The sequence below is a fragment of the Rhinopithecus roxellana genome, chromosome 8, assembly GCF_007565055.1.
Source record: "Rhinopithecus roxellana isolate Shanxi Qingling chromosome 8, ASM756505v1, whole genome shotgun sequence".
NCBI lineage: Eukaryota > Metazoa > Chordata > Mammalia > Primates > Cercopithecidae > Rhinopithecus > Rhinopithecus roxellana.
This window is the reverse complement of record NC_044556.1, coordinates 95,073,842-95,145,123: the sequence shown is the minus strand read 5'-3', so window position 1 is coordinate 95,145,123 and position 71,282 is coordinate 95,073,842. Positions and strand designations below refer to the sequence as shown.

General features: G+C 46.5%; 1 protein-coding gene across 3 annotated transcripts; it reads right to left on the bottom strand.

Moving 5' to 3' along the window:
* Positions 1–13,219: 13,219 nt before the first annotated feature.
* CAPN9 (calpain 9) lies at positions 13,220–67,606 on the bottom strand. 3 transcript variants are annotated; one of them, XM_010374042.2, is made up of 20 exons: positions 67,287–67,606; positions 59,606–59,675; positions 54,965–55,083; positions 51,498–51,631; positions 46,654–46,822; positions 45,381–45,464; positions 42,557–42,642; positions 40,033–40,110; positions 35,865–36,025; positions 34,694–34,851; positions 34,321–34,529; positions 28,670–28,706; positions 27,079–27,159; positions 24,497–24,554; positions 22,786–22,850; positions 22,219–22,287; positions 21,792–21,870; positions 19,419–19,535; positions 16,506–16,564; positions 13,234–13,652 (listed from the first exon to the last, which is right to left on the bottom strand). In XM_010374042.2, the coding sequence occupies exons 1-20, from the start codon at positions 67,497–67,499 to the stop codon at positions 13,626–13,628; spliced, it is 2,073 nt and encodes a 690-aa protein (XP_010372344.2). In that variant the 5' UTR covers positions 67,500–67,606; the 3' UTR covers positions 13,234–13,625. The 3 variants fall into 3 exon arrangements, with proteins under 3 accessions (XP_010372345.2, XP_010372344.2, XP_010372346.2); XM_010374043.2 differs by lacking the exon at positions 40,033–40,110 and having other exon boundaries at positions 13,220–13,652; XM_010374044.2 differs by lacking the exons at positions 54,965–55,083; positions 59,606–59,675 and having other exon boundaries at positions 13,450–13,652.
* Positions 67,607–71,282: the final 3,676 nt, after the last annotated feature.

Genomic DNA, 71,282 nt, shown 5'->3' with positions numbered 1-71,282 from the left:
TCCCACCTAACAAAACTTACAAGCAAGGCTCAAAAGGATCAAACTCATTTCAGATAACTGTGTCCCTGAACAAAGCTTGATAATATTTATAGGAATACAAACTATCCAGCAACCATTGTCTAGCATTCAATCACAAATCACCAGTCATGCAAACAAGCAGGAAAATACAACCCATAATGAGGAGGAAAATCAGTCAGTTGAAACTGACCCAGAACTGACACAGACAATATATTTAGTAGACAAAGACATGAAAATGGCTATTATAACTGTATTCCATGTGTTCAAGAAGCTAGAAAAAATATTGAACATGTTAAATAAAGAAATGGAAGAAATAGGCTGGCATGATGGCTCATGCTTGTAATCCCAGCACTTTGGGAAGCTGAGGCAGGTGGATCACCTGAGGTCAGGAGATCAAGACCAGCCTGCCCAACATGTTGAAACCTTGTCTCTATGAAAAATACAAAAATTAGCTAGGTGTGGTGCATGCCTGTAATCTCAGATAGTTGGAAGGCTGAGGCAGGAGAATTGCTTGAACCTGGGAGGTAGAGGTTGCAGTGAGCTGACTGTACTCCAGCCTGGGCAATAGAGCGAGAATCCATCTCAAAAAAAAAAAAATAATAATAATAATAATAAATAAAAAAAAAAAAGAAAAAGAAAAAAAAAAAAGAAAAAAGTAATGGAAGAGATTGAAAGACCCAAATTGAACTTCTAGAGATGAAAACCACAATGGCTTAGATAAAAAATACAGAAAATGTGATTAACAGCAGAGTAGACATTAGAGATAAAATTTAGTAAATCTGAAGACCAACTAGCCAATCAAACATAGAAGGAAAAAAGACTGAAAAATAAATTAAGAGAGCATGTTAGCTATGGAATAACTTCAAGCAGCCTAATATACATGTAATTAAATTGCCCAAAGCAGAAAGCAGAAGCAGGGGAACAAAAATATTTGAATGAATAATGACAGAACATTTTCCAAATTTAGTGAAAACTATAAACTCACAAATCCAAGAAACTCAGTGGACACCAAGCACAAGAAACACAAAGAAAGTATAAAGGCACATTATAATCACATTGCTAACTACCAGGAATAAAGTAAAAAATCTTAAAAGATGGTAATGGATTTCTCATAAAAAATACTGTAAGTTAAAAGAAAGTGGAGCAATGTCTTTAAAATATTGAGAGAAAAAAGAAACAGTCAATCTAGAAACCTGTACTCTATATCAAAGATACTATAACAAAGAAAAATAATCTCAAAAACATTGGAAAATACACTGATATAAATGAAAACAAAAACACAACATACTAAAACTGATGAGATGCAGTGAAAGTAGCATTATAAGGGAAATTTATAGCTATAAATGCATACATTAAAAAATAAGAAAGATTTCAAGTCAATAACTGAACTATACACCTCAAGGAACCAAAAAAGGGAAAAACAAAATCCAAAGATAGCAGAAGAAATAAAATAATAAACATTGGAACATTAATAAACAAAATAGAGATATAAAAACAATAGAGAAAATCAACAAAGCCAAAAGGCAGTTTTTTGAAAATGTCAATGAAATTGACAAGCCTTTAGCTAGATTGACCAAGGAAAAAAAGAGAGAAGACTCAATTTACTAAAATCAGAAATGAAAGGGGGGATTATAATCAATTTTATATAGTCTATACAAAATAAATGAGTACCTAGAAACACAATCTACCAAAACTGACTCATGAGGAAACAGAAAATCTGAACAGACCTCTACTCAATGAGGAGAGTGAATCAATAATGAAACAAATAAAAAATCCAGTACTGGACAGTATCACATGTTAATTCTACCAAACATTTCAGTAAGAATTAGCATCAACCACTCTCAAATTCCTCAAAAAATTGAAGAGAGAACACTTCCTAACTATAAGGCAAGCATTAACTTTATAACAAAGTCAGATAAAGATAATAAAAGAAAACTATGTTCCCATATCTGATGAATATTAATGTACAAAGCTTCAGCACAATACTAGAAAACTGGATTTAGCAGCATAACAAGAGGATTATATATCATGATCAAGTGAGGTCTACTCCTGGAATGCAAGGATAGTTCAACATATGAAAACCAATCAATGTAACACACCATATAAATAGAATGAAGATACAACCTACATTATAATAGCAATTGATGAAGAAAAAGCATCTGAAAAAAATTCAATACCATTTCATGGTAAAAACACCCACCAAAGTAAAAATAAAAGAAACTATCTCAACATGATAAAGTCCATATATAAAAAACTTGAGGCTAACTTCATATTCCATGTTGAAAAGCTGAAACTTTTCTCCTAATATCAGAAATAAGAACACCTGCTATCACCACTTCTATTTAACACAGTACTGCAAAGTCCTAGTCAGAGGACTTAGGCAAGAAAAAGAAATAAAAGGCATCCAAATGGGCAGGAAGAAGTAAAATTATCTCTGTTTGCAGATGGCATGATCTTATATGCAGGAAACCACAACAATTCCACAAAAATCTGTCAAAAAATGAATTCGACAAACTTGCAGGATATAAAATCAACACATGAATATCAATTGCATTTCTACACACTAGTAATGAACAATTCAAAAAGAAAATTAAAACAATTTAATTTACAAGCACATAAAAAGCCCTTAGAAATAAATTTAACCAAAAAGGCAAATACTTGTACACCAAAAACTACAAAACATTGCTGAATGAAATTAAAGAAGGCATAACTGGAAAGACATCCTATGTTAATGATTGAAAGACACTAAGATACTAATATTTCCCAAAGTGATCTACAGATTCAATGCAATCCTATTAAAATCTAGGTGCTGTTTTTCTTTTTTTTTTTTTTTGTAGAGATAGAAAATCTTATCCTAAAGTTTATATGACATCTCCAAGAATTCCATATAAAATAATAAAGTCAAAACAATCCTGAAAAGGAAGAACAAAGTTGGAGGACTCATACTTCCTGATTTCAAAACTTACTATAAAGTTACTGTAATCAAAACAGTGCAGAACTGGCATGAAGACTGAAATACAGACCAGTGGAATGGAATAAAGAGCCCAGAAAAAAAAAAAAAAAACTATCATGTGTACAGTCATTTGATTTTGATGACTGCCAAAACCATTCTTTGGGGGGAAAAGACAGTCCTTTCAACCAATAGTACTGGGCTAATTGGATTATTCACATGCAAAAGAATGAAATTGGATTCTTACTGAACACTGTACACAAAAACGAACTCAAAGTGGATCAAAGGCCTAAATTTAATGGCTAAAACTATAAAACTCCTAGACAAAAACATAGGAGAAAATCTTCATGACACTGGTTTCGGCAATGGTTTTTTGGTTGTAACTCCAAAACCATAGGCAATAAAAGAAAAAAATAGATGAACTTCATCAAAATTAAAAACTTTTGTGCAACAAAAGACACTATTAAGAGAATAAAAAGACAACCCATGGAATGAGAGTAGACTTGTAAATCATATATCTGCTAAGGAATCACTATTCAGAATATAGGAACCACAACTCAAAAATAAAAAACAAGGCAATTCCAAAATGGGCAAAAGACTGAGTAGACATTTCTCTAAAGAAAACATACAAATGCACAATAAGCACATGAAAAGTGCTAACATTATTTATCATTAGGGAAATATAAATCTAAACCACAACAAGATGCCACTTCACACCCATTAGGACAGCTGTTATTGTTAAAAATAACAAGTGTTGGTGAGGGTACGAAGAAATTGGAACCCTGTGCATTGCCAGTAGGAATGTAAAATGATACAGCTAAGTGGAAGAAAAGCTTGGTGATTCCTTGAAAAGTTAAAAAAATTATAATATGATCCAGCAGTTTCTCTGCTGGGTATGTACCCCCCCAAAAAGAAAACAGGACCTTAAACAGCTACTTGTACACCAATGTTTATAGCAACGTTATTCACAGTAGCCAAAGGGTGGAAATAACCTAAATTCCATAAACAGATGAATGGATAAACAAAACTTGGCATATCTCTACGGTGGAAGACTGTTTCGCCTGAAAAAGGAAGAAAATATTGATACATGCCACAACACGATGAAACTTGAAGACGTTATTCTAACTGAAATAAGCCAGATACAAAAGGATGAATATTGTATGAGTCCACTTATTTCAGACACCTGGAATAGGCAAATTCATAGAGATAGAAAGTAGAACAGAGGTTGCCAGAGGCTGGATGGAGGAGGGACTGGGGAGTTATTGTTTAATGATTACATGGTTTCTGTTGGCATGTTGAAAACATTCTGAAAATGGATGACGGTGATGGTTGTGCAACATGGAGAATGTACTTAATACCACCAAACTGTATATCTATAAATGGTTAAAATGGTATATTTTGTTGTACGTATTTTACCACGATAAGATTTACAAAATGATTGTTGAAACTGATGATGATATTTGGGAAGATTTTAAAGTGTTTTCCTTACATTTTTATGACTTAAACTCATTATAATAAATATATCACAAAACACCCCACTGTTTATAAAGCAGTTTAGAAATAGCAGGACTTACAATTGGTGGATAGAGCTCAATGAGGACTTCATGAGTTATTATTGTGCATATTCCCATGATATGCCATCCAAAGTAATATATAGCTCTGTGATTTCAGCTAAGGAAAGTTCTGTTGCTGCAAATACAGTGACCAATTCCTAGCAAAAAAAAAAAAATAAAACAAAATCAGCTTTGTAAATAACTGATTTGTTTTATATTTCTAGCAAATGAAATAATAGATCATGGTAAACGTAATATGGGGTTTATGTGGGACTCTCAACCCCACATTCTCTAACATTTCCAGGGACTTCACACCGAGTGCAGCTTAGATTGGTGATGTTTTTAAAGTTGTAATAATTGTGTACAGCAGGCATCTTCTATGAATTGCACTGATTCTTTTGCTTAGCAAAAGGGCGTGCACCTGTTTTCTCTCAAAGGTTTTAACCATAATGCTCACGGCTCCTACGAGGGCCACGCTGTGTGCTTGCAATTTCTATCTGGAAGGCATAATGCCATCTCCAGAGCCAAACACCCTGGATGCTTTTGAAGCAGTGACAGAGCCAGTTTTATGTGCCAGCAAACGGCTGTTCAGCAAGCAACCCTTCACAGAGCCACAAAACACAAGCCTATTCTGACCATTCAAAGAGACTGAAGGGGACAGGAATACATTCTGAATCCAAGATTTCCTTTCATCCACACTTTTGTTCCACAAACATTAATCAACACCTCCCGTGGGTCCGAACCTGTACTGGGCACCTAGGATACATAACAATGAATGTGGCTTGACCTTGTCCCTGCTGTTGAGCTGCTCCTCATTCCTGGGGGAGACCTGCAGGGGGTGAGCGCTGAGAGGCTAAGGGGAGTGCTGTGACCCAGCCAGGCTACGGCCCGGTTCCAAATGAAAGACCTGTCAGTCCCAGTCCAGGGCTGCATCCTGAAGGGCTTGTCTAACCATGCTAGAAGTAACCAGGACTTTGCTGGCATTCCTGGCATTTTTCTGGGAGCAATAGGGAGGCAGGAATTATTGTAAGCAGAGGGGTTACTCAGCAGCCTTCCTGCGCTGGCAGAGTGGGCATCCAGTATCCGCAGAGTGCAGAAGCAGAGGTCCCTGGGGAAGACCTGGTGGAGCTGCGAGTGAGAGCAGCCCCAGCTCTCCTCTACCGTGTGTTGTCAAGGAGCCCAAAGAGGCCAGGGTGAAGACACAGGCATGGGAGGAAGTGACATAGAGATGGAAACATAAAGTCTCCATGCTTCCTCCCATGCCTGTGACTGCAAGGAGACATCCGGGTGGGTGACTCTCTTTTTAGAATGTAGACGGTAGACTGGGAAGGACAAGAGAGAACGCTAAATCCATACACACAAGTCGGGTTCTGGTAAGTGTGTATAATGGAGGAGCTGAGTGTGTTGAGATGTTGAAAGGCAGGAGGAGTACAGCTTTATAATCCTTTATACATGTTTTATACTGCACGCTGGCTCACAAGGAGACTAGAACAGCAAACATGAACAAGGAGCAGTGTATAGAGTGAGATGAGAAGAACACCAAAACCTAGGTGTAAACCCAAGGAGAACGCATGACGAGACTATGAAAGAGCAGCCAGGAGGCAGGTGAACGCCAGGGCAGGGTCAGGTGCAGAGTAGGAATCAGTCTTATGGGGGAAGGCGTGGTCCATGGCATCTCACATTGCAGACACCCCACACAGGATGCTGGCTGACGCTGTCCCCTGAATTGTGCCATTTTCAGGGCACTGTTGAAACTGTGCCCCAAATAGTTAAAGAAACCAATGACTAACAGAAACTCTTGAGTTTGCAGCATGGCAGGTAAAAAAAGAACTTGCTGAAACACTGAAACTCCCTCTGCCTACGAGATTTTTAAAAAACTGGCTGAAATCAGTTGTAACCACCACGGCCAATTGGAGTCTGTGCAGGACGAGCTTGCTGATATCACAGCCTGAATTTCCACCACATGTTTCATATTAATTCCCCTGAAATTTGCATAGGGAACCCATGAGGAGGTATGGAGAGATAAAAACACATGCCCAAGGACTTTCTAGACCTCCTCTTTCCTCCACCAATCACCTGCTAATCTCAGAATGCACCCTCTGAATCTTTTCTAATAAAAATACTGCTTTGGAGCCAGCACAAGAAGACAGATTTGAGCTTGATGTTCTAGTCTTCTTGTGAATCAGTTTGCAGTATAAAGCTTTTCTTTTCTCAGAAATGCGGTGTCATATAGCATTGGCTTCTAGCACATTGGGCAGTGAGCCCCTTTTGTTTGAAAATATACTGTTCACTGTTCCGACTAAGGAAGCTCTTCTAGTGCATTGAAAAGTGACTGCAAGGAGATCGTCCAGGTGGGTGACTCTCTTTTTAGAATGTAGAAGGTAGGCTAGGAAGGACAAGAGAGAGCTCTAAACCTATATGGACAAGTCGGGTTCTGGTAAGTGTGTATAATGTAGGAGCTGAGTGTGTTGAGATGTTGAAAGGCAGGAGGAGTACAGCTTTCTGAGAAGCCAGGTCCTGATGTGGCCTACAGAGAATCTTCTGCATGACCACATTCTTCTCAGAACTCTGAGCTCTGTCAGAGAATAAGATGAATTCTCAGGCTTGCTGGCCCCATTTCTGCTACCTTCTCTCCATCCGTCCAGTTAGACCAGGACTGAGCCACACCTGACCTGGCCTTCTAGTTCCCAGAGGGAGAGAAGAAGCACACAATTGCAAGGTGCAAGGTGGCCCAAAGAGGTTAAGTGATATGATTAAGTCCACACAGCTAGCTGGAGGTAAGTTCTAGACTGGAATACAGGACTCAAACTCTAAGTTCAATGCTGCTTCCATCACATGATCCTGCAGTTGCTCCATATGGTTCAGCAGTTCCCTTTCCTTGGAGAGTCCTACTGATAATGAACCAATAAACCTTCTCGGGAATATCACTGAGCTACGTTCTTCCATCAGAGGCACTGTTCAGGCACCAAGGAGAGTCTCACCCTCTGCCTCTCCTCCCACTCAGAAAGGCACTGTGGGGCTGGGAAAATGCCCCAGGCTGGCATCAGTAGCAAGCACAGCCTACTCTTGATTCACAGCTGTGGTGACGAGGCAGCCTTCACACTGGTACTTGGCAGGCGGTCTTGGCTCTCAGTAGAATAGTGCTTTGTTTCTACTAATGATCCAGTACACTGAATTGGGCTGGCACCAATGACCCTGGTACCTCTGCCAACCAGGTCACATGCTCTGTGCTTTCTGAAGCCCTGGCCCCTCAGTGCACTGCGTAGCTCTGCACAGCACAGGGTGGAGAGGAGCCTGGAGGCAGGCTCTGTATTTCAGATAAACATGACTGAGACTTGAGTTTCTCTCCAGGCACTGTCCAAAGGATTTGGTCTCAGGACCAAAATGTTATAGGTTGATATAGTATGATATGTTTCATGTTGTAGGTTGATATGGTTTGGCTCTGTGTCCCCACCCACATCTCACTTTGAATTTAATCCTTATAATCCCCATATGTTAAGGGCAGGACCAAGAGGAGATTAATTGAATCATGGGGGCAGTTTCCCCCATGCTGTTGTCATGGTAATGAGTGAGTCTCATGAGATCTGATGGTTTTATAAGTGTCTTGCATTTCCCCTCCTGGCACTTCTCTTTCCTGCTGCTTTGTGAAGAGGGTACCTTGCTTCCCCTTCACCTTCCACCATGATTACATGTTTCCTGAGACTTCTCCAGCCATGCTGAACTGTGAGTCAACTAAATCTCTTTCCTTTATCAATTAACCAGTCTCAGGTATGTCTTTATTAGAGTGTCACAGTGGACTAATGCATAGGTCTATTCAGATTTTCAGTATTCTCTGAAGGTAGTTTTGGTAATTTATCTTTTTCTAGGATTTTTTCCATTCCATCTAAGTTGTCTAATTTGTTGACATAAAGTTGTTTAAAACATTCACTTATCATTCTTTTAATTTCTGATGGGTCAGCAGTGATGTCTGCTCTTAGATTCTCGATTGTTAATTTGTGTTTTCTCTCTTTTTTCTTGGTCAGTTTAGCTAAAAGTTTATCAATTTTGCAATCTTTTTTAAGAATCACCTTTTCATTTCTTTGATGTTCTCTATTATTTTTCTCTTTGCTAGTCAATTGATTTCTGCTTTAGTCTTTATTTCTTTCCTTTTAAGGTTTAATTTGCTTCTCTCTTTCTCTAATTAATCTTAAGATGGAAGCTTAAATTATTGTTTTAAGAACATTCGGCTTTTCTAAGTCCTGCTTTAGCTTCATCCTGTTAATGTTGATGTGTATAGACATGTGTAAATACATAGTTTATTTTATTTTTGTTTCATTCAGTTCAAAATCTTTCTAATTTCCATTGTAATTTTTCTCTTCAGCCCATAGTTATTTAGAAATGTGTTAATTTCTAAAATTTGAGGATTTTCCAAACTTATTTTTGTTTCTATTTTAATTCCTTTGTGGCTGGAGAACATACTTCGAGTGATTTAAATTCTTTTAAATATATTAAAAATTAGGTTTATGGTCTAGTATGTGGTCTAACCTGGAGAATGTTCCATGTGCTTTTGAAAAAATGTGCATTAGGCCGGGCACGGTGGCTCAAGCCTGTAATCCCAGCACTTTGGGAGGCCGAGACGGGCGGATCACGAGGTCAGGAGATCGAGACCATCCTGGCTAACACGGTGAAACCCCGTCTCTACTAAAAGAAAAAATACAAAAAAAACTAGCCGGACAACGTGGCGGCGCCTGTAGTCCCAGCTACCCGGGAGGCTGAGGCAGAAGAATGGCGTGAACCCGGGAGGCGGAGCTTGCAGTGAGCTGAGATCCGGCCACAGCACTCCAGCCTGGGTGACAGAGCAAGACTCCGTCTCAAAAAAAAAAAAAGAAAAAAAAAGAAAAAAAGAAAAGAAAAAATGTGCATTCATTACTTGAGGGAAGAGTGTTCTGTGAATGTCAGTTAGTCAAGTTGGTTGATAGTGTTGTTCATGTCTTCTATTTCCTTGTTAATTTTCTGAATTGTTGTTCTATCAGTTATTAAAAATGGGTTATTAAACTCTCTAACTACAATTGTTAAGTCTAAATCATCTATTTCTTCTTTTAATTATATCAATTTTTGCTTCATAATTTTGAGACTCTGCTATTAGGTACCATTACACTTGTAATTATTATATATTCCTAATGTATTGACCCTTTATGATACTGTAATGTCATTTCTTGTCTCCAATAATATTTCTTGTCTTAAATTTTATTTTCTCAGATATTGATGTAGGCACTCAAGCTCTCTTATTGCCAGTAGTTACATGGTACTCTCTTTTTCATCCTTTTACTTTCAACTTTTGTCTTTTTGTGTGAAGTGTCTCTTGTAGATAGTACACAATTGAATCTTGCTTTTTTATCCATTTTGGCAATCACTGCCTTTTGATTGTAGTGTTTATTTATATTTAATATAATTACCAGCATGGCTGGATTAAGGTCTGCCATTTTGTTTCTATGTCTTATTTTTAAAATCTGATCTTCCCTTACTGCTTTTGTGCTAAACATTTTTTTTTTAAAGTATTCTACTTTGATTCCTCTGCTGTTGTACTGTATTTTTGAGTTATTTTCTTAGTGGTTGCTCTGTAGAGTACAATCTGCGTCTTAATTTACCTCAGGTAATACTGACTTAATTCTAAGAAAATATAGAAATATTGCTTCAATACTTCGTTTCTTCCCCTCTCCTTTATATCTCTCTGTTGTTATAAATCCAACAATACAGTGCAAGAATTAATGCTTTATATAATCTAATGTCTTCCCTCAAACAAAATTAGAATGGAAGATAACACGTGTTTATATAGTCTTTTATATTTACCCAGAGATATCCTTTTGAGTGCTCTTCATTTCTTTCTACAGATCCACAGTCTCATCTAGTTTTATTTCCTTTCACCCTGAAATACATCCTTTAATATTTTTTCAGTGGCAGGTCAGCTAATAATGAATTCTCTCAGTCTTTGTTTAACTGGGAATATCTTTATCATGCCTTCATTTTTGCAGTTCTGGTGGAAAAATAGAATTCTTGATTGAAAGATTTTTCCTTTGGCACTTGGAATGTCATTCTACTGCCTTCTGTCGTCTGTCATTTCTGATGAGAAGTCAGTTGCTAATTGCATTGTTCCCTGTTCATGATGAGTCATTTTTCTCAAGCTGCTTTTCAGATTTTCTCTTTTTTTCCCAACAGTTTGACTTTGATGTGTCTAGGTGTGTATCTCTTTGTGTTTCGTGTGATTTTGGTGTGAAGCAATAGCGTTAGATAGCTTGTGTATACTACTGTTTCATTAATTAATTTTTATTTTTATTTTTGAGAGAGTCTCACTCTGTCACTCAGGCTGGAGTGCAGTGGCACAATCTCGGCTCACTGCAAACTCCGCCTCCTGGGTTCAAGTGATCGTACCTCAGCCTCCCTAGTAGCTGTGATTACAGGCTGCACAACCACACCCAGCTAATTTTGTTTTGTTTTCTTTTTTTTTAATTGCATTTTTTATTGTTTTGAGATGGAGTCTTGCTCTGTCGCCCAGGCTGTAGTGCAGGGGTGTCATCTTGGCTTACTGCAACCTCCACCTCCTGGGTTCAAGCGATTCTTCTGCCTCAGCCTCCCGAGTAGCTGGGACTACAGGCACGCGCCACTACACCCAGCTAATTTTTGTATTTTTAGCAGAGATGGGGTTTCATCATATTGACCAGGCTGGTCTTGAACTCCTGACCTCGTGATCTGCCTGCCTTGACCTCCGAAAGTGCTGGGATTACAGGCAGGAGCCACCATGCCCAGCCACTGTTTAATTTAAAGGTAGCAAGGCATGAATTTGTTGGTGCCAAGACCTAAAGCATATATTACACAGGTGGTGATAGACATAATGTGAATGGCCATAAATCACAATTTTCCTAAGACAGCTCCAGTTTACATGTATTGTCCTGGTGTAATAACTAATATTATTCCTTTCACACTCAAAAGCTTTTGGTTTGAATTATAAGCTACAAAATCACTCTAATTATAGTCAATCAAACTCATGCATGTGAAACATCTTCCTTTGTTTCTGGGTATCAGTATCAGACCATATAATTCAGAAACAAATAGAAGCTAAATTCATACACGTTTTTTTGTTCTCAACTCATGATCATATAATATTCTGCAGAGCCCTATTGAACTCTCCTTCAAGACTGATGGTTCTATAATTCTTGAATTCTTGCAATGAAGGACAGAGATAAACTGAAAGCATGTGATAGTATCTAACTCTTTTAGACATTTAAGAAAACACTGGTTCACAACAGTGGGACTTAGTTGCGCTGAGTGCCTGTTATATGTCAAGTACTGTGCCAGGCACCTTCTACTTACTTACAATTTCATACATTCATCATAAGATCTCAGTGAGGCAGAAATTACCATCCTCGTGAATGGAGGAAACTAAGTCTCAGAGAGGTTAATAACTTTCCCAGGGACATATAGATGGAAAGAAAACAGGACACCAAGTTCATAAACTTCATTTCCTGGGTACCTTTGAAGCACAGGAAAAATCAGTGAGAGACAGTTATGTGCTCCTGGACATAAAGGCCGAGAAGCACCCTGTGGGAGTGACACTAGAAAAAGGAGCTCAGAGGGTGAGTCCCCTTCCAAGTTTTACCTGTGAGCAGGGCTAGCGTTCACAACATCTAACAAACAATATGGCAGCAGTGTGCACTGATGAGAGTGGGCACAGGCCGAGCACAGGAGATGGCATGTCTGGGGTTGTACCGGCATGCCTCAGCACAGAACCTTGGTCCTAAGCCTGCTCCTGAGAGAGCGCTTGTCTTGCATCCACTGCTGTGTGAACCCAGGGAAGGGCTGGAAGGTAAAGGAGAAGATCATGGTGCCTTGGCCACGATCAGGGACAGGGTTCTGATGAAGCGCCACTTCTTTTTTTTTTTTGAGACTGAGTCTCGCTCTTGTTGCCCAGGCTGCAACCTCTGCCTCCTGGGTTCAAGTGATTCTCCTGCCTCAGCCTCCCAAGTAGCTGGGATTATAGGCACCCACCACCACGCCCAGCTAATATTTGTATTTTTAGTAGAGATGGGGTTTTGCCACGTTGGCCAGGCTGGTCTTGAACTCCTGCCCTCAGGTGATCTGCCCACCTTGGCCTCACAAAGTGCTGGGATTACAGGTGTAAGCCACCACGCTTGGCCTCCACTTCTAACTTGATCTTCATCCCAACCGTTCTCCCTCCTTCCCTCTCGTCATCTCCCGCTCCCATCCTCCACCTCATCCGCCACAAGTGTACCAGCAAGAATGTGGGGCTTGGCATGTATTGGGCCAGTATCTTCTCATGTTACCTCCCATTATTCCAGTTCAGTGGATTCTCCTGTTTAGCACTAGTGAGCTATAATGAGGATTCTCTGTTCTGTTTTCCCCCATCATGTTGGGGATGAGTAAGATCAAACCTCACCAGAATCTGAACTCCTTGAGAAAAAATAACAGCATTCAGCTTTTCTGACCCAAAGTCTTCAGACACAAAGAATGTCTGGACTGGATAGTGACTTTTTTAGTTATTACCTCTTGTAGGAGGAGGTAGAGATTGTCACCTTGATCCACTCTTATCAGAGATCCACTCTTGTCCAATTATCGGAACTACCTGATGTCTTCCCCGATAAGGAAGCACACTTATGAGGCAGAAATGCTAAATTATGACCTCACCCCATTTCCCCCTCATCTTATTCCACACACACATTTATAAAAACATGATTTATAAAGGATGTCTGATCACAATGACGGGAGCTACATGGAAGCCGGGATTCTGTGCATTAGAACTCTGAATGATTCTTAATGGAAGGAAGTAAAGAAAGTAGAGTGTGGGAAAGCTAGCGATTCCTGAACCTGGATGTAAGGCATAGGTGGCGCCATCAGCCACCTTAGGCAGTGACTTTACAAAGGAGTAGCACAAAATCAGAGAGTGTAGCTGAGTTCATTTCATGCTTCCCAGATCAAGATGGAGAAGGGAGAAGGCCGGACGATGAGAGGGGAGTGAGCCGTGGGCGTAATGGTTCCACACCAGAAGTTCTGAAGGTCAAGGTCCAGAAGCCAAGCTTCAGCTGGGCAGGCTGCATCTCTGCAAGGCAGCCTCAGATGTTCATTGTCAAATAGATGAACTGGGGGGGGGGGGGGGGGGGGGGGGCGGGGGGGAGAGAGAGAGAGAGAGAGAGATGAGGGGTTGTTGTCCTTCCATGTCCCTTCCAGTCTCAGCCTCAGGAGTGGCCCCAATTTGCTGACATCACAGGAGATCTGCTATTTGATCATGTTGCCTGCCAACTTGGATGCCTGTCTCAACAGGAAACCATTTAAAAAAATAAATGAATTCTCAGCACTTGACATTTTCTGGAGGTTCTGAGTCCTTTCTGAGTGAGCTCACATCAAGCACAGATGGTAATACAGAGATGGGAAAATGTGCTTTCTCCTTGTTAAGAGGACAGCCTTGCTGAGGCATCTTGGGCAGGGCAGTATTAAGTGCCTTTTCCTTGTTGATGAGGGCTCCTCTCACCTTTGGAAGAGAGGTGGCCCTCCACCATGGAGGGGCTGCAGGAAGTGGAAGCAGGTTCTGAAGCCGGTGGGTGTTACAAGTGAGCTGAAGGAGAAGTAGCATGGAATTCCTCCTCATTTTCTCTCCTGAGTCCACCCTGCCTCCTCCTTCCCAACAGCTTGCTTATCACAGCATGGTGACTTGGGGCAATGTGATTACATGAGATGGTTTTTTTCTCCCTTCTCTGTCCTCCTTCCTGGGCACAGCATATATAGTATGGGGGTTTCCGTAATGAAAGGTGCACAGGCTCTTTTAGGAAAGTGACTGCAGGTGAGACCAATTCGGCCAGGAAAAGCTCCTGTTGCTTCTTTGGATGGGTCAGGGGAGAAGAAGAGGGACTTTAAAACATGGATACTTCAACTTGGCTGCACACTGGACTCACCAAGGGGATTAAAAAAAAAAAAAAACAATGTTTGGGCCTCACCCCCAGAGATTCAAATTTAATTGATCTGGGGAGTGGCTGGGGTATCAGAATTTTTAAATCTCCCCAGGTGATGCTAGCATGCAGCCAGATGTAAGGATGGTAGGTTTAGAGGGAGAGAATGCAATGGTTTTCCCTGTTGTCCTGCAAAGTGATGATATAGGGCAGGGCAGGAACCCATTCCAGTCCCTACACCTGTGGACACTTGGGTTGGAGGTGTCCACACTTCCACCTTGAATCTGCAGCACTGGAATACTTCCTCCATGCTGCTGGTGCTCTGGAGCCTTTGACTAGCCAGGAGGCCACTCAGTAACAAACCTTCCTACTCTCTCCTTTCACCGTGGACCAGGGACAGCCATCACACTTTTCATGTCTTTTAGTGACATTACTTATCATTTACCTTAAAGTAAATGATAAATAAAGGTGGACCTAGGGGTCTCTCTTGTTTTCTTTCTTTCTTTTTTAAGAGACTTGCTATCGCTGTCATCCAGGCTAGAGTGCAGTGGCGAGATCATAGCTCACTGCATCCTCAAACCCCTGGCCTCAAGCAATCCTCCCGCCTAGGCCTTCCAAATAGCTAGGACTGCAGTTACACACCACCATGCCCAGCTTCCTCTTATTTTCATAATAGAATAGTTTGAGCGTGCACATCTTTCTTTGGAATCTTGGAGTGATCAAAGGGGGTATATTTATTACATGTGTCCTACATGCTGAAGGTGAAAGACAAAACTAGAGAAGAAAAATGCCCAGTTTCTGTTCTCAATGAAATAATAATGCATCCAGGGATCTGAGATACATACTTGAGAAAATTAGTGACGAGTCAACGTAATTGCCAAATTATATGATATTATTATAAAGCAAAACTTTTGGCGTAATATATTAAGGCCTATGTCTCTTTCTGTAAATGGTTAAACTGAGGCACAGAGCAGCCTGATTAATCGAAATCAGAGCACAAAAGAGGGGAGGAGGTACAATCCTCTAAAACACATACTGTCATCAAGCTCTTTGTCTTTAAATATTCAATAAAATGTTATCCAAACCCAACGTTACTACTGAATTTGGAAATGAGCTGTGAGTGTGAGTATGGGAATCCGTGGAGAGGAGAAACCCCAGAGATTGGGGAGGAGCCACAGGCTGCCTGACTTTAGTGTTGTTAGGTAGAAGAGAAAGCAGACCTAGAAAGAGAGATACAGGGAGGGAAAGAAGGAAAAGGGAGATGAAAATTACAGAAACCACTGAAGGAAGCTGCTCCACAGGGTTCCCTCTGCCTTTGGGCAGGAGAATGTCTCAAGAGCGTTCTCAAACTTTATGTGCACAGAAATCACTAGGGTCCTGTGGGGGCGACTTCCATTCAGCAGGTCTAGGGCAGGGCCTGGCACTCCGCATTTCCAACGCTCTCTCCTAAGTGCTATCTGTGCTGCTGCTGGCCCATAGACCACCATCTGAGCAGACGGGGTCCACGGGGATCCTCTGGGGAAGGGGTGATTGAAACCCCCTGGAATCCTTCTCCCACGCCTCTGACACTCGGACCCATTGTCTCCCACCCCCATCATTGCTATGATGACCCCGGTAACTGACCAGTTTTGTACTTGTCAGAGTTTGGGGGAGCATCATGGGAACCACAGGACAACATGAGCAAGTGAGAGTGAGCAAACCGGCAACTGGAAGGCAGGCAGGCTAAGTTACCCAAATGACAGAAGGAAGAGAAGGACAAGAAGGCAGTCTGCTCACTCACTCAAGTCAAGGTGATTAATCTCTCTATGCCACAGTTTCCACCCTGCAAAATGGGGATACTATTGGTACTTAGCTCACAGAATTATTGTAATGGCTCAATTGATTACTTAATAAGTAGTATCTCAAAAATATTAGCTATTTTGTTGTAATCACTCCCACAGCTAGATGTCAGCCCTCGCATGAAATCATGGGTTCGGCAAACATTTATGGAGCTTGGACTCTGCCGGGCCCTGGCTGGGTCCCTGAGCAGAGGGTCTGGATTGGCCATACCTCATTTATAGTGAGATGAATGAACTCCTTGTTCTTCGTACTGAGAGCCTGGAACACCCCTGATAGGAGAGACGGGGAAAGGCATCCTTTTAAAGAAAATTCCTTTACCAAGTTTGTTTCCCAGCGACCAAAGGGCCCTTCAGTGGAGCCTGTGGGGAAGCTGCTCCATCTGGTGGTAAACAAGGACTTTCATTAAGGACAGCAGCAGGACACCGGCTGAAAGGGAACTTCTCTGAATGGAGGGAGGCCTCCAGTCCTGTAGCAAGCCAGTGGTCACCTAAGCCAGTCAGCCGGCCAGCAGCTCCTGGCGCCAAAGCAACTCCCCTGTCTTAACCTTCTGGGGGGTACAGGGCCCTTGAAATCCATAGGCCCCAGAAAAAAAGCACATGTACATAAACTTTGGCATGAATCTGAAAGTTGTTAGTCTCGCCCTTGTAGGAAGGGGCTGTGGGCGCTGTCACAGGACAGGAGGAGTCCAGCGGCACAGGAGAGCATGCCAGCACTGAGCTGGAGGCTGGGTCTACCACATGGTGTCACCTGAGCAAGTCACTGCTGTCTCTGGGCCTCAGCCTCCTCCACACCTTCAGAAGACGAGGTCGAGCCAATCAGCCCTGGCTTCACTTGAGAATCTCACAGGCAGCTTTAACAATACAACCCAAAGCGGGGCGGGGGACTATCACTGAACACAGGAAATGGAAGAGAACCAACAACCAAACACGGCGACTGGGTCTTATGTGGATCCTGAGTCAACCAAGCTACTGTAAAAAGGTGGCCTGGGAGATTTGGGCATGGACTGGGCACTAGAGAACATTGAGGGTTTGCTGAGAATTTTGTTAGGCATGCAAATGGCATGATGATGCTAAAAACAAGTCTATCAGCTTGAGGTATTCAGATGAATGGACAGAGTTTCTGAGATCTGCTATTAAATTATTTAGGGGAAAAAAGTGTGTGTTGCGGGAGCACAAGGAAAAAGTCAGCAAGATGATAATTTTTGAGGTTGGATGTAAAGGTCTGGAAACACCTGGTGAATCTGTATAACTCCCGATGCTGTGTGCCACCCCTGAGATTCTAATAGAATTGGTCAATTGTGCAGCCTGGTCATCAACATTTCTTTAGGCACCCCTGGAGATTGTAATGTATAGCAAAGTTTGAGAAGTGCTGGTGTGAGGTGCATGGGAACCTATTATGATTCTTTATATCTAAGTGGAGGGTTGACATTTTTACAATAAAAAGTTAAAATGATACTGGAGTAAAGCTCCATCCCTGGTAATTGTAAAAGTTCTCCAGGTGAATCTAATGTGAGGATCCCAGAGTGGAAGGTGTTAAGCCTATAATATTCCTCTATTATAAGAACAAGCTGAGGCACTCTCACCCCTCTTGCTGGGAAGGATTAAGCCTGGGTGGTTTAGACAGGGAAAGAGCAATTGAGAGAAGAGAAACTAGCAAATCTCATTATTTCTAGGGTTAGCTCTGACCACCCTGTAAGTCTAATGAGTGATTCCCTTTCAGGAGACGTCTTTCTAGAATGCACCTCTCACTAGCTACCAATAACCCCTGGGGAAAGCCCAGCCTCCTGGCTTGATATACTAGCCCCTTTGGGGCCTGCTGGTCTCTCTGTGGTTTTCTCTCATCATTTCTTAATCAACACATATTCATTGATTGTCCATAAAGTATGGCTTTCCTGGAGCTTAGAATCTAGAGGGGCTGTGCTTCAAGCAAGCAATTAGTGTTCTAGTACCAAAGAAGCAGAGGGAGCTGTCATGCTGATAACCGAGGGTCACAGCCCTCACCTTTTAATTTTAATTTTAATTTTATTTATTTATTTATTTAATTTTGAGATGGCGTCTCCCACTGTTGCCCAGGCTGGAGTGCAGTGGCACAATCTCAGCTCACTGCAACCTCTGCCTCCCAGGTTCAAGGCGTTCTCCTGTCTCAGCCTCCCGAGTGGCTGGGATCACAGGTGCATACCACCATGCTCGGCTAATGTTTTGTATTTTTAGTAGAGGCAGAATTTCACTATGAGCTGGTCTCGAGCTCCTGACCTCATGATCCATCTGCCTCAGCCTCCCAAAGTGCTGGGATTACAGGCATGAGGCACCGTGTCTGGCCCCCTGCCTTTTTTTTTTTTTTTTTTTTAATCAAGTATTCGTACCTCGAAGTGGCCTATGGAATATAGATTAGAAAATACCAAGCAGGACCAGCTGCATAATTTGTGAGGCCCAGGGCAAAATGGAAATGCGGGGCCTCCCGCTCCTAAGTTATTAAGACTTTCAAGATGAAAACGCTAGAGCATTAAACCAAGCATGAGGCCCCCTTGGGGGCATGGGTCCCTTGGCACCTGCACAGAGGGCATGTCCTCGTAGCCACCCCGGTACTGAGTTAGAGGCCCTGGATATGCTTCATTCAGCCCCACCTTCAAAGCCACCTGTGAGGGGCAGGATGGCTATGACAATAAACTGCAAACACTGAAGCTCACGGGCACATAGTCTCTCTCTATTTGTGGTGTAACAAATCTTGTTTAAGGTAACTGAGTTAATGTCTAGGGCTTACAGGGTGGGGAGGTGGGGAGGAGGAGGGACAGAGACTCTCCTGTTTCTATATGTTATGATGGGATTTAACCTGAAATTGAACCTTTCCTCAAACACAAGGCACAAACCTGCCCCCACCCCATCATCCTCCCAGAGGCACTATGAATGTATAAAGAAAGGCGATGCTAAGAAACACGCTGCAGGGGAGGCTGGCACATTCTGCTCTTTAGCTAACAGCAGAGGCCCACAGGTCCGCGCACATCAGACCATGGCTCTCTGTGGTCTGTCTTTGCCATTACTTTCACCAGGCTGTTTCCCATGCACTCACAGGAGGGTGACTGAAGATGCCGCCCCGAGTGCACCCTCAGCCTCGCTGGACACTTACGGCTCGCATTCTCCAGCCGGACCAGGCAGTTGAGGAAGTCATCGAAGTCCATCTGGAGCTCCTCATCCGCATATCTGAGCACGATCAGCTGTAGGAGGTGGCTGCTCAGCTGAAAGCCTGTGGGGATGAAGGAGGAGACCCAGGACCTGCTGTATCTGAGCCCCGAGGTGAGTCTGCACCTTTGAGGGAGCTCCCAGGCAGCCGAGGAGAGGCCTCAGAAGAGGGAGCCGCTGTTTCACTCCTCAAAGCTGGGGTCCCCACACCCAGTGGGACTGCTGTCCTTGGTGTGAATGCAATGTGAGAGTGTGAATCTGCAGTGCAGGGGCGAGTGTGCGGGGGACTCGCAGGCATGCTTTCTGTGTTTAATGGCTTCCGACTTTAGTGAGTTCATGATCTTAGTTTTGACACCCATGTCCCCCATAGGGTCTCGCTGACTTTACAGGAAGCTTGGTTTGGGGGAACTTAACACTGGTGGTGTCTGAGCCCCACACCCATTCCTACACCAGCCTCCCCTCGTGTTCTATGTCTCAGGTCACTTCCAGCTGTGGCTCTAGAACGTTTCTCAGAGGGGATGCTGCTGCCCACGGTGAATGACACTGTGCCAGGGGCCCATTCCTACACACCCACGATGGAGGAGGAACGCCAGGCTACAGCCAGGAGGCCTGGATCTGAGCCCTGGCACTGCTCCAGCCATGGCATATGGGTTCAGTTCTCTGGGCTTTGGTTTCCTCATTGTCAAGTGAGGGGTTTAGACAAAGTGAAGTTCTTTCTAGATCCGATATTTAGTGCTTCTATTTTTTTTTTTTTTTTTTTTTTGAGATGGAATTTTGCTCTTGTTTCCCAGGCCGGAGTGCAGTGGCATGATCTCGGCTCTCTGCAACTTCCGCCTTCCAATTTCAAGCGATTCTCCTGCCTCAGTCTCCTGAGTAGCTGGGACTACAGGCGCCTGCCACCATACCCAGGCTAATTTTTGTATTTTTAGTAGAGACAGGATTTCACCATGTTGGACAGGCTGGTCTCAAACTCCTGACCTCGTGATCCACCCGCCTCGGCCTCCCAGAGTGCTAGGATTACAGGCGTGAGCCACCGCACCTGGTCAGTGCTTTGATTTCTCATCATTGCCCTTAGAGGTGATTTCTTTCCCCCTTTCGTTTTGGTCTACATGTTCGCTTTCTAGGAGGTGTTCACAGGATTGTTCAGAAATCCACCCAGGCTCTTTCTGGTTCTTTGTAATTTCGGCGGAGGAGCAGGCAGGTCAAGAGCAGAGCACAGAGTCTCTGGAGCCTGCACGGCAGTGCTGGCTGCCGGCCTTGGCCAGAATCCTGGTGTTTGGGGCTAGAGGAGGGGGATGAGGGGCGATCCTTCCTACGCCACGTCAGGGTAGGAAAGACACAGCCATGCCCCTCCTCTCTGAGCGCTCCCTTTGTCCCCTGCTCAGTTCCTCCCCCTACCCTGGAAACAGAGTCACCATCTCCTAAGAAAATCAGGCACCCTTCTCAGCCTGGCACTTTGCTCATTTGTAAATCATCTGATTTTATTCTCCCTCACATAGGACCCGAGATGGTCCTGGCTGTGTATACTTCATCCTTTTTATCAGGCCTGAGCCTGGACTTGTTTCCAGATTTTGTTTTCCCTGGGAGGGAACACACTTTAAAAGGTTCAGGAGGCCCCTGTCTGTGAGGTGTGCTTGGTGAGAAGCACAGGCGGCCTAGTGGGCGGGAGGTCTGCAGAGCTCCCACGGAAACTACGGTTGTGTGTGCAGAACATGGGACCACAGAGAGGCCGACGGCCATCCAACCCCCAGACAAGGGTGGGAAACGCCACCTGGAGCCCAGCCTTCGGGAAGGGGAGCAGGGTGTAAACTATGATGCAGTCATCCAGTTTGGATTCAGAGTTTGCTGCTGATAAAGCCCAGGACAGGGCCACAGGTGGCAGAGGGGCGTGCAGCCCACAAACCATGGGCGCTGCATGCTCTGTCTCATCCACGGTAACAACCATCTGAGAGCAGAAATGAGAAGTTTGCAATCACTACAGCTTGCCACCAAACAGCCATGTGTTAAGTACTGGGCCAGAAAACATGGTCAGAGGCTATGAGGCCTCCAGAGGGCAGGCCAAGTTCAGTTTTAGCAGACACATTTAAAAAGTTTCTACCAGTGTTCACAGTGGTTTAAAATGAGGGCCCTGGTGTCAGCAAGTGAGTCTTGGGTCTGAACCCTGGTGCTGCCACTCCAAGGGCCGTGGCCTTAAGAAGCACCAACTGGGCTCAGAGGCCCACCTCCTGGGCAGCAGAGAGAAGACCTGCCATCTGCTCAGGTTGCCCATGGGCAGTACCTGGCATGAAGTCAGCCACCTGCATTCCAGTCTTTTCTTTACCTGTAGCTTTCAGTGCAGTCCGCAGTTCATAGGTAGATATAGTGCCGGACTTGTCGGCATCAAACCGAAGGAAAAGGTCCTAAAGGGTGGAGAGCAGAGGCATTGAGAAGGAGCGCACCTGAAAGGCATTGCCAATGGCAGTAAGTGGGTGACAGCCAGTCCGGGGGAGCTACCCTCCAGGGGCCGCAGAGGCCACGGTTGGACTGGGCCTTCCAAAAAAAGTCAGTCTCCCTTTTGTCTTCCTTTCCATCTTGGGTGGAAGCACGGTGGTACTCCCATAAGCATCGGAATAGCATGATGCTGTTTTCCCTTCTCCCCTGTCTGAATACAACTCCCCTAGCCTGCAGCCTGCTGCACCTTTTTAAATCCCCTCTGCCCTAGGCGCACAGGTTCCCCCAGAGGCCAAGCCCTGCTCCAGGTTACATACAATCCACTGCTTCAGCTTGTCCCAGAACACTTTGAATTCATCAAACTCCAGCTTCCCATTGCCGCTGGTCTGTGCCGTGTGGGTTAAGGGAGACGTGAGTAGCGTTTCAGCCTGAGGCTCCTCGTGGGACCTCAGCTCTAGGACTGCAGATGGGGAGGGCTGATGGGCTGGCCTGAGTGACACAGGTTTGGGGCCCTGGGGAAGTGGTTTTAATGGTTAAACCACAAATCTCTGAAGAGGGGAAACGGCAGAGGTGGGATGGGGATGCTCCCAAAAAGTTCACAAAAACAGAATTTCGTTCCCTTAGACGGGATCCCAAAGTGGCAAGAAGACCCCCACGTTCCTTCAAAAGCTTCCCACCCCTGCCCCTGGGCAGACTTGTGCATCTTGATTCTGATCCAATTTCAGCTTCGGGGTCCCCCAGCTTTGGGTTATTTTCTGCGAAGAAGACTATTCTGCTGGCTAACGATGTCATGTTCTTGGAAAGTCTGAACTATTGAAGATTACTCTACTGTGCTTAAAGCCCGGGATCCATGTCTATTTCTGCTCAAATATTTGGAAGGATACGTCCATCAGGGAAATGATGTTTTTACAGGAGATCAGGCTTAGCTTCTTGAATTTGATGTCCTTTTCTGAAATTGCACATGAAAGCTGAATTTGGTTGACTCCAATAAGATAAACCTATGTACCCATCTGCTGAAAGCCCAATAATGTGGCTAAATCCAGGGCTGCTGGGGGCTGTGATGTGGCTACTGTCTTATGATGCTGGTGGGAGTAGAAGTTAACATGACCTTTCAGAAGGAAAATTGGAAAAATGTGAAAAAAGCAATAAAAGTGGGAATACGCCTTCATCCATTTATTCTAGTTCTAAGAATCCCTAGCAAAGAATTACATATGAAGATTTTTGTCATCACATTATTTATAGTGGCAAAAATTTGGAAGTGAAATAATGACCAATAGAAAGGCATGGTCAATACTTTAGGCTATGTCTATGTAATGGAGTATTATACAATCCTTAGGAATCATGTTTTTGCAGCCTATTTAATGGCAGATTTAAATTTTTTGGAGAAATTTGTACTCTCATACTACTGCTGGTGAAAATGTGAAATAGTCACTTTAGAAAACACTTGGATAGTTTTTAAAAACATTAAACACAGAATTGAACAATCCTCTTAACTAAACGTATAGTTAAGAGGATAGTTACGCCACCATGTAACCATAGACTGTGGCATGGTGATGGAACCATCCTCATTACTATATACCCAAGAGAAGTGAAAACATATGCCCACCCAAAAAACTTGTACAGGAATGTTTACAGTTGCATTATTCATAATGACCAAAAACTGGCAACAACCCACATGGCCACCAATAGATGAATGAATAAACAGAACGGGGCCCATCCATACGATGGGATATTATTTGGCTGTAAGAAGGAATGAGGCATTGATACATGGGTGGACTTTGAAAACATCATGCCATGTGAAAAAAGTCAGTCAGAAAGGACCACATATTGTATGATTCATTTTTTTCCCCCTGAGACAGAGTATGGCTCTGTTGCCCAGCCTGGAGTGCAATGGCACGATCTTGGTTCACTGCAACCTCTACCTCCCAGGTTTAAGCAATTTTCCTGCCACAGTCTCCCAAGTAGCTGGGATTACAGGTGCCCGCCATCACGCCTGGCTTTTTTTTTTTTTTTTTTTTTTTGTATTTTTAGTAGAGACGGGGTTTCATCATGTTGACCAGGCTGGTCTTGAACTCCTGGCCTCAGGTTATCCGCCTGTCTCGGCCTCCCAAAGTGTTGGGATTACAGGTGTGAGCCACCGCTCTCAGCCTATGATTCCTTTTATATGAAATATTCAGAATATGTAAATCGAATCTATAGAGAAAGAAAGTAGCTGAGTGGTTGCCTGGGGCTGGGGGAAATGGGTACAGGGTTAACACTGTTAATGGGTAAAGGGTTTCTTGTTGGAGTGATGAAACGTTCTAACATTATATGTCTACGCATGTGGCACATATGTACATACATGCAGATACACATGTGTTAAGAGTGGTTATTTATGGTGGCGAGATCATTTGTGATTATCTTTGTCATTAGGCTTTTCTGCATTTTTAAGAATTTTCTACTATAAACCTGCATCATTTTTGGAATCAGGAAACAAAGCTCTTTTAAAAGTTGGCTGGGAGAGCAGGGAGCCTGGGGAGTTGGGGGGGGACCCAGGCAGTGTGGTTGCTGGTCCCTCCATAGGCGCCCTGGGACCCCAATGTGGGCAGCACTTACTCTTTTGCAGCACAGCATTTAAAACATACTCAAGTTCCTCTGCTGTCACCTCCATGTCCTGTTGAAGTGGAGACAATTGCTTGTTATAGCCCTTGGCACCTTCTTTTTTAGTTTTTTTTTTGTTTTAAATCAGTTCTGAGCTTGATTTGGCTCAAGTGACAGACCAGCCTTCAGGACCCTGCTCTGGGCAGATGTACCTATCTCCTGTGTGGCTGCAACTACATGTCTCATATGTCACATGTTTTAGGGACATGCCAGCCCAACTAGGAGAGAGCCTAACTTGAGAGACGTCTCAATCCAGGAAAGCGCATGGAAAGCTGGGCAGGGCAAGGCAGTGGTTTCCCAACTTCCCTGAGGGTCAGAACCACTCCTAGAATTGTCCTAAGCTCCTCAGATGGTTCCTATGTCAGAGGTAGTTTGGGAAAACCAGACTGAGTCTTCCTCTGCACCGTAGAACCGCCTGGAGAGCTTTAAAACTGTCCCGCATCTGGGGCTTACCCCAGGGACCCTTGAAATCAGAGGACCTGGGAATATGGTCCTATTTTTAAGATCTAGGGGTTGATTTAGAATTAAGAATAAGGGTGAATGATTTAGAATTAAGAATAAGGGTGAATTTCAGAATCATGGATCTAAGGTGCTCCAGGAAATCTCTGCAGCCCCCACCCCGGAAGCTGGTTAGAAATGGAGAGTCTCAGCCTTTTTTTTTTTTTTTTTTTTTTTGATACAGGGTCTTGCTCAGTCATCCAGACTGGAGTACAGTGCTGTGACCACAGCTGACTGCAGTCTCAATTTCCCATGCTCAAGCAATCCTCCTACCTCAGCCTCCCAAGTAGCTGGGATTATAGGCAGGCACCACCATGCTGGGCTGATTATTTTTGCAGAAACGGGCTCTCCCTATGTTGCCCAGGCTGCTCTTGACCTATTGATGAGGAATCTGTGTTTTTTTCCCAGGATGCCCAGGTCACTTTATACACATGCATGTTTGAGTAGCACTGACATAGACCTCATTTTGGTCAGGGTTTTGCACTAGCCGTGTGGAATCCTGCAGGGTGCTTCTAACACATGTTCGCCCTGAAGCCTCTGGGCCTGGGGAATGGGGGTTTGGGATGTTTGGTGTTGGTAAGAAAGCACTGCACCAGCCAGGCCTCCACTGAAAGAGGAAGAAAGAGAAATGGAGCCACGTGCCCAAGTCATCCAACTACTTGGAAGAAAAGCAGGACATGAGTCGAGGAGGGCTGAACTCTAGAGGTACTTTTCTGGTTGTTAATCAAGGTCGACTGAAACTCCTGCAGCATTCCCCGCTTCCCTCGCAAACCCTGGATCTCCATCTCACAACTCCTGTCCCTCCCGCATTCACTCCTCTGAGCCTGTCATGTGGGGTCTGACCCAGCATGCTCCAGATGGCGCCTGGAGCAGGGAGGTCACTACTGCCTTCCCCCCTCACCACGCTCTGTCCCACCCAGGGCTGCGCTCAGCCACCTTCCTGCTGTACTTTAAGCAGTCACATGAGCCCCCCTTTTCTCCATCCCATGCTGTGGTCCCCTAATCTCCCTGCCTTGCCTATTTATTGCAGTGCCTAATATACTACCATTAGACAGCCCCTAGGTTTAGATATCACCACTCCAGGTGACCCCTTTCATAATTCAGGAACCCCAGTTGAGTGAAACACAGGAAACTAATAGAGTCATTAGCATCTTGACATGAATTAGTTCATCAGCTCATTTTATTTATGGCTCCAAGGGAGCACCTGTGGGGCAGTTTCTAGAAAGACTTCCCTCCCCCATGCCTAGCAGGTAGAGGAAGAGCCTGGATCTGTGTGAGGCTCCATCCAGGTTCTCCAAAAAAGAAGCTGAATAGTGGAAAGGACTGGGATAGGGTGGGAGACAGGAAGTTGCAATTGAATAGGGACCTCCTTGAACATGATCCCCTTTACTACAGCAGACAAAGTATTCTAATGGCAGTGATTTTCAGGCAGAGTTCAAAGGAGCCACCTCTTCAAGCCTTGCTCTAGCCTCCCAAAGAAAGCACCTGGGGCCCGGCGTGGTAACTCATGCCTGTAATCCCAGCACTTTGAGAGGCTGAGGCTGGAGGATTGCTTGAGCCTAGGAGTTTGAGACCAGCCTGAGTGACATAGTAAGACTCTTTAATTTTTTTTTTTTTTAATTAGCCAAGCATGATGGCATGTGCCTATAGTCCCGGCTACTCAGGAAGCTGAGGCGATAGGATCTCTTGAGCCCATGAGTTTAAGGCTGCAGTGAGCTAGGCTTATACCACTGCACTCCAGCCAGGACAACAGAGTGATACCCTGTCTAAAACAAAACAGAACTAAAAAACAAAGTGTCTGGGTCCATTCTGAGCTCCTTTGGGCTCACTGGCCCCATCCACAGCTGCAGACTGTGTAAGTAAGAGATGTTGTAAACAGGGTGGTCTTTGGCCTTCCATGATCAGTGCTGGTCTTTGCAACAAGCTCCATCATGCCTCGGGACAATGTTGCTGACCAACCCCACGACTGCAACCCTTTGCTGGAAAGCCAGGCCCAGGCCCTCAGCCCGGTGGGGAGATGGAAGCGGGGCGTGTCCTACCTCACCAGCGACTTGTTCAAACAGAGCTCGAAACCGCTGCTCCTCCTCTGTCTCCTGGTCAGGCGGAGTTGGCTTTGGGGGCTAAAAAACAGCCGAAGAAACTTGCACAAAATGATCCACAAAAAGGAAACATGACAAAAATAGCAAGAAAGAAGCCAGGACACTCTGTGCCCAGCCCCATGTCACCCTCCTGATGCGGTGTGCATGAGCTGCGTCCTGTAGCATGAGGAACATTTTCTCATGAAGGCTCTTTAGAAGGTGAGACTACAAGGACTCTATTAGTTGGACCTGTGGAGCCCTTTTGCCTTACAGATGAGGAGGCCAAAGAACCCTGACCCCTGCCTCAGTTAGGTCCTGGCCACTGGATTTTCATGCTTCCTGCACTTCCTCTAGCTTACCTTTTACCACCCTGGACTGCAATGACTCACTTCATCATCTGTTTTGATAGCTGGTGAAATCGTTGAAGGCAAGAGTCTGTTTCTAGCACTGAGCTCTGGGTTTGGTATATAGAAAGCGCTCAGTAAATGTTTTGGGTGGTTTTTGGTTTCTTTGGTTTTTTAGCACCATTAATAAGCTGTGCCCCAGCATGGAGAAGCAAATTCCCTCCTAAAAGCAGATCTCTGCTTCCCCTGGACATGTCAGACTGTTTCCAGCTATAGCATCTCAAGGCCTCTGGAGAGTCCTCCAGCCCTTGGACGAGGGTAAAACCACCCCCAGGTCTCCCCCTCCACATACACATAATGTAGAGGAGAAGTAATGTGTTCCCCTGAGTCCACAGTAAAAAACATCTCCCTGCCTCTCTGGTTTTCTTTTCACTGATTAGTTTTCTTAAAATACAATTAAAAGATAGTCTACCCCCTTCAGAAGTGGCAACTTCCTCTCAGGTGGAGTTGGTAGTGTGAAAGTTATTAAATCAAAATGAAGTTACTAATGTTAAGAAAACCCTGACAAGTAGAGCTCAGGAAGGCCAGAAGGTCCTCATGCTTATTTGCCTGATAACAAAAGTATCACAAGAGGCTGCAAAAACCACAACCTTTCACAGAGGCCCTTGCAACCATACACAAAAATACTTCTACCTCTGCGTAGCAACTGCCTGTCCAACATCAGCCTGGCCTCACCTTTGTTATTGATCTTTGTAGCCAAGGATAATTATTTCAAAACAATTATGTAATCCTTCTCATTTTTTTCTTTAAAAACCTTTGTCCTCTTTTACCTCCCCAAATATGTGCATAGTTTACTGTGGTATGCATATGCCCATTGCAGTGCTTTATCCCCAAATAAATAGCTTTTCTTTTAGAGAGTGTCTCCGTGTTTGTTATTTCAGTTGACAGTAGCGCAGAGGAAGATGACATTGAACACAACTTTATACCAAGCACCCACCTCACTTCCATGCCAGGTCCTTGTGTACTAGAGGAGCACAGACTAGAAGACATACATCTTGGTCTACAGGAGGTTAGAATCATAGATGCTTACTTGATCGCACATAACCATTGCCTGAACCGCAGAGTTTTACATGACTCTGTGATTAGAAGGAAGGTTTCCAGAACCATCACCTGAATCCTACACTCCATAGCAACATCAGAAGACTCACCTCAGGAAGGTCAATGTCTACATTTCCATCCATATCCCTGTATGGGCAGAAAAACACACAGCCTCAATTGTGGATTAACTTCTCATTGGGATCTGCAGAGCTGAAGAGCCCAGAGCTGTTGGAAGGTTCTGTCCCATTGAATCCCTTATTGTTCAGTGCTGTTTACATTTCACAGAGTTTGCAGACCCCACACATTGACACCCCCACCCTTAGTCATTCAGCCCTTGCTCAGAATGCAAATAAGAGGGACAGCCATTGTGTTAGGCCATTCTTGCATGGCTATAAAGAAATAACAGAGACTAGGTAATTTATAAAGAAAAGAGATTTGATTGGCTCACGGTTCTGCAGGCTTTACATGAAGCACAGTGCTGGCATCTGCTCTGCTTCTCAGGAGGTCTCAGGAAACTTACAATTATCACAGAAGGTGAAGGGGAAGCAGGCCAGTCACATGGAAAAAGCAGGAGCAGGGTGGGGTGGGGGAGTTGCCTCACTCCCTTAAACAACCAGATCTCATGCAAACTCACTATTGTGAAGACAGCACCAAGCCAGGAGAGATCTGCCCCCATGACCCAAACACCTCCCATCAAGCCCCACCTCCAACACTGGGGATTACAATTCAACATCAGATCTGGTGGGGACACATATTCAAACTGTATCATTCTGCCATGGCCCCTCAAATCTCATGTCCTTCTCACACTGCAAAATATAATCATGCCTTCCCAATAATCCCCCAAAGTCTTAAGTCATTCCAGCATTAACTCAAAAGTCCGAAGTCCAAAGTCTCACCTGAGATAAGGCAAGTCCCATTGCCTATGAGCCTGTCAAATCAAAATCAAGTTCCAAGATATACAAATTCCATTTTATACTTCCAAAATACAATGGGAGTATAGGCACTGGGTAAACATTCCCCTTCCAAAAGGCCAAAAGAAAGGGGCTACAGGCCCCATGCAAGTTTGAAACCCCGCAGGGCAGTCATTAAATATTAAAGCTCCAAAATGATCTCCTTTGACTCCATGTCCCACATCCAAGGAACACTGGTACAAAGAGTGGGATCCCAAGGCCTTGGAGAGCTCTGTCCCCGTGACTTTGGCTGCTGTCATGGGTTGTTGAGTGCCTGTAGCTTTTCCAGGCTCAAGGTGCAAGCTGCCAGTGGATCCACCATTCTTGGGTCTGGAGAATGATGGCCACCTTCCCAGAGTTCTGCTAAGCAGTACCCCAGTGGGGACTCTGTGCGAGGCCTCAAATCTCACATTTTCCCATCTGCATTGCCCTAGTAGAAGTCCTCTGTGAGGGTTCTGTCCCTGCAGCAGGCTTTTGCCTGGGCATCCAGGCTTTTCCATACATCCTCTGAAATCTAGGTGGAGGCTGCTAAGCCTCATTCAGTCTTGCACTCTGTGTGCCTGCAGGCTTAACACCATATGGAAGCTGCCAAGGCTTATGGCTTGCACCTTGCACCCTCTGAAGCAGTACCCCAAACTGTATCTGGTGCCTTTGAGCAGAGACTAGAGCTGGAGCAGCTGGGATGCAGGTAACAGTGTCCTGAGGCTGCATAGGGCAGTGCGGCCCTAGGCCTGGCCCATGAAGCCATTTTTTTCCTTGGCCTGCGATGGGAGGGACTGCTGCTGCAAAGGTCGCTAAAATGCCTTTGAGGCCTTTTTCCATTGTCTTGGTTACAGCACTTGGTTCCTTTTTTGTTATGTAAATATTTCTAGCAAGTGGTTGTTCCACAGCCTGCTTGAATTCCTCTCTCGAAAAAGCTTTTTTCTTTCTCTGCTATATAGCCAGGCTGCAAATTTTCCCAACTTTTATGCTCCACTTCCCTTTTAAATATATATATTCCAACTTTAAGTCATATCTTTGCTCCCACATCTGAGTATAGGTTGTTAGAAGCAGCCAGGTCACATCCTGAATGCTTTGCTGCTTTGAAATTTCTTCTTCCGGATACTCTAAATCATCACTAGGAAGTTCAAACTTCCACAGATCCCTAGGGCATGGACACAATTCAGCCAAGTTGTTTGCTAAGGCATAACACACATAACCTTTGCTTCAGTTCCCAATAAGTTCCTCATTTCCATCTGGGACCTTGGCAGCCTGAACTTCACTATTAATATCACTATCAACAGTTTCGCCATAACTATGTAACCAGCCTCTAAGAAGTTCCAAACTTTTCCTCATCTTCCTGTCTTCTTCTGAGGCCTTCAAACTCTTCCAACCTCTGCCTGTTATCTAGTTCCAAAGTCACTTCCACATTTTCAGTTATCTTTTTAACAATGCCCCACTCCTCTGTACCAATCTTCTGTATTAGGCTGTTCTTGTACTGCTATAAAGAAATACCTAAGACTGAGTAATTTACAAAGAAAAGAAGTTCAATTGGCTCACAATTCTGCAGGCTTTACAAGGAAGCATGGTATATTCCCTAGAAGTTAACCTGACTCTTTGATTTCTAGGGAGGCCTAGGAAGCTTACAATCAAGGCAGAAGGGGGAAGAGTCATGTCACACGGCAAAAGCAGGAGCAGGGGTGGGGCAAGTACCACATACTAGCAACCACATCTCACAAGCATTTACTCAGTATCACGAGGATAGCACCAAGTCATGAGGGATCTGCCCCCACGACCCAAACATCTCCCACCAGGCACCACCTCCAACATTGGGGATTACAATTCAACTTCAGATTTGATGGGGACACATATTCAAACTATATCAGCTATCACTAAGAACTTGTGAATTCTGGGTTTATGGAACTAGAAGAAGTTAAGCCAGCAGTCACTCCCTATTTCTTTGATGAACTTTAACAAAGGCAAGGGATAAAGTGTTTTGTAGAATAGTAGCACCTCCAATGACCCATAAACAGTTCAGTTGCATTACACATTCACTCTCCATGAACTCTGCATCTTCAAGGAGGATGCATATCTGTTGGAGACCATTCAGCCTATTGAGTGATAGGCATTGGGGAGGGGGTGCATTTTAAAAGATTACAAAGTTGAATCAGAACCAAAATGACCACCTTTTTTGTTTTGTTTTTTTTCTGAGACGGAGTCTCACTCTGTGGCCCAGGTAGGAGTAAAATGGCACAATCTCGGCTCACTGCAACCTCTGCCTCCTGGGTTTTAAGTGATTCTCTTGCCTCAGCCTCCCAAGTAGCTGGGATTACAGGCATGTGCCACCATGCCCAGCTAATTTTGTATTTTTAGTAGATATAGGGTGTCTCCACGTTGGCCAGGCTGGTCTCAAACTCCTGACCTCAGGTGATCCTCCTGCCTTGGCCTCCCACAGTGCTAGGATTACAGGCATGAGTCACCATGCCCAGCCTAAAGACCACCTTTTGAAGCTGCATCCCTAACTCCTGCCTCTCCTCATAGATGTAAATTCCTGATTCCACTGGTGAGGTTGGGGAGGGATGGGTGTCTCTGTGCTTATGTTAGGGAAAAAGAGGAAAAATGATGCAATCATGTTTTTTTACTATTCACATATTTAGGGGAACTTGTAGTATTTGGATAGTAGTAATATTAACAGGAGGAGCAGCCTTCAGCTTTTGATGATGCTAAAAACATTTGGAGGAATACAGTCTTATAGATTAAAACTTGAAGCACTCTCAAAGAAAAACTGATACAAAATCAAAATCAAAGGGAATACGAATAAATACTAACATTGAATGAGGGTAGTCCTCCCTTTCCTCTTCATCCCCTGGGCATACATGACATAACCCTTTCAGAACTTTTGTTTGTTTAATCAGGAACCTGTCTGAGAGCTAAACTAATGCACACAGAGCTCAGTGTGGATTTTTGTTACCAAGCTACAGAGCTGATTCTTATACTCAGTATCATAGCAGACTAAAGTATCTTATTCAGAGCAAGATTAAGTATGGAGGTTTTTTGCCGTGTACAAGTCACCTTATGCATGCCAGTGACTCTGAGCTCACCCCACTAATGGGATAGAGAACAAGAGGCATGGCATTGGCATAACTTGGGTCTCTCTTGTTCTTGCCACCCATAAGAGATGTCAATCTGCATGGATCTCATACAGGGTACTTTTGTGTGAACAGATACTAGGATATTCATCCCCACCTTGTACTAGTATCTGGGAGAAGGCTGGAGAAAAATTATCCGGTAGAGTGTTTAAAAATTTAAGACTTTTCGGCCGGGCACGGTGGCTCAAGCCTGTAATCCCAGCACTTTGCGAGGCCGAGACCGGCAGATCATGAGGTCAGGAGATCGAGACCATCCTGGCTAACATGAAGAAACCCCATCTCTACTAAAAAAATACAAAAAACTAGCTGGGCGAGGTGGCGGGTGCCTGTAGTCCCAGCTACTCGTGAGGCTGAGGCAGGAGAATGGCGTAAACCCGGGAGGCAGAGCTTGCAGTGAGCTGAGATCCGGCCACTGCACTCCAGCCTGGGCGACAGAGCGAGACTTCGTTTCAAAAAAAAAAAAAAAAAAAATTTAAGACTTTTCAGCATCTATTTAGCCAAGAGAAAGAACCATGCCTTTTGTAATCAGCTTGAGAAACCCCACCAGACTTCATAATTGAGTCTTCTCAATGCATGCCACCAATCTAATTCTATCTCACTAAACGAAAGATGAAACTAGAGTGAGTCATGTATTCACAGCTGTCTCTCTTGTTAACTCTGTGTAGATTGACTTTTTTTGGAGACTTATCTAGCTTAAATACAGAATTAGCAGATTTTAGCATTCTCTGTAATCTTTAGAATATCATCATTGGGAAAAGAAATGGATTCCTCTGTCTTGAACCATTTTTCCCCCTGTGCCACAGAGCAACCCATGGTGAATGGGCAGTAAAGGGAAACATTTTCCACAGAAGTAACCGATATAAAATAATTTCGCTAAGACACTGTGAAGAAGATGTGGTGGAATACTGGGTATGTAAAATGAGAGGCAGATTTGCCAACATTTATTTCAATTGGAGGTGAAAGAACATGTCATTCTTGAAATTTGCAATAGCCACCGCCTTCATCATGCCCAGAAATGTCTAGCATCCCTGCATGGGGCTCTTACCCCAGAAGCTTCTTGGTAATAGGGTCTGAAAAATGAAGGGCTCCACCCAAGAGTGTCTCGTGAGCATGACTCTGGGACCAGTAGAAAAAAGCAACTTTTCAATGGTTTGCTTGAGGGAGGGAGGAGCAGAGCTAGAAGGAATATGTGCCTTGCCTTGCAGATGAGTTAACAAAGTGTCCTGCAGCCTGGCATGGTGGCTCACTCCTGCAATCCCAGCACTTTGGGAGGCCGAGACAAGTGGATCATCTGAGGTCAGGAGTTTGAGACCAGCCTTGCCAACATGGTGAAACCCCGTCTCTACTAAAAATACAAAAAAAATTAGCCGGGTGTGGTGGCGGGTGCCTGTAATCCCAGCTACTCTGGAGACTGAGGCAGGAGAATTGCTTGAACCTGGTAGGCGGAGGTTGCAGTGAGCTGAGATCGCACCATTGCACTACAGCCTGGGTAACAAGAGTGAAACTTCATCTAAAAAAAATTAATAATAAATAATAGAAAAGAAAGAAACTGTCCTGCCTTGTTTCTCAGGTACACATGGAAAATGGAAGAATGGAGTCTTGGCTCCAGCAGTTCCTGGATGACTTCTGTGTGAATAAACTACTAAAAGAAGTGGGATTCTGGAAGCTGTTCCTCTGACTCACCGGGTAATGGCTTTTTTCTCTGAAAAGATTCTCAGACAGAAATCAGCTTCCTGGTGGGGCTCAAAAGTGCTGGGAATCAGGATATACTCCCCAGGGGGTAGCTTGAACCGGTCGGAGACTTCTCTCAGGTTGATGAACGTCTTGCTTCTGGCCCGAGAAGTGTGGTATCTGAAGAAGTCTTTGTTCAGGTGTTCGTCTTTGTCAGGGCACTGCAATGGGCAAGAAAGGGAAGGGTTTCCTAGGGAAGTTCCTCTTGGCTTTTTGGACACCGTTCCTGGACTCTTGGTTGAGTCTCAGGTGTGAAACCGAGGAGGAGCTGTGAATTTAGTACTCAGATGGAGAACTCTGAAACAGCAATGTGTTTCCCACCTACCTCGTAAATGGCATAGCCGATTGTCAGCACATTGGCACCAAATCTCTTGAGTTTCCTTCTATCTTTCTGCATCAGGGCTACAAGGAAACTACACTCCTCCTGCCCCTCATCTTTCTCAGTCAGAGACAATTTTATTTGTGGATTGGTCCAAAAGGTATCTGTCATTTGGGAGAGGTAGATTATTCTCCCTTTCTTAAAAAACCCCCCCAAAGACCACACACACGCACACTCACACACACCTATCCGCTCTCATTATATATCCTACCAAACATGAGAAAGTAATACCTTCTCTCCCTGTTCAATAAGCCCTCCTACCCTACTTTTGATAATCCCCAACGAGAATGCAAAGTATCCTCTCTTTCATATCCACCTTCTCTTCAACCATTTCCTATGCAGCTTTTTAAGGACATTCTTCTGGGTCTAGTCTGCTAAAGGTTGTTCCATCTTTTTTTTTTTTTTTTTCCACTTAGTATTTCAGAGGAGAGTGCAGTAGACTTCTGGTTGTCCCCTGGCATCTACTTGATGGTGGGCAGTTTGAGTAGGATTGACCTCGATCACTGCTCCAGCGTGAATTGCCAGTCCCTCTTGCCACTGAAGACTGGACAAAGCCAATCAATGCATAGCATTCACCGGGCAATATTGGTTCAAAGAATTTCCAATTAGAGGGAAATTGAGAACTTTTGTTTGATAACCCCAGGAGCTCTTGCTGTTCGTGTGAATGAGGATTCAGGAAGCCCTGGAGACTGCTGCTAGCCCTCCTGTGATTATAAAGAAAGCCAGACAGAGAAAGAAGTCAACACAGAAAAGAGGGCAGAGCAGTGAATTACAAGCAAATGGAACCAGGGCCCTGATAGAACTGTGCCTGAAGCCCACCCTACTTTTCTTCTGAGCTCTTCAATTATGTGAGATAATAAATCCTTTCTACTGCTAAACTGGCATGAGTCATGCTTTCCATTACTTGTAATGGAAAATAACCTAAGTGGTAAAACAAAGGAGTTTCCTCAAACAATTCTTACCCAACTAAATCTTTGTAGCCTTCTTTTCCCAGTCACTTTTGAAATCTTACTATGTTTCAGGCTTTCTCTGAGGACCCGGCCCTTATCCAACCCGGTGTCCTGGGTTGGAATGGACACTTGGGAGTGGCAGAGAGAGTGACAGACAGCCTACTTACCCAGGAAATTGCGGCAGCCCCCAGCCGTGGAGCCGCGAACCCAACTTCCCTGATGGACTGTCACCTCCCATTTATGGACGGCATCTTCCTCCAGGGCATCGGGAGTGAGGTTACAGATCTCCACTTTGTCAAAGTGGGCCTTGAAGTCCTTAAATGCCATCCTGCAACAAAGTGGAGAGACACGATGGACAGGAGGGCGATGGTGAGGGCATCATCCATTCACTCATTCATTAAATCATTCACTTATTCATTAAATCATCTTGTTCCTGTCCACAAGGAGTGGGGGGACTGCAAAGTGTGGGGAGATGGAAAAATTTTTTAAAGTAAAGTAAAGTAAAGGTTAAAAAGGTAAAAACTGGGGTAAAAATATAGATTTATTGTAGATGTTAAGTGCTACGGAGAAAAATCAAATTGGGTTGAAAGTTGGGAGTGTAAGGGTGGGATGCTATTTTAAACAGGGAGGTAAGGGAAGGCCTTACTGATGGGGCACATTCTGAGTGGAGACCTGAACTACCAGGTACTGGGCAGAGCAGCTCTCTGGGGGTCTAGTCAGACCCCTCTGGACAGCAAGGCCCCGAGGCAGAGAGGTGCTTGAGGTGCTCATGGAACACCAGGAAGGCACAAGGCATCCGTAAGGAATAAGATCAAGAGATCACAGTATGTCAAGTAGATATAGGGATTTTGGCTTTGACTCTGAGAAGATGGAGAGCCACTGGAAGGTGGTAAATGGAGGAGTCACATGCTCCATGGCTGCTGTGTTGAGAACAGACTTTGGGGACACAGGTGGAAGTAGAGATGCAGCTGGGACGTTAGTGCTGATGTCCAAGTGAGAGACAAGGGTGGCTTGGTCCAGGCTGGTGGCATGGGAGATGGGAACAGTGGCCAGATTTGAGATATATTCTGAGGCAAATCTTACAGGATTTGCTAATGGACTGGATGTGGGGAAGGAGAGAATGAAAGGAATCAGGATGTTTGGTTTGAGTGACTGGAAGGATGGAGATGGGGAAGGCTGTGGTGAGACAGTTTGAGAGAAAAACTCAGGTCAGGTTTGGGCACGTGAATCTGAGATGTCTATTATACATTCAAGGGGAGATGTTAAGTAGACCGTTGAGTATGTGACTCTGCTATTCTGAGCAAAGGAGTTGAAGATGGAAACCTGAGAATTAGTGTAAAGATAGTTTTTAAAGTCATGAGACCAGATGAGACGCCTAAAGAGTCAGAATAGACAGCAAGGAGGGGGACCATGGATGGGGCCCTGGGACACCTCAGTGCTAACAGGTTAGGAAGATGAGAGGGGGCCAGGACAGGATGTTCAGAAGGAGCTCAGGTAGGAGGAGGACCACCAGGGCGTGTGGTCCCCTGCAATCCAGTACATCAAGGGCTCCTGATGGATCAAAATGATCCAGTCGAGCAAAGTGAGAATCGGTGGCCTCTCTGGCAACATCAGGGTCAGTGGGATGGTGGGACACACTCATAGCTGAGTGGAGTCGAGAGAGTAAGGGAGAAGAGGAACTGGTGGGCTTTGCTATAGAGGAGAGGAGAGAGCTGGGTCGGTCACTTGAGTGGATCAAGGGAGGCTTTCTTTTCTTTGCAGGTAGGAGAAATGATAGTGTTGGAGTGCTAAGGTGAATGATTCAGAAGAAAGGGGGAATTCATACATAAGGCGAGAGAAGAGAGCTGCAGGAGCAGGTGAAAGATGGAAAGAGCAGGTGAAAGATGGAAAGAGGCTACACAGGGTTTCAGAGTCAGGATTCCAGGAGGAAGGGCTCCATGCACAGAGTGATGATTTAACACCACCCATCACCTTGGGCAGGCTCAGCCCAGGTGTCGGGGCACCTCCTTCAAGAGGGTCAGGGCAATGGATCATTCATATGGACGCTCTTCTTTGCGGAGCCTCCTGCTGTGAATTTCTGAGTTTCCTCTGCCCGGCTTCTCCCACCTTCTGTACCAGACCTTCCTTCCACTAGCCTGACCTCAGGTAGCCTCTCAAACTCTAGTTTCTACCTCCTGCTCATATGCACTGATTAGTGTGATGATACTAATTCCAGAACTCAGCTTTCTTCTTGCAGTTTTTGTTCCTCTCTTGTAACCCCCTAAGTCAAAGTCCCCTGTACTTCAAAATTCAAAGTTCATCTGTAATTTCTAATTTGACAGCTTGGGAATCTCTCAAGCACCCTGCACGTTTTCCACAAATCTGGGGAACTTAAGCCCTCATGGTTCCTGAGACAGAGACGGCTGGCATTCACCAGCACAGGACTAGGGACTGCACCCCACTCCTTCTGTTTGGGAGTAGAGTGTGAGCAGTGATGCATTTACTTCTGAGTCAAGATTTTTAGAAAGTGAGAGTGTCTTCTTCAATTTTTTATTTTATTCTTCTCTTCTTCTGGCTACATGCAGATGACCATGTGACCTTAGAAGATGGCAGAGCCACACAACAGAATCACTGTGTGAACAGAGTCACCCATGGAATACGAACATCCTCCCTGGACTGTCACAATGAGTGAGAAAAAAACTTCACTGTGTTTGAGCTTTTATACATCTGGGGCCTATTCCACTACTGCAGCTAGTGTTACCTTGAGTCTTTGGTGCCTCGAATTACGGAACTACCATAACAAAATTCTAAAATATGTTAGCAGTTTGGCAAGAGGGAACATGGAACTGTTGGAGCTGGAAAATGGGGATATCTATGTTATGCAGTTGCAAAACATTGGGTAAATCTGTTGCATGTTGTTATGGACTGAATGTTTGTAGCCTTCCCTAAATCTGTATGTTGAATCCTAACCCTCAAAGTAGAAGTGTTAGCAGATGGGGCCTTTGGGAGGTGACTAGGTTGTGAGGATGGAGCCCTCATGGATGGGGTTAGTGCCATTATAAAAGAGGCCCCAGAGAGCCGCCTTGCCCTCTTTCTACTGCGTGAGGACACAGTGAGAAGGATCCATCTGTAAATCAGAAATAGGGCCCTCCCTAGACATGGGTTCTGCCTATGTCATCATCTTGGACTTCCTGGTATCTAGAACTGTGAGAAATAAATTCCTGTTCTTTGTAAGCCACCCAGTCTGTGGTATTTTGTTATAGCCACCCAAATAGACTAAGACAACTGTAAAAATACAGAAGGCAGAACAAATCACTACTGAGGCTGTGTTCTACGGGAAAAGAATGAAAAAGGCTGGAATAGTTATGGTTTTGTGTTGTTGTATTTTAAAAGCTGTTACAAGGAAGAGATGAGTTCAGGCAAGAATTGACTGGTTGGAGCACGTGAAAGGGAATAGAACCAGAAACCAGAAATTGTTTCTTGCAGGGTTAGAAGGGCCAACTTCTAGATCCCAAACAGGAAGAAATAAGCCTGAAAAAGATTTTAGAGATGAAGGCCCAACACAAATATTCAATTAAACAAAGAGATTCAGGCCAAGGCAAAGTCCAGAGTAGAAACGTTTCCTTCCCACGTAGGTCAATATCTTTAGATGCTCTCAGGGTAGCTGCCAAAGGTACCTCTCACCAAAGTGGGTGTGGAGGGAATGCACCCTGTGAGCAGCAGAGCTGCCTGTCTTCAAATTCACTGTGTAAACCCAGATGACACAGAGCGCCAAGGGGGTATGTCAGGCTGGAGACCAGACGCTCTTCCTCTATTGGATTGCAGCAACCCCCTAAAGACTCTTCAACAAACCGAGAGCTGGGGTGAGCCCCCACCAAGACAGGAGGGAGATTAAATTTCCCTCTAATCTGGGTCTATATGAGGGGTCTGAGACAGATGAATTTGATTTGCCAAAAACGGAGAGAGAAGGCTGGGGGAGGTGGCTCATACCTGTAATTCCAGCATTTTGAAAGGTCGAGGTGGGTGGTTTCTCTGAGGTCAGGGGTTCGAGACTAGCCTGGCCAACATGGTGAAACCCCCTCTCTACCAAAGATACAAAATAAGTTGGGTGTGGTGGCGCACGCCTGTACTCTCAGCTACTTGGCAGGCTGAGGCAGGAGTATCACTTGAACCTCGGAGGTGGAGGTTGCAGTGAGACGAGATCGCACCACTACACTCCAGCCTGGGCAATAAGAGCAAAATTCTGTCTCAAAAAAAAAAAGAGAGAGAGAGAGAGAGAGAAACATGGTGCTGCTTACGCCCCTGGGCCATGGGACTTGCTCATATCTGCAGTTAACACAGGAACAAGCACTGTACCAGAATTCGCCATCATCCAGAGCAGTGTGACACAGACGCTTCTGCTCAGCTGCACCAACAGAACGCCACTCCGGAGAACTAGGAGTAAACAAAATTGGTGTTCAGGCAGAGGTCATGAAGAGCAACAACGGCCTTGATGTGGAACCCACAGTGTGTGGTTATGGAGGAAATAAGTCCTGCTCAGTGACTACTCACTGGGTCCCAGAAATGTACCAGGGATGCAGTGGCCAGTGAGCCACTGGCCCCCAAATAAGAGGACTGGCCAGAAAGTACATCTCCAAGTGCTGCTGATGGATAAAATACCCCTGAGGATGATTTGAACCACCGACATGGAAGATTATCTCGGGACAGTCACAAGGCATTGCATGCCCACGGGGTAGCAGAAGAGCCCAGCTGGAAGCCACAAGTCCACTGACTTTCGTGCTTGGCCTCCAACTTGCCATGTGACCTGGAGCAATGCTTGGCCTCTCCTTAGTGGATAAGCTGACACTTGGAAAGGTGATAATGCCTTACGCTTGCCCATGCTTGATGTTGTCTGTACTGGGCACCTTCTGTATGTGACCTCACTAGCAAGCCAGGTGGGGTTCTGTGAGCTATGTGTGCCCATCCTGCAGACAAAAGGGCTTAGGTAGGCCCATGGACACACACTCAGGGAAGAGTGGGGGTGGGAGTGGCTGCCTGTCACTCTCCAAACTCAGGATTTGTGACTCCAAGTTCATTGCATTTTCTGTGACCCCCACAGTCACCTCCAAATAGTTCAAAGTATGTCACCACTGTTGTGGTGCTACAACCAATGTAGCAGCTCCCTCTCATTCTGTGATCTCGACTCAAAATCAGCGGAGTACTCCCAAGATCCAAGGGGAGGATCAGCAGGGACCTGTCTCCAGGTGCTCGGGCCAGGATCAGAAGAGTGGAACTGGCAGCCATTATTTGCTTTTGGAGCCATTATCTTAAGTGGCTTACACCCAGATAATTGGCCTGACAGGCTGGCCATGTGGCGCCTTCAACCCTACTCACATGTCACCAGCAGCACAGTGAAGTCAGGGGGTCAGGATGGCTCCTGCCCCGTGCATCATCCATGGAGGCTGCATGAGTGGAAGACAAACTTCATTCCAGCCTTGGCTCCCAGTCAGAATGCACTTTCTTTATTTCTACCTCTGTGAGTCCCAGAAAACGGGAGAAACTGGCCCATTTTCCCTTTATAGGCTACTATCTCAAAGTTGAGGGGCACTGCACATCTTACAAGATGTAGTCTCACTAATTTTGGTTTCAATATTTCTCTGTGCTTTCCTTTTCTGCCAGGAGAGGGAGGCCAACCTCTTCCCTCCTCAACCCACCTCAGCTCATCTCTGCCAATGCTTCTTGGTTCTCAGAAGGCGGCAGCCAAGGCCAGAGCAGAGGATGGTGGGATGAGAACTTCCACGGGGGCGATGACAGCCTGGAAAGCACATGCCTGTGTGCTCTGCACCCACACTGGGGCCTGGCTAACAGAGCAGCAGCTGCACCATGCCTGGTGACCTGGTAGCTGTGTCTGGACTGAAGACAAACGCTGACTCAGTTTTAACCAAGTTCTAGACTAGCTTCAGATTTCCCCAGAACCTCAGGGGCCATGGGTGTGGCAAGAAAGGCCTTCAGGAGCCCAACAAACAGAGGAGGAGCAACAGCTTCAGGTGGGCCCTGCCACGCACCCACCCAAGCATCTCTGGTTCCCAGTCACCTGGGCCGCTTCCCAAGGGACCAGAGCTGGGGGAGCTGTGAGGACACACACAGCAGACCTTTCCTGATAACTGGGAGACCAAAACTCTGGTTAACAGCTCTGTAATAAATGAAAATCCAATTCCACTTCCTCTATTTTTTTCCTTTTTTTTTTTTTTTAAAGAGATGGGGTCTTACTCTGTTGCCCAGGCTGGAATGCAGTGGCGCAATCATAGCTCACTGCAGCCTCAACCTCTCATACTCAAGTGATCCTCCTACCTCGGCTTCCTGATGTGTTGGGATTATAGGCATGAGCCACCACGCTCAGTCCCACTTCTATTTCTCTGCTGGCCTATTGGTCCTCTGCCATGGTTAGTGACTATCAGAGAGAATCCTATGGTTACACAGTAGGTAATATTTCAGGGATTCCCATACTCTAAATACACACACACACACACACACACACACACAGGCGCGCATGCACATGCACGCTGCTTACTGGAGCTACTCACAACTACAGATAGAGCCTTTCACTATAACATTGAGTTATAAACATCACCATGGGAGGTAATACACTTATGTATTGACATAAATACAATTCGTGAAAGTTAGAGTACTGTTGTAAGTCTTTCTTGAGAATCAAGCCTGATGCAAGGTGGGCCTGAGGGCTGAAAGGGGAGGAAGAAGGGCCACTCCAGAATCGGGACAGGACCCTGAGTCAGAGCCCGGGAGGGTGGTAGACAGGTCACTCCTTCACATGTCTGCACAAGCCAGCTCTGGCCCCACACGCCCCGGGAACCAGCCAGAGAGGCCGGATAGGGTGACTGACCTGTCGCTCCACGACCCGTTCCACTCAACCTGGCCCCAAGGGTTCCGGACTCGGACGAGCTCAATTCTCTGGCCTCGGAAGTTTACCTAGAAGAGAAAAGCATGAGGGAAGTGTGAAATGATAAATATGGTGGAGGTTTGGCCACATTCACCCATGAGCTCCAGGTGGACCAGCTCCACCCAGGACTGGTTGTTGAAAGTCTCTTGCCTAAAACGCTGCTGAAGGTATGTAAACATTCGCCAGTTCTTAACCAGCCCTTGGAACCTTCTAATTCCTATTGAATAATTGCTACTATTGCCAAAGATAATATATTAGGCACCAAAATGCTTATGCCACATCTGGGAAGTAAAGTGGAATTGTAATTAACAAGAAATTAGTCCATGTGAATCTAGACATGGATGGGTTTCTTTCTAGACTGGGATCTCCCTAGAGGCAGGAGCCAAGTCTTAGGCGTCTGCAACATCTAGTAGAGTGAATGGTAAACAGTAGTCCTCAAAGATACTCATGGAACTATTACTGACCTTTCTTCATCCTAGCATCCCAGGCACAGATCAATGATAAGAAAATAAGCACATGCTGGGAATTTAAACACAACAATAAACAAAAACAGCTTTTACATCTTCTAAACCCAATATTCTCCTTGTTTCACGTATCTATGAGGATTCCTGCTGTTTACCTCAACCATCCTTGAGCCAGTGTACCCTCGGGTTCTGCCTGGGAGCAGGGACAAGGGCCAATGCATTTGAGGAGAGTTTTGGAGGAGAGAGAGTGAAAGTAAAAGACTTCTAGTTATCGACTAACCAGAAGCTGTAGCAGTCAGAACATTTTATCCTCATGCATTTGGCATAAATTATATTTTGGATGTGTAAAAATTCAAGTAACATCAACTCTTCAGAGTCCAAGATGTGGCTTGTGACTCACCATTTAAGGGGCTCATTTAATTTGAAAGGCTCAGGGCAGGTGAGTTCCTTGTAGGGGCAGAGGAAGCAAAATCAAGCAAACCAAGATGATGGGAGGTTTCTGTTGTTACGTGGAATACGTAGAAGATCTAAGCTAGAAAATCACATGCCCACTTGAGTGAGCGATCTGCAAGTCATGTATGGATGGGGAAGGAGAACAAAGGAACCAACACAAATAGCTAACATTCTAAAGAATCCCAAAGAGTCCAACCGCATCTCACACCTTGGCTCCAGTGAGGAGGAAGGGCAGGGCCTCCCTTCTATGTTCTTTACTCCCCATACATTCAGCAGATGTCACTCAACATGTGGGTGGCTACAGAAGACCAGGGGCACCTGTGCCTTCTGAGTGCTGGGCTTGAGACTGGCCCAGGGGAGGTATGGAGTGGGCAAGGCAGACTTCTGGGCTTTGCTGAGCTTGAGTCTGGGAGAGTGATACCTTTGGCTTCGTGTCTTCCTCTTTCATCCTACTCTTTATTTCTCTTCCCCTTGTGCCCCTCAAGGATCTCTCCCCCTAACCAACCACTCCCTCGAAGTCAGGGTGGTAACTGTGTGGAGTCTGGGTGTTCTCAGGATCAGTTCCACCTGGGCTACAGCTACAGAGAATGGGATTTGTGGTGATTAATTTTATGTGTCAACTTGACTGGGCCATGGGGTGCCCAGATATTTGCTTCAAGGTTATTCTGGTTGTGTCTGCAAGGGTGCTTCTGGGTGACACGAGATTTAAGTTGATTGAGTAAAACAGATTGCCTTTCCTGGTATAGGTGGGCCTCATCTCATCTGTGAAGACCTGACTAGAACAAAAAGGCAGAGGAAGGGGGAATTCCCTCTCTCTGCCTGGGTTCCTGAGCTGGGACATCAGTCTCTCCTGCCTTCAGACTGGGACTTTTACCATTGGTGTTCCTGGTTGCTAGGCCTTCCTTTTAGACTCAGACCAGAACTATGCCACTGGCTTTCTTGGGCCTCCAGCTTGCAGACAGCAGATCATGGGACCTCTCACTCTTCACAGTTGCGTGAGCCAATGCCTTACAATAAATCGTATTACAGTTGATCCTGGAACAATGTGGGGGGTTGGGGCGCCAACCCTCCTGCATTGTCAAAAAATCTCGTATTCCCTAAAACTTAACTCCAAATAGCCTACCATTGACCAGAAGTCTTACTGATAACATAAAGAGCCAATTAACACATGTTTTATAATTATTTATATTGTATACTGTATTCTTACAATAAATAAGCCAAAGAAAAGAAGTGTTATAAGAAAATCATAGGGAAGAGGAAATACATTTACTATTTATTAAGTGGAAGTGGATTGTTGTAAAGGTCTTCATCCTTATTATCTTCATGTTGAGTAGGCTGAGAAAGAGGAAAAGGAGGAGTTGCTCTTGCTGTCTCAGGGGTGGCAGAAATGGAAGAAAATCCCCACATAAGTCCAAGCCTGTGTTGTTCAAGGGTCCACTGTGTGATGTAGATAGATAGATAGACAGATAGATAGATAGATAGATAGATAGATAGATAATGTGTGTGTATTTAATTGTATGTATGTATATTTGGTTCCCTAGTGATTCTATTTCTCTGAAGAATCCTGACTAACACAGGACTGATGGAGAATTGGGAAAGAAAGGAAATTAAAAATAAACAAAGACCAGGCGCTTCCACCTGCTAAACGAGTTTTGTGCTGCAGTGGAATCACACGGTTTCTCTGTTTCCTGGCTTGCCGTTTTGAATTCCAGCCTGCCTCTTTAGGTGACATAGTCCCTGAAATGTCTGAAAGGCAGACATTTAAACTGCAACACACTGAATAAATGCCTAAGGGACTAGCATTATCATGTGTCTCCCCTCACCCTGCGGTTGGAATTCAAGTCACCTACCTGGTCAATTCCCGTTACACTGTAGGCGTGACCCTTAATAAGACCAAACGGCGTCCGGGCCTCAGATTCCGCAGCACTTCCGGTCTAAAACATGGCAAGAGCAGAGTCACACCCACCGTCTAAGTCAAGTCTCCCCTGCTGGATCAGACCTGGCTACAGGCTTGGCCTGGTCACAACCTCCAGCCCCTTCTGCTGCCCCAGGTGCAGGCCATGTGGGTGGGCTATGCACCGGACTCCCCTAGGATGTTTAGCAGTGAAATGCAGCAAGTTCCAGTCTCTTCCCAGGATGGGGAGGCGCTCGTTCCCAGTGTGGACTCCAATGAACAGTTCACTATTGTGTCCCCAAACAGAACAGCTTGTCACCTTCATGTAGTATAGTGTGAGAGAGAAGACACAATCACATACATCCCAGAGACGAAAAGAAGCATATAACAATAGGACACACAGCTCTGCGTCACAAACCTGAAAGTGCAGAGGAACTAGCTAATTCATTAGCGAAAAACAGACCCCATGGCTAATCTAAGAGGAAACAGAAAACTAGAATTGATTAAAAAAAAAAAATACACAGTGTCATAGCAGTCCATAAAAAACAACAAAAAAATTTTAAAAAGATGAGATAAAATTATAAATGTGTGCATTAAAGTACCATTAGACTTCTATCTGCTATTTTTTCATAGTATATGCAATGAAAAAAAAACCCAAACTTCAGAAAACTAGATAGAAAGATCCCATTTCAGTAAAATCAAACCAACTGACTTTGATGTTTGTGTGTGGATGTGTGTGCCTGTCTGTACGAGCAGAGAGAGAGCTGGGAAGGGTACAGGCCAGGTGATCCCAGTCCCAGGGTGGAGCTGGAGAACAGAGGCAGCTGAGAAACGGGTGGGAGGGAGGTAAAAATGCGCCTGTATGGGTCTCAAGATTGTTTCATCTGATACAGCAAGTACATCTTACCTTTGCCATTTGACAACCATTAAAAAAAACTTGTGTTTTATTTGTTATTTGCTTATTAGAGACAGGGTCTTGCTCTGTCACCCAGGCTGGAGAGCAGTGACACGATCATAGTTCACTGCAGCCTCAAACTCCTGGGCTCAAGGGATCCTCCTGCCTCAGACTCCAGACACACACCACCATGCTGGTTAAAATTTGTGTTTTAATTAGCAGGAATAAACACTGCCCCCCAAGAGTTATGCCCCTTCTTAGGTGTGGCTGGGGTACCTGGTGCAGACTGCAGCCCCAGCATACTGCCTGGAATGGGAGCTCATGAGAGACTTACATCAATGAAGCAGCCCAGCAGGGAGCCTCTCTTCAAAGCCTTCTCTAGAATCTCATAGAAGTTCTCGGGGGCCTCTTTCATTTGGAAGGTCTCTGCCACACCCCCGGTGAAGTCTTCCATGGCCTCGATGGCGCTGCCTCCCTTCAGAGCTTCATAGCTCCCATTTAGCCTGCAAGGGTGGCAGGAGAGAGAGGAGATAGTCAGGGACCTAGGGAGGCCACCGGGGGCACCCTGCAGTCAGAGCTTTCCCAGCCAGAAGCATCTCCCAGGGTTTGTCCTGGCTGGGTGGTGTGGAAGGCAAATGGGAAGCAAGCATCAGGGTTTGCTTGGAGCTTTGAGGAAGCCAAAGATCCTGAGCTTCCTGCAAGGGAGGCAGTGTGGTGTGGTGGTATAGAGCAGCAGCCCTGGTGCCTGAGTGGCTGCAGGTTCAAATCCTAGTTCTACAACTTACCATCTGAATGACCAGGTCACTCAGTGCCTTAGTTTTCTTATATACAAAATGGTGGGGAGCTGTGCTTTCCCTTCTAGGACTGCTGTGAGGTTCAAATGCGTGTGTCTCACTCTGCAGTCTCCCATGGAACGGGGCCTAACTATGTGGACAGAGAGAGGCCCTTTCTCTTCTCTGGTCTCACATACTCCTAACCATTTTCTTTCATAGTCATCTCTTTTATTCGTAGGCATTTTACATGTAAGTGCTCTGCTTGATTGTTAAATAAGCTTTTCGATTTAGAATTTTAGAATCTGGTGGGAGGTGATTGAATTACGGAGGTGGGTCTTTCCTGCACTGTTCTTGTGATGGTGAATGAGTCTCATCAGATCTGATGGTTTTAAAAACGGGAATTTCCCTGCCCAAGCCCTCTTTGCCTGCCACCTTCCACGTAAGATGTGACTTGCTCCTCCTTGCCTTCTGCCATGATTGTGAATCCTTCCCAGCCACGTGGAACTGTGAGTCCAATTGAATGTCTTTCTTTTGTAAATTGCCCGGTCTCGGGTATGTTTTTATCAATAGTGTGAAAACAGACTTAATACAACAGCTTATTTGAGCTCCTTCAGTTTTTACCTAACGTCCTTTTTCTGTTCCAGAATCCCACTCAGAACCCCACATTGCACCGAGTCCTCACGTATCCTCAGGCTTTTTGTGGCTGTGACAGTTTCTAAGACTGTCCTTGTTTTTGATGACCTTGACGGTTTTGAGGAGTCCTGGGCAGGCATACTGCAGGATTAGAATTTGTCTAATGTTTTTTTCTCGTGGTAAGACTAGGGCTATTAAAGAAATGATAAATGCTTGAGGTGATGAGTGTCTCAATTACCCTGATTTGATCATCACACATTGTGCGCTTGTAATCAGAATATCAAATGTGCACCATCAGTATGTACACTATTACGCATCCATAAAAATAAAAAATGAAACATTTTTAAAAATTAAAAAAAATAGCTGGGTGTGGTGGTTGGTGCCTGTAGTCCCAGCATTTTCGGAGGCTGAGGCAAGAGAATCACTTGAGCCCAGGAGTTCCAGGCTGCAGTGAGCTATTACGGTGCCACTGCACTCTAGCCTGGGTGAGAGAGCAAGATGCTGTCTCTAAAAAAAAGTTAATAATAATAATAATAAAAGAGTAGAGCTATTGGCTAGTGGAAGGAAGACCGGAGAGGTAAAGCTCCCCTCTCATCTCATCATATCAAGGGTACCTGCTGTCCACATGCCTTACCACGGCTGATGCGGGCCTTGATCACCTGGCTAAGGTGGTGTTAGTCAGGTTTCTCCACTGGAAAGTTGCTCCTTCTCTCCTCTTTCCATACTGAACTCTTTGGAAGGAATCATTATGTGCAGCCCGCATGAAAAAATTAGGGAGTTGTGCTCCACCTCTCAAGGATGGAATATAAACACAATTTTTTGGAATTATTCTACACAGGATATTTGTTCCTTCTTCCACATTTATTTATACGATCATTTACTCAAAGTAGTATGGACCCATTGATATTTATCTTCTACTTGGGTTTATTTTGTGCTTTTTTGTTTTGTTTTGTTTTTGAGGTGGAGTCTTGCTCTGTTGCCCAGGCTGGAGTGCAATGGCATGATCTTGGCTTACTGCAACCTCCACCTCCTGGGTTCAAGTGGTTTTGCCGCCTCAGCCTCCCGAGTAGCTGGGATTACAAGTATCCACCACCACGCCCGGCTAATTAGTGTATTTTTAGTAGAAACGGAGTTTCGCCATGTTGGCCAGGCTGGTCTTGAACTCCTGACCTCAGGAGATCCACCTACCTCGGCCTCCCAAAGTGCTGGGATTACAGGTGTGAGCCGCGGCACCCGGCCTCTACTTGGGTTCATAATCCGGTACTGCTTTGTCTGTTTTGTTGGTTGAATTCTTCTAGCTTTGGCTGTTTGGAGCTCCTTCAGCATGCTCTTGTGTCCTTTTGGCATAGCCTTATTTGTGTGTGTGTGTGTCTTGCATGTATTCTCACTTTCTGGCACTATAAGATGATCTAGGCTCATTTTACGTATGTATGCATGCATGTATGTATGTGTGTGTATATATATGTATGTATGTGTGTATGCCCTAGTCCTAGAATCTGCCTTATCTCCAAGAAGCCCTAGTTCCTTTGAAGAATGATCTTAGAAACCAAGACTTGAGACATAGGTGTGCTTGTTGCTACAGGATTGTCATTGCTTTTAGCTCCTCTCACTGACAAAGCAAGGAAATATATATGTGTATGATAACCCAAGTATAGATCAATATATATGTGTATGATAACCCATATATAAATCCATGTATCTCTACATAACCATCTCTATTAAGCTAAATCTAAGTTCATTCTGGAATCTCCAACTCTAATCTGCATGGATCATTCTGGCCTCCTCCCCTTGCCTATCTGTAACCTCTCAATCCAACAGTGAGAAACTCGGTTCCTGCCGTCCACCCTCCATTCACTCGATTGTTCAACTCAGTTTGTGTGTATAATTAGATCAATTTTTCATTTGTACTCCTTCGAGAAACCACTTTAGCAACTAGAGCACAGCACTCACGTACAATTTCTTTTGCCTTTAATCTTACAGACTCCACTAATTTCCAAAGTTACTTAGGTCAGCACCTTTCTTTCCAACCCCTTAGGTGAGGTTACTTCATACATTTGAAATTGGCTTTCATAATTAGGGAGGCCAAGAAATCCCGCAATCTGCCATTTGCAAACTGGAGAACCAGGAAAGCTGGTGGTATCATTTAGTTTGAGTCTGAAGGCCTGAGAATCAGGGGGTTGATGAGGTAAGTCCAAGTTTGAGTACAAAGGTTTGAGAACCAGGAGCTCCAATGTCCAAGGGCAGGGGAATATGGATGTCCCAGCTGAAGTAGGGGAGGGAATTCACCCTTCCTTTGTCTTTTTCTTTTATTTGGATCTTTAACAATTTGAATAATGCTCCTCCACATTGGTGGCAGCAATCTTCTTTACTCAGTCTACAGATTCAAAAGCTATTTTCTCCAGAAACATCCTCACAGAAACACCCAGAAATAATGCTTCACCAGCTATCCGGGCATCCCTTAGCTCAATCAAGTTGACATATAAAACTAACCATAACACCATCTATACATCTTTTTTTTCTTTTTTTTTTTTGGTGAACTGTTCTGCCAACTATTTTTGGCCTCTTTAAAGGACCCCAATAAACCTTTTTTATGTTTAGAAACTAGATGATGCACAGTTTCTGTTGCCTTGCTTGCATCCTGTTGTGTGGGGCACTCACCAGAAGGCAGAGCTGGGCTTGGGTTCCACCCACTGGACTCAGAGACAGTGCCCTGTGTCCCCTTAGGCCTGTCTAGTGGCACTGATGGTGTGTGCACAGACCTGGGTGGGACAGAGGGCAAGCGTGGGCATCTTTGGTTCTTCTTTGATGGCTTTAATTCTGTCCTGCTGAATTCAGGATTAATTTAACCACAGTATGCCTTCACTCTATTTTTGCCACTTTCATGCCCCACTTGGAGGTAGAAGCAAGACCATCCTTGCTTCTGTCTCTGGGGATAGGATTCTCATGGCTTGAAGATCCAGGCTGAACCTGAAAGTGGCTCCCAGGAGCTCTGCCATCATCTGTGGATCGAATTTAGGCTGCTGTGGCCTTTCACTAACAAGCCAGTGGGCTGGAAATTGACAGCCTGAGGAAACTGAGGCCATTTAGCTGGTGATTAAAAATGAATGTCTCGGTTCCACCTATATGAGGTTTCTAGACTAGTCAAATCATAAAAACAGAAAGTAGAGTGGTGTAGCCAGGGGCTGGGGGAAGAGAGGAATAGGAAGTTATTGGTTAATAGGGACAAAATTTCAGTTTTGCAAGATGAAAAAGTTTTGGAGATAGATGGTGGTGATGGCTGCACAACAACGTGGATGTACTTAACGCCACTGAACAGCACATTTAAAAATGGTAAAATTTATGTCATATACATTTTATCACGATTTTTTAAAAATAAAAAAGAAGCATCCTGTAGGATGGACAATTGATGTCTCTATATCCATGTGGGTAACAGCCCAGATGTTTGAGCCATGCCAGTGTCTGAGAGAAGTCTGAAGCACTAAGTGCTGTTAGCACAGCCAGAATTCCCCTCCGCTTGCCTTCCCAGCTCTTCCAAAGGCCAGATTCACGACCCAGGGAGACAAAGGGTCATGAATGTAGCCACTGTTCCCAAAGATCTAGGCCATGACAGGAAAACCACCTCCAACCCCTCTTGAGCCCTGAGAGGGTTGGGTCCTGCCGAGCCTCACCTGCAAACCCAGAGCCCTGTTTTTTTCCCAGCCCTTAGATGCCCAAAGGCCAGTGGACAGACTCCTGTCGGGAGGCTGCCTGAGCTGGGGAAGCTGTCACTCACTTGGCGTAGGCTTTTTCCAGCAAGGGGCTCCAGAACTCATTGTGGTCAGCAGAGTGGAGGAAAACCAAGCGGTCCCTGAAGGTGGGCAGGCGGTCATCGATCACCACATCCAGCCACTCACTGTGCTGCCAGAACTGTTGCCCAGGAAAAAGACAGAAATGATGGGAGTCAGCTACATGGGAGCTCCAGGCCCTGTTTGTAAATGTTGATCCTGTTGCTTTTTTCCCCTCTGACCAAGCTACCCATAGACAGCTTTGAAAATCACACACAGGTTCCACGGTAGGGCATCTGGGCTTTGTCCGCTAAGTTACAAGCTGAGCATTGTACCCAGCACCAACCACTGACATCAGCTCAAAGACTCAGGGTCAACCCATCAAGGCCGCAGGCGATGGGGAGGCAGAACAGGAGTCACAAGTAGACACTCTACGGTGCTCTGAATTAGTTTTTCTTCTTCACAAGAAAGTTTTTTTTGTGGGGGAGGGAGAATGTATTGTGGTGTTTGAGTTTGCTGTTTTGCGGCCCAGTTCTCCATGATTCTCTTCCATCCAGTTTCAGGGTCTAGCTCCAATTTGCCTTAACCTTGCTTCCTCCTCACCCATAAGTGGAGCCCCTAAGACTGATTTGTTGACCATTCACACAGGAGACAGGTGGACTCAGTATTTCCTGTGTGCCAGGTGAGGAGGCGTGAGGAGAGTGTGGCTGTGTGTGAATGCATATGTGTGCACACATGTGTATACACGTGCATGCAGGCAGGCATGACAGGTATGTGCACTCTTTGTGGTTTATTTATACACTGCATGTGTGCAAGCATGTGTTTGCTCACATGTGTGCAAGTGTGTGCATGCAAGCACATGCATGTTTGCGTGTGTGTATATGCACGCATGTGTTTGCACGTGCTTCTACACGTGTGTGCTTGAGCACATGTATGTATGTGTGTGAGCTTGTGTGTGGTGTGCTGGGAACAGGAAGAAAGGTTGGAACGAGTCAAGGACCATGTGTAGTTTCTCTGTGTATCCTGCAGTGACCCACCTCCTCCCTATTCCTTCTGGTTCAGTTGGCCTGAGAGCGATCCTAAGGTAACCTCTAAGAGTAAGAAGATAGAGGTCGAAAGAGGAGGGTAGGCACAGTGCTTTTGGGAGCCATTTATTTACAGCTTTGCTGTGTCATCCTGAGCATCTTGCTGCATCAGTGATTCAATCCCAATCAGAAGAGTTGGCCACAGTGTGGCTGAGGGTGTGTGTGTACGTGTGTGTGTGTTTTAAGGAAGATTCCTGTTACCTGCTCCAGCTGGACCTCCCCTCAGGGGCTTCCTGGTCTTGGGGCTATCCACAGCTTCAGGTGAGACTGAGGCACAGTTGGGTTAGATGTTTAAAGTCCAGGCCTGGGCCCTGGGCTTCCTGAGCAGGGGAGGGGTGGGGAGGAGCCTCAGTGCTGGCTTTCCTTGCAGAGGGGCTGGTTCAGGAGGCCTGTGAGTCAAGAGAGATGTATCCACCAGCCCCGAGAGCTCCGCTAACTTCCTAGCACCCACACACCTGTACTGTGGCTGAGGGGTGGAAGAGGAGTGTGAAGGAGGTGGATTTATTTCCAGTGATCTGCTTCCTAGGAGGCCAAGGAGGGGAGCGGGCAGAGTATGGTTATTGTGGGACTGACAGGCACCAACAGGTTCATTCCTCCCCACCACCTGATCCCTGGCAGCACAAAGGGATGCTGGATCCCAAACCCCCGAGTTAGAGGTCTGGCTTGGCAACTTATTGTTTTGTGACCCTGGATCAACCACTTCCACTCCCTGGGACTCAATGTCCTTGGGGGTCAATGAAAGGACGGGGTCAGGGTATTGCCAAGGCTCCTCCCAGCTGTGACATTTAAGGGACAAGAACACTGGTCCCTTGAGGAGCCCAAGATCAGATGGTGATGGTTCCGGTTTAGAGGCAGTAGTTCTGCTGGATTTTCTTAACCACCCCCAACACTGGCACCCTGGTGTGCTCAAGAGGACTGGAGAAAGACCGGCTCCTGGGGGTGCCATCAAGCCAAGACTGTGGTCTCAGCAGAAGTCACAGGAGGAGAGGGGAGACAGCCAGGCGGTGGCAGGTCTGTGAGAGAGCAGGGGTAGAGTTTCCCTGGGACCCAAAGTGTCTCTGTCAGCCTCCCCCCACCCCCACCCCCGGCGGCGCAGTAGGCCCGACCCCCGGGAATTTCATGCTCCCTGAGCTACACGTGGTCAGCTCGCTGTCTGTGCCTTTGAAATGCTTCTGTGCCATTGGTGACAGGGCTTGAGAGTACCTCTGTTTATCAGAATGCAGGCCTCAGGGACAGAAGAAACGGGCTGGCCCTGAGTGGTGACCTGGGAGTCAGGAGAAGGTGACACTGCCTGGGGTGCAAGGTCAAGGAATGCCTACTTGGTGCCTGGCTCTGTGCCGGCTCCTGTGTGTGATGCCATTTAGCTCTACGGGAAGCCTGCGGGGAACAGTCAGTCTCTCCTTCCTTCAGATGAGTGTAGAAAGGCTTAGTGTCACTAAGAAAACTGCCTGAGGTCACCCACCTAAGTAAGTACAAGGGGCAAGTTTCAGTATCTGGTCGAACCCTATATAAGGACAAGGGTGGAGGAGAGAGAGAAAGTGGAGGTGAAGGAGCAGGAAACCATCTCCGGGGTTGCCTCACCCAATGTGCACCTCGGTTGAGGGTCTGCGGGTCACACGGGACTCTCGCAGATGTTGTCTGTATTTTTCTCAGTTTTTATTTTTATTTTTATTTTATTTTTTTTGAGACGGAGTCTTGCTCTGCCGCCCAGGCTGGAGTGCAGTGGCGGGATCTCAGCTCACTGCAAGCTCCGCCTCCCGGGTTCACGCCATTCTCCTGCCTCAGCCTCCCGAGTAGCTGGGACTACAGGCGCCCGCCTCGTCGCCCGGCTAGTTTTTTGTATTTTTTAGTAGAGACGGGGTTTCACCGTGTTAGCCAGGATGGTCTCGATCTCCTGACCTCGCGATCCGCCCGTCTCGGCCTCCCAAAGTGCTGGGATTACAGGCTTGAGCCACCGCGCCCGGCCTCAGTTTTTATTTTTTAAAATCCCTCAAGGTCCAAATTTACATTTCTTCCGTAAGGAGAACCTCTGTGTTTATGAGAAATCAACCAGTTTCCTGGAGGCATAATCAGTTTAGTCAATTTGTGCTTAAAGCACAAGAAATTCCAAATAATAAAACTCTTAACATATGCACCCCAGATTTGCCAAAACATCACTTATGGTTTTACATGTATGTTCCATAAGGATTTGCCGTGCGATGCCGTTAATGTTCTTCTGAGGCATTTAGCTGTTATTCCATGATAAAATGTGGCTTTAGCATGGTTTAGGACCATATGTCACACAGATCTGATGACATTTTTTTCCAGGGTTACTAGGCAGTGTGAAAATGCACCTGGCATCATGCTGGACCCCAGAGAGGTAAACCCACTTGCCCAGAGCTCCCTCTTACCTGGAAATGGAATATCCCAGCATAACCAGGGCCAAAGCTTTGGTCCTGGGGGATGACTCTGGCCAGCGCTTTTTGATTAAGTGTAAGGGAGGCGACGGCGGCTAATAGCCAGCAGTCTCCTGCAAAATGAAAGCCATAAATCACAATTTTCATTGCTATTTCACAGCAAATAGGAAAACTCGGTGTCAGAAGGGGACATGGGGAGTTTCAGATGTGGCCACATCTTTTCTACCTTTTAAAAATAGACAGGACACCAACAAATACCTCTCTCCTCCCCTTCTGCCTCCCTTGCCTGCTCTTCTCTTGCCCAGTCTATCATAAACAGTGGTTGCCTTCTTGGTACTGTTATAGGATGTGCTTACTTGGGTTTGAGACATATGGCTGCATGATGCATCAGCTCTGTGAATTCCAGTAACTCCCTTTCCAGAGGACTGAGGCTGCATACATCAGTGTCAGCATGGGCTGGGCGAGCAGATGTTTCAAACTGCAGCCCAAGTAGTTAGGCAGTACTTGGAAGGGTGGTTAGAAATGGCCTCTGCAGCCCCAACCCAGACTCAGCTTAATTACACAGATAGTGGTATGTCTGTGGTGGCTCCATTTGCTTTAAATTACCTTGCATTTTCAAGATTTATTGACTGACCTGCTGAACTTCCCAGCTGTGTCTTTATGTTAACACACATCTGGAGGAAAACTAAAAAGTGAAGTCAAACATCAAACCCTATTTTATCTGTGCTATCTGTGCTGTACAGACTCCTGGATGCATTCCTTTGCCCACACTGAGCGTGGGCTGTGTCTGGTGTGTGCCTCACAGTGTCTCAGATGTTGCCTGTGTAAGCAGATATCTGGGAAGATCCATTGATCCAAATCAGCTTTATCCAGATTCATTTGTTTTCAGTAGACAACACCAATGTCATCGGAACCTAAGAGCCCATCACACTCAGCTTGGCAGTTTCTGAGTTCACATTTCTGGAAAGCACCGTGTACCATTGGGCTTAGGACATTGCAATATGGCCCTTTCTGGCTGTTTACACAGGCAAGAGAGACTCGCCAGGGCCGAACATCGGGAAAGCTACTTCCGAATCGCCCTGGTTCTGGTTTTCTGGGAGATGTCACCAGCAGAGTACAAGCCACTCCCAGCCTTAGCTGGGGCACAGAAGGATTGGTTTCTAATGCATCTGTTGGTCTTTGGGAGGCTCGGGTCGGCTTTGGGAGATGCCACTAGGAAGTGACATGACTGGAGCCTGCAGGATCATTTGTTCAGCAAACTTTACCAAGTGCCTCTAGGGTGGTAGACCTTGTGCCATGCAGAAGACACAAAGATAAGGAGAGACTTGGTGTCTGCTTTCAGCTTCAGGGAGGCCGGGCCAGCAGGAGTCTAACAGAGTAACCTCTGCTGTGGGCTGACCTTTCCCAGTTCTCCACCCAGTTTCAGCTTCGCCCAGTTGAGGAAAATGAGTGTTTCTTGGCCTGAGAACTCAACACCTCATGTGTATTCAGCCAGAAATGCCCTGAGCTTTTCAGGGGGAGATTGAGAAGCCAATGTTATTTATGCAATTTAAAAGAAAGACAAGCCGGGCGCGGTGGCTCACGCCTGTAATCCCAGCACTTTGGGAGGCCGAGGCGGGCGGATCACGAGGTCAGGAGATCGAGACCACGGTGAAACCCCATCTCTACTAAAAATACAAAAAATTGGCCAGGCGCAGTGGCGGGCGCCTGTAGTCCCAGCTACTCGGGAGGCTAAGGCAGGAGAATGACGTGAACCCGGGAGGTGGAGCTTGCAGTGAGCCAAGATAGCGCCACTGCACTCTAGCCTGGGCGACAGAGCGAGACTCCCTCTCAAACAAACAAACAAACAAATAAATAAATAAATAAATAAAAGAAAGGCAAAGACTCCACATCAAAACAAGATTGCTTTTTTCTCTCTTGGGCCTGGGCAGATGGATGGGGCTGGCCACCCAGCTGTGCCTGGCAGAAGTGCCCTCTGCGGGTCAGTGTGTTGCTCAGCCGTCTGGGTGGTGCAGAGCAGAGGGCACTATGGGAGGAGCAGGCTGGAGTGAAGTGGCACCATCTCAGCTCGCTGCAGGGGAGAACCCTGTGCCTCTCAGGTTCTCAGGGACCCCATACTGCGGTTGCTCTCTTGCTCCAGCAACCCAACCTCCCTCTCGCCATGCTCCATCCCCTCACACTCACCCAGCTCCCCCCTGCCTCCCCCGGCAGATAACAGCATGCCTTGATGCTATTCTAGGTGTGTTCTAGTTCTTGTTTCTTTTTTTATTTTTTTTTGTTTTTGTTTTTGTTTTTTATAGAGATGTGGTCTTGCTATGTTGCCCAGGCTAGTCTAAAACTCCCGGGCTCAAAAGATCTTCCCACCTCACCCTCCCAAAGCGCTGGGATTACAGGTGTGAACACTGCATCCGGCCAGATGTTCTAGTTCTTATTGTGGTTGGCAAAAAATCATGGCTGTTCATTTTATTTTATTCTTTATAACGTATATATGCCATGGACAGTACTTTGGGTGTAGTAAGTGTTTCAACATAATATTTAGAATCAACCATCCACTAAAGTAAAATATAAGGTTGTAACTCCAAATATATGTTTATGCCAACATGACAAACCAAAATTTTGAAAAACAAGGAGCCAGTAGAATGATTTTCTATTAGATAGCCATGGAGGACTATGGGGTCAAGGGGAAGGGAGGCAGAGCAGGAGTGGGAGAGGTAGGCAGCGTCAGGGAGGATCTCCTGGAGAAGGACCACCTGAACATAAACATTGTGAAAAGTCTACATTGTATCTAGAATATGGCACACATGGGGGATTGGTTCCAGGACCTCGGTGTATACCAAAATCTGTGCATACTCAAGTCCCACTGTAAGCCCTGTGGAATCTGCCCATCAAGTCAGCCCTCTGTGTATGCGGGTTTCAAACCCTGGAATAGTATATTTCCTCCTTCCTTCCTTCCTTCCTTCCTTCCTTCCTTCCTTCCTTCCTTCCTTCCTTCCTTCCTTCCTTCCTTCCTTCCTTCCTCCTTCCCTCCCTCCCTCCCTCCCTGCCTCTCCCTTCCTTCTGTCCTTCCTTTTTTTCCTTTTTGTTTGTTTGAGACAGTGTCTTACTCTGTTGTCCAGGCTGGAGTGTGGTGGCACGATCTCAGCTCACTGCAGCCTCAACTTCCCAGGCTCAAGGAATCCTCCCACTTTAGCCTCCCAAGTAGCTGGGACTATGGTCACGCACCACCAAGCCTGGCTAATTTTTCTATTTTAATTTTTAGTAGAGATGAGGCCTCACTATGTTGCCCAGACTGGTTTTGAACTCCTGGGCTCAAGCAATTCTCCTGCCTCGGCCTCCCAAAGTGCTGAGATTATAGGTGTTAGCCATCACACTCGGCCTGGAATATTGTATTTTCTATCAGTGTTTGGTTGAAAAAAATCCACTTAGAAGTGGTCCTGCACAGTTCAAACTCAAGTTGTTAAAGGGTCAACTGTAATTCTGTCTATCATCCACCATCTATCTATACCTATCCATCCATGTATTTACCCACCTACCTTCCTATCATTATTTACTATCATCTATCTATTATTATCTATTTATTCTGTATGGTCTATCAGTCAATCAATCAACCTATCAATCTTTTTATCATTCTAATTATGCATCAATTTTCTACCTATCATCTATTTCTTACCTATGTTTCTATCTATCCATCTGCTTCTCTCTCTCTCTCTCAATTGTTTCTTTCTCTAGCTAATTAACTATTATCAGTCTAGGTTTGTGACTTTGGATCTTGTGTTTAGGGTAGCTCAGTTGCTCAGCCTGGAGGTTCCAGCATGGCCTTTCTTAACCAATAGACCACAGTGGCAACCTCAGCTATAAGTAAGTCAGGATCTACACAAGCTTGCAGTGGTTTGCTCTCTCGGCTGATTTCGCTGGTGTTTTTTTAAAAAAAGTCCCTCTCTCTCTCTCTCTCTTGCTCTTTCATAGATAGACTAAAGGCAAACCCAGCCCATTTGGATTAAATTCTAAAATGCAAGACCCAATTTGAGTGACTAGAGGCGCACTCAGGGACCTGAGTGCAAGAGGAGGGAGACTGGATTGCTGGGGAGCAGCTCCCCAGGGTGTACTCCTCAAGAGGCAGTGTGTATAATGGTTAGCAGCAAGGGCTCTACTGCTAGAAGGTCTGGGTTCACATCCTGATTGCCTGTCTGCCACCTCTGTGACCTTGGACAAGTTACTGAGCCTTCCTCAGCCTCCGTTTTCTCATCTGTGACGTTAGGAGGGTGGGTTGGGAAGATGGAATGAGGCCATGTGTGCTAGGGAGAGTGCCTGGCAGGTGATTGAGTTCATGTGTGCAGGTGTTAGCTACCGTGGTGGTGTAGGAGAGCCCGACCAATGCTGCTGGGTGTCACTCTCCTCTGTAAACTCTGGGGCTGTGAGCCCCACATCACAGGCACGTCTGACTCTAGAGCAACAGGGGTACAGGGGCTTGAGGTCACTGTACTCCATTCAGAGGGAACGAGGAAGCAGAGGCTGAAGAAGTGTTGTTCCCCCAACCCCATGCCTCTTGGGTCCTCAGGGACCCCATGCTGCGGTTGCTCACCTGTCCCAGCGACCCAACCTCCCTCTCGCCATGCTCCATCCACTCACACTCACCAAGCTCTCCCTGGCAGATATCAGTCCTGGTGGCTCCTCCAAGAATGAATTCCGGGTTTTTCACAATTTCCTGGAGGAATGAGAGTGTTATTAGACTGAGACCTGCCATGCTGCAAGCCACCATGAAAGGCAGGCTCAGGGTCTCTGCTTTCTTGGGGCAGAGGGCTTTTGCCGTGCTTGATTCTTTTCCCTGTGGAGGGCCACAGGAATGGAAAAGGCTGCCACCTCTCTATGCTTTGGACAAGCCTGGGCTCATCTTTGATAATCTCCTCCCCTGGGCAGTCCTGCCTACTGAGCAGCACTCAGTACCAACCACTGGCCCAAGAGACTCAGGCCACACCTGGCCACAAAGTGGGACATCAGCCACTTGCTAGGATTCCTGTGATCACTCAGGTACTGGGCTAGGAGTCTAGGGCTACCCCAGCTGTGAGCTCTGTGACCTCTGTGGGCTTCAACGAGCTGAGTAATGCATGCGCCACAGGCTGGGGCCTTGGACTAAACACACTCCCCACCCACCCAACTTCTCCAGTTTTTAATTTAATTCTTCCCCGCCAGTGGATTCCAAATATATATAGGTTTAGAGACAGAGTCTTGCTCTATCACCCAGGCTGGAGTGCAGTAACGTGATCATAGCTCATTACAGCCTTGACCTTCTGGGCTCAAGCAATCCTCCCACCTCAGCCTCCCAAGTAACTGGGACTACAGGCATGAGTCACCATGCCCAGCTAATGTATAATTTTTTTTTTTTTTTTGTAGAGATGGGGGTCTCTCTATGTTGCCCAGGCTGGTCTCAAACTCCTGGCCTCAAGTGATCCTCTTGCCTTGGCATCCCAAGGTATTGAGGTAACAGACACATGCCACCCTGCCCAGTGTTTCTTTTTTTAGATATGCACTTAGGTAAAATTATATGTGTCTATACCATATAAAGAGAGATATCCACGCATCTCTCATATGGTTTCACCGAAGTAGATTATATATACATATATATTATTCTATATTGCACATAAGCACATACACTATGTATATTAATCTAATCATTAATACATATTAATATATACATATACAATATGGAGGGATATTTCGTGAACAAAAAAGGGTAGAAAGTAATCTTACGAAATGCATATATTTTTCCACCATTTGGGTTGCTGGGCTCCATTCCTGGCATTGGATGACAGCAAAGAGAGAGGGAAAGCCTCCGCCCTCTTGGAGCTGCCCTGGACGCAGTGGGCGGTGCTCGCGGAAGCCCCGCCCCCTCCCATCTCCTGCCCCTCCCCTCCCCCAGCCGGCCTCGGGCCTGGCCTCACCCACGGTGCCCACTGTGCCTGCAGCTGCCACCACCTCCCAGAAGTGGCTGTTTTGTTCAGGAGAGTTTTGCAAATTGCATCTGAGGAGGAGACAAACCATAAACCAGGAGAGAAAAGAGCGAGGATGGAGAGGGAAGGGGTGGGATGGGGCAAGGCTAGCTACCGCAGACAGCAGGGGAGGCGTCTCTAGGGGAAGCGGAGGAGCAGAGACCTCAACAAAAGGAAGGAGGGTGGAAGCTGGGCCGGTCCCAGGAGAGGAAACAGCCAATCCTGTGACAGCGAGGCACGTTCTGGCTCGCCCTGCAGGGGTGGTGAGTTAACTGGGCCGGGGCCTGCAGAGGAGTGAAGGATTTTTCCCGCCTGTCCCCACTTTTCCAGGCACTAGGACTGAGGAGGGGCCTGGGCTGGAGGTGGAAGGTTCCAGCAGTGTCTGAGCGGATGCCGTGTGGGGAGCTCAAGCTGCGCCACTTTCCCCGAGAGACCTCTGCTTTGAATTGTCTTCCTCAGGCTGCTCAGGACCCTGCTTCTCCTCTCATCTTGTGTCCCAAAGAATCACAGGCAGGATAGAGATTTCTTTGAAGTCAAGGGAATTATCAGGACCAAGAGCAGAAGCTTCAAGTGCTTGTGCTCTCTCTGCATCTCCCAGGATGTGACAGCCTGGAGGAGTGACAGACACCAGGGGCGCCTGCCCAGGGAGAGCTATGTGCGGCATTAGTGTCTAGAATATTCAAGAAAGTTTGGCCAGAAGAATTTCTGTAAAACACGGGGTGTTTTTAGATGCACCAAAACCCCAGGCCCAGCAGAAGTAAGGACCTCCCAAATGCTGGCCTCTCCTCTGCCAGGTCTCACACGTCTTTGCATTCCCAGCCCCAGCTCCAGGTAGCCTTGGAGCCTTTTCATTAAATGACTGATCTCCATGGTGGCTGGAAAGGGAGTGAAGGTGGGGGGCAGCGCTCAGTTCTGGGGTCCTGGCTTGCCTGCGCAGACCTCTCTCATCTGTAGTAGGTACACTGCTGTTCTTCCTCCTCCACCTCAGCTAGCGCAGGAGTTTCCAGGTGGCTCTGAGCTGAGCCCAGAAGGACAATGCAAACCAGGACCATGTTAGTGGGCCTCGGTAGAGTCCTAGCAATAGCCTGCCCCACTCAGCAGTGGGGCTCAGGGTGGACCATTTAACTTCTCACGGCTGCATCCTCATCTGTCGCCAGCTTAGACATTTTGGACTTGTTGAAGAATGTGCCTGCCCGAAGGGAACCCCAGGAGTCCCCCAAGCCCTCCCTGTCTTGATTGCCCAGTCCCTGCCAGGGGATTGCCCTGGCAAGCAATGCCCCCACTGCCACTGCTACTCACTCCTCGAGTGGACATAAAATGGACTGCAAAAGCCACAGATCCCCGCCCAGCAAGCTGTGCCGGCTCCTGGGGCAGGGCTGTTCCCGGATGCCCGCCTCCTTCCCATCCTCCCTGTCCCTCCCCTCCCCCAGCCTTCTGCAGGCCTGGCCCGGGCAACCGCACCAACTGTGCCTACAGCTGCCGCCGCCTCCAGTTCCTGTCTTGCAATTGGTTGTTTTGTTCAGGAGAGGTTTGTTTTTGTTTTTGTTTTAAACCAAATCGCACCCAAAGAGGAGAAAAATACAAAAGGAGAAAACTCAGAAACTCTCTCCAAGTAAACACAAATTAGTCATCGGGTATAAACTGGGGAGCTGACTGGATGTGTGACCGATTCCTCTGTGGGTCACTGTTTCTGGGAATTGGTGTGCACCCGGGCCAGTTGCAAGGGGTTCTGCGGACGCATGTGTGGAACGGCAGCTAGGCTGTGGGCCTGGGAGTGGTGTGTATGTAATGGCCCACATGCCCACATGTGCAAGGTGCCTGTGACTTGCCTTGGTGTGTGTGCTCAGGTGTGGTACACATCTGTGCCTGTGCATGCTCCACATGTGTGCTGGTTGCATGTGCACTGGGGAGCATTGTCTACGCATGAGTGTCCTGCATGTGCATGTCAATCCTGGATGTACATTTGTTCCTGTGAAATGTTGTTTGGGAGGCCATGAGAATAGGGTTACCTGAAGTTACAGTCCTGTTATGTTATAGGACGATCATAGGTGTCTCAATTGCAGGGGTCTTGACAAACCTGAAGTGAACCCAGACTGCTGCCTGGAGATGCCTAAATCCCTGAGGGAGGCATGCAGACCCCTCCCTCGCCCCTCCCCCGCCCCACTGCCCTACCCACCAGGTGGTTTTCCTGGAGCACTAAGGGCTGAGCACCCTGGAATGTTTGCTTTCAGGGACTGTTCTGTTTACTTTGTACATCATCGTGGCTCAGCTGAAGACACAGACTCCTCTATTAAGCACACTGAATAATTTACAAAGGGAAAAGCCTTCTTTCTTTCTTTCTTTCTTTTTCTTTCTTTCTTTCTTTCTTTCTTTCTTTCTTTCTTTCTTTCTTTCTTTCTTTCTTTTTCTTTCTTTTCTTCCTTCCTTCCTTCCTTCTTTCCTTCCTTCCTTCCTTTCCTTTCTTCCTTTTTTCTCTCTTTCTTTCTCCTTCCTTCTTCCTTCCTGCCTCCCTCCCTCCCTCCCTCCCTCCCTCCCTCCCTCTCTCCCTTCCTCCCTTCCTCCCTTCCCTCCTTCCCTTCTTTCCCTTTCTCTCTCTCTCTCTTCCTCTCCTTCTCTCTTTTTCTCTTTCTTTTTCATTCATCCTTTCTTTCACATGGCCTTCCAGTGAAGAAAAGTCACATTTCTAGCAAGGTCTGGAGATGCCAGACGCCGCCGTGCACAGCTGTCTGCTCATCCCTGTCATGTGCCCAGCACTATGGAGGCCATGGGGCCTTGGGGCTGTCCCAGAACAACTGACAACGCCTCCTGGAGGTCAGGGGAGCAGCACAGGGAACAGCAAGCCCACCATGCAGGAGAGGTTGTGGTCACGTGCCACGCTGTGCACAGGTCTGCCGGGGGGTTGTTCACACGGGCTAGAGGGGTGTGGGCCCTTTCAGGGAGGTGTCCTGGATTTACACTGAGAATTGGGGAGGAATTGCCTGGCCAAAAACAGATGGGTACAGACAAGGAGGGCTGGACTGCATGGTGGCTGCTCCCCATCAGGCTGGGAGATCCCACCCGATACTCCCTCCTCTTCTTTCTGTGCACCCACTTACACTCAGGTACACAGCTCCTTGCATGAGACCTGGGGGTGATCTCACCTTCTCTCCAGATTGAGCCTATCACCTCTCTGCCTCCCAGCCCCTCCCAGCCAGTTCCCTGAGTCACCCCCTCAGTACACTCCTTGCCCTGGGCTCCCTGGAGGGCAAGCCTGGCTGTCCACTGCCCTCCGATGTCCCCTTGGCTTTGTGCTCTGCCCACCCTCCCCAAGCACAGCTGTGTTTGACAAGAAGGTGGTGCTGGGGAGGAGGGCCCTCAGCCCCACGGTCCTACGGGCTGCTGAGATATGCACCGCGTAGTGCTGAGCCCCACTGCAAACGATGCCCAAGCCACAGAGGTCTGCAGGGAACCTGGCAATGCTTGTGATTTCCCTATGGCCCACTACCCCCGACCCCCTGTGACTCCATGCTGCAGAAAGAATCTCCATGCTCATCCTCAGCCCTTCTGCTCCTAATTTTATAGAAATCTGTAAGATACGACGTAAAGCCCCTAACTCCCCTAATTAAACAGATAGGGGTGCGGGAATGAGGACCAGACCAAAGGGACAATCTCAGTTGCAGACAAAGGAAAAGGCAGAACAGATTCTGAAAATGAGTCCATGGGAACAACAGCAACATAGTAGACCTGGGTTAAGATCAGTAAAGGGTCTGCCCTGGGTGGAGACAGTGCGATGAGGAAGGGACAGAGGGCTGGTACAGGGGCATGGGCTGGGTGGCAGGTCAGGGTGCATCTTGGCAGGGGCTCATGTGTATCAAGGGCCCTGGCCTATAAATGAAGGCCTCGCCCAGCGTTTGGGGCAATGCCAGAGGAGATAACACTAAGGAAGACAGCCCCTTGGAGCAGAGATCTGGGACTCTAGAGTCGCTAGGCAGGCCTCGGTGGCCCTGGTCACCAAGGGAGGGGAGACTTCTAAAGGGGGAGACAAAGATGCCCTCCATGCTGGTTTGTGTGCCCAGCTTTTATCTTGGAGAATTCTAACTCTGACAGAAAGTAGGTGAGTTGTAGAGTACAGATTATACTTTAAACTAGGTGACATCAAGACAGACTGCGAGGATGGGGACCCTCCTAGAGTCAGGAGGCAATGGTGTTAGGTTGCAATGACAGCAGTAGAAATAACAAGGACTGGCACTGATTCTTTACACACCAGGCTCTTTGCTAAGTGCTCTACTCATGGTAACGCAGCTGACCCTCATGAGGACCCCATAAGTTGCGTTATTGTCCCCATTTTAAGGAAGAGAAAAAGTGCTTCCAACCTTTTCATATCAAGCGCCTGTAGAGAACATGAACATTTATACAACACCCTGGATCAAACAGAAAGAACTGCTGCTTCCAGTCAGAGGCTCTGCTCACCGGGGACCCAGGAAATCAGTTTCTCTGGAACTCTGTTTCTCAGGGCTCCTGACATCAACTGCAGGGAAATCTCTGCCCATAGGTAAAAATGCACCCACAGCCTGCAGTCTGGGCAGCTGCCCATGCGCCCATTATTTGTTCATGTGCCGAGGCCGGAAAAAGCCCAGGGAGACCTAACAGTCACGGGCAGACGGTCAGAGGTCCCTGTTTTATGTCTTGTAACTTCTGCTTTTTTATTTTGGAAATGTCCTTTTTCTTACTTAGCAAAGCATGATTTACTAATCCTGTCTGTAAAGTGCAACCCCACGTGATCTGCCAGTGTCCTGACCTCACACTGCAATTGGCCATATGCAGAGAACCAAAACCAATCACAGCGTGGCTTTGGGTTGTGGTGAGGAAGGTGCCTGGGAGCTTTCACCCCAACTCTGATAGGGCCACTGAATGCTCACTGTGATTTCCCCACGAACATGGTACCTTGTGGGATCAACTACCCGGCGGGTGAAGATCAAGGCACCTGTGTGCCTATGCATGCAGTCACCCTGCCCCCCCCCCACATATGCATATGCATATCCACGCACGTGTGCACACAGTCACACACATGCACACACATAGTCAAATTCCTACACGCACAAGTGCATGCACACACATGGACCCCACACTGCCTACTGCAGGAAACAACAATAAAATGCTTACCACTTCGGAAACAGCAGCTTAGGTTTAATTTGGCCCTGCCCATGAAGAGCCCAGAGGTTTTGTGAATGTGCATTAAAAAAAAAACTTAAATCATCAATATTATTTTAATGTTGGGAGATAGAGAGGAGGTAGTTATGGTGAGTCCTTTGCTACTCGTGTGTAAGATGAGACTCAGAGATAATCATCATCATAATTATAATAACAGCATCAGTGATAGTAATAATGTGACAATAGCTGTAATGTACTGGAAACCCTTCTGTGTGCTAGACATTGGCTTGTGTTAGTCATTATTGTTTCCATTTTACAGGTGAAGAGACTGGGGCTCAGGGAAACTAAGTGATATGACTCTATGCATGAGACAAATTGGCAGGATAAGACGGGCACTCAGGATCTCACCTGTAGGACCAGCATCCCTTGTACTGCCCCTCCTTGCCCAAAAGCAACCTGACCCCACGGTAGCCACTCCCAGGCCCGTACCCACCCGGAGGGAATGGAAGCCAGCCCAGCTGGCGCCGGGTCAGAGGTAGAGCCCTGACTAATCCAACACCGCAAATATTGACATGGTGTTCCAGGCACAAGCTGGCACCTCTTGGGACCCAGTGACCAGCTGGTACCTCTTGGGATGACACCTCCAGACTGTCAGAGGTGGGGCACCGTTCACCCTGATCTCTGGGAATGGGGGATGCATGATTCTGGGGAGAAGATTCCTGCTTCCCTTGTATTCCATCTGTCACACAGTTGCTGAGACCTTGCTGAGCTAAACATCCATCCACACTGAGCACCCTCAGCTCTGGGCCAGAAGCCACAGGGCACTATACATACGTGATCTCAGTGTTACCACACACACAGGGTGGGGGCCTGTCCTTGTGGATAAGGTTTTGATTCGTGCCTATCACCTGCTGACAAGACCCGCTCTGACTCCAGGTCCTCAGCCTTGGTGGGAGTCAGAGAGCTTGAGGCAGGGGAGAGGGTACAGCCAGATGCCTTGGGCCCCCACTGCAGAGCATCCCAGGCCTGTATATCATCTTCTGCCTCCAAACTGCAAAGCTTTCCACAGTAGACTGGGGTGATGCACCTCTGTTGCACTGAGCGTAGCTGGCGCCTCCCAGCTCCCCTGTTTCCACTTCCTGCACGAGCTTCTGAGTCTCAGGGTCATCTGTGCTCTTTCCCCTGCTCGCCCCACTCACCCCTGGTCGTTTCCACACAAAGGGGACCTGCGGCCTCTCGTTGTAGAACAGGGAGGAATTGCTGGCCGGGAAGTCTGCATCCTCAAAAAGGGTGCCTCTCTGCAGGCACTCCTGCCTCAGTTGCTCAAAGCTCTGGCCTGAGGAGTGGGTGGTCCGGGCATCCTTGGGAACCGGGTGTGCCTGGGGCCCTGGGGCCCGGTAGAGGTAAGGCATAGCTGCTCCCTGGAAGGCCGGTTTGGGTCTGGCAGTGGATGGAAAAGGAAGTGAAGGAGTGAGCTGTGTGTGCCGGTCAAGAAGGAACAGCTCAGAGGACTCCTGGGCTGAGTGGCCCTCACCTCCACCTGTTTTCTGGGCACCTCCCTGTTAGACTGAGATGGGACACGCCCTGATGGAAAACAGCAGAGAGAGCCCTCTGCCCACTCTGTGCTCCTGCAGACCCAGAGGCAGCTCTGGGGCCTGGCACATTCCACTCAGAGACGGCACCTCTGCGCAGTGCACTCAGGGGGCCTAGTGGGAGAGAGAGGATTGCTTCAGAAGGAAAAACAGCAAGAAACCCAACTGGCCCAGGAGGTGGCTTTATGGAGAAGTGCACGGTGTGGCCTTGAGTCACAACTCCTACATCAGAGAATGGCAGAATTTTGTAGTCGGAAGGGAGCTTGGTGAAGGAAAACAGGATGTATTATGTGAACACAGCTGGCACAGCTCCTGCACAGGCAATCCCATAGTGAGTAAGAGCTGGGGTCAGCAAACTTTTTCTGTAAAGGCCCAGATCATGAATATTTTCAGCTTTGTGGGCCATACAAAGTCTGTACTGTAACTGCTCAACTTTGCTGTTGTAGTGACAAAGCAGCCATAGATGTGACACAGGTGAATGGGTGTGGCTGTGTTCCAATAAAACTTTATTTACAAAGGCAGGTGGGGGCCAGATTTCTTCCAACCTGACCCCTGATAGAGGACAACTCGCAGAGGACATCTGCTCCTCCTCTAGGGCGCATGTGCCTCTCTAGTTCTCTAATAAAGTTCCTTGTTGTTACAGTCCCGCAAATAGGATCTCAACTGAGAAAAAACAAATGTTAGAGGATGGAGGTGGTTTGATAAATGTGTTTGCACATAGAAATGATTAACACAGCTGGGTGTGGTGACTCACACCTGTAATCCCAGCACTTTGGGAGGCCAAGGAGGGTGGATCGCCTGAGGTCAGGAGATCGAGACCAGTCTGGCCAACATGATGAAACCCTGTCTCTACTAAAAATACAAAAAATCAGCCGGGTGTGGTGGTAGACACTTGTAATCCCAGCTACTCAGGAGGCTGAGGCAGGAGAATCCCTTGAACCTGGGAGGTGGAGGTTGCAGTGAACTGAGATCATGCCACTGCATTCTAGCCTGGGTGACAGAGAGAGACTGTCAAAAAATAAATAAATAAATAAATAAATAAATAAATAAATAAATAAATAAAAATAAAAAAGAAAGAAAAAAAAAAAAAAGAAAAGAAATGATAAATACTGGAGGGGATAGATAGCCTAAATACCCCAACTCGATATCACACATTCTGTGCATATAACAAAATAGCACATGTACCTCCATCAATACGTACAAATATTATGTATCAATAAAAATAAGTAAACAAAAGTATTAGTCACCATGTGAAAACCCTGATGTTCTAAGCACTTTATAATGATTTCTGTGTGATTCTCTAACTAGTCAAAGTTGGGGTTTGGAGACAAGAGGTCTTGAGTTAATGGGTGCAGTTAAAAGGCCATGATGTGAATTTTTATATAAGCTCTCAGTTCCCAGGAGTGTGCACTCAGTCTGACACACATTCTCTCTAGTAGATCCTGCATATGGTTTTACAGGGGGAGGTGTAGACATTAGAGTTGGGAATATTTGGCTTTCACTCTGCTATGGCCTGATTGCTTGTATTCCCCCCACGATTTGTATGTTGAACCCATACCCTGCAAAGTAATGGTATTAGAAAGGGGGGCCTTTAGGGGGTGATTAGGCCAGAAGGGTGGAGCCCTCATGAATGGGATTGGTGCCATTATGAAAGATTAGGTCCAGAGAACCCCCTCCTCCCTTCCACCATGTGAGGACCCAGGAACCACAGAGTAGACCCCTCACCAGGCATGGGATCTGCCAGCGCCTTGATCTTGGACTTCCAGCTTCCAGAACTGTGAGCAACACTTTTCTGTTGTTTATAAGCCACCCTGTCTGTGCTGTTTTGTTATAGCAGCCTGAATGAACTAAGACAAATTCCCAGTTTTGCCTGGAGTGATCTTGAGTGAGTTATCCATGCTGTCTGTCCCTGCTTCCGAGCTGTGAGTCAGGACAATCGGTGCTGCCTCCTAGAGGCATGGCAGGTTTGTGGAAACAAAGCCACTTGCAGAGTTGGGCACATGGAGGGGATCAGGAGTTGCTGATTCCTCCCTTTCCCCTATCCTCTCTGCACCCCCTGCCCCTCCCACAGATGCTGACTTTCATGGTCTCCTTCTGAGCCTGACTTGCCTCAACTTGCAAGGCTTCTCTTATGTCTCTTTGTTTGTACAATGAGGGACTTTGGGACTTGGGGTCCTCTGGCTGGGACCAGAGTGCAGTTCTGGCCCGTCCAAATGATTCTTGGCTAGAGATGATGGAGCTGCCCACGAGCATCGCATTGCCCGGCTGCCCTGGCAGATGGCTCTGGTTCGAAGTGATTAAGGAGGGCAACCTGGGGAGACAGGTGTGGCAACATAAGGGCCATCTGGTGACACCTTGGCAGGGAAACGATTACCAGCCCAGATCTCTGAGAACATCCCCTTCAAATGCTCCAGCAAGTGAGAAAGGACCTTGAAGTAAATTTCAGCACTGTCCAGAGTGGGTCCAGCACCGGACCCACTCCCAGCTTCAGGGATTTACGTTCTCATTCTCCTCCCGACAGAAACTCCTCTCCAGGCTGGGGTCTTGTCCTTCCACCTGGGACTCTCTATGCATTGGAAGAACCTGTCTTTTCCTTTAAAGCCTTATTATAGTTGCTAGGTAATCAGAGAATTGCATCGTCATTGTGAGTAAAGCAAACATGCCTCAGAGTAGGAAACATACCGAAAAGGTTTAACAATCCTCCAGAAGCACAGCTGGAATTCCTCCTGTCACCTGGCTCTCTGGGACTCTGAGAATGTCTGCGGGAGCTAGCGCATTCTCAGGATTTACATCCTCATCATTCTTCCTGCCCGAAGTTGGCCCACAGAGCCCTGGGCCCGTCTTTCCTGCAGAGCTCATGGCACCAGACTTCTCCATGACTTTGTCTTAGTGTCTAATCCTGCTCCCAGCTCAGCCCAGCGCAGGGCAGGAGCACAATGCACATTTGCTGAGTAAACATTGAACCAATGCCCCAAGCCGATAGCATTCTTGGGTCTCTCCGTTTAGTTTTCCATACCTTCACTTCTCAGGATGAACAATAGTTACAGAAACTGCAGCCACACAGTCTGAGGCCTACTAGGCCTTGCACACTTCCTCACCCACACTGGGAAATGCTCTGAGCAGCTCAGAGGGAAAGGACTCTGAGCTTGGGCAGAGAACCATGTGTGCACTGCTTTTAATAAGCTCTGCCCGTTTGTCACCAGCCTAGAGACACATGCAGCTTTGAGCCAAGCAGGGACCATGCATCAAGAGTATTTTCCTCTCTTTAGCAGAGTAATCTGCTGAAGCAATTTCTACATGAAGTGAACCTGACCCAGCAGCTGGGGCCTTCCTGGCCTCTCTTTCCTGTGCTGTTCTTTCTCTCTCTCCTCCACACTCAGGCCTGCGGCAATATCCCTTTGTTGCTCTCCTTCTTGTTCATCTCGCAGGGCGGCAGGGTGTGAACATAGTGCCTGCATGGCTCTGGGATGCCATGAGGAAAAACCCCAAGGACGAACGCCCGGAAGTTTCACATGGATGCAGGGAGACGACCCCTAGAACTCCAGTCGGTCCAGGCCTTACAGCAGGGCCCGGGTTTTGAGGGATATGCCAAACAGCCTGGAT

Excerpts from the sequence above, each read along its gene's own strand:
- CAPN9 (XM_010374042.2), bottom strand. The coding sequence starts at position 67,499 with ATGCCTTACCTCTACCGGGCCCCAGGGCCCCAGGCACACCCGGTTCCC. Across the intron at positions 28,707-34,320 it reads GAGAAAAAAGCCATTACCCG|GGATATGGATGGAAATGTAG; the intron begins GTGAGTCAGAGG and ends CTGCCCATACAG. Across the intron at positions 19,536-21,791 it reads GACTGCACTGAAAGCTACAG|GCTTTCAGCTGAGCAGCCAC; the intron begins GTAAAGAAAAGA and ends TCATCCCCACAG.